This window comes from Anas acuta, chromosome 10 (assembly GCF_963932015.1).
Source record: "Anas acuta chromosome 10, bAnaAcu1.1, whole genome shotgun sequence".
Classification (NCBI taxonomy): domain Eukaryota; kingdom Metazoa; phylum Chordata; class Aves; order Anseriformes; family Anatidae; genus Anas; species Anas acuta.
This window is the reverse complement of record NC_088988.1, coordinates 9,308,313-9,378,283: the sequence shown is the minus strand read 5'-3', so window position 1 is coordinate 9,378,283 and position 69,971 is coordinate 9,308,313. Positions and strand designations below refer to the sequence as shown.

Sequence of the window (69,971 nt, the reverse complement as noted above, 5' to 3'; positions counted from 1 at the left end):
TGTTAACCTAAAACAAAAGAAGTACAACTGAGAAAAAGTCAGTATGACTGCAAACAAAATATGTATTCAAAATTGATTTTATCTTTCTGAAACTGTTGTGTGCTAACAAGAAATATTTAATGCACCTTGGTGAAGTACAAACCTTATAACTCATTGTCTTCTGTGTCTTACCAATGAAAACACAAACCAATATCTCCATATTTTATTACTATTCTGTTTATGAAGTCTTCCTGAATCTATAGGCTCTCTGAAAGACAGTAAAACATTTATAAATATGGAACAGTGCAAAGTTCCTCACTGGAACTGTGCACGTTTTTTATAATTGTCAGGGAAGAGATGGAGACTGGAGATCAAATGCTTGGGGACATAACCCTCTGGCTCATGGAGCCCTTGTGCAGCTCAGCCTGGGTTTCGCTGACATGTGCATGCAAGATGAGGGTGAAATAAGGCCCTGGAAGTAGTGCTCAGTGCTCAGTCTTACGCAGTGGTGAGGCTCGTGCCAGCGAGGAATTGCTGTGAGAAGCAGAAACGAGTGAGAGAGAAGAACTCACATGGGGGATGATTACAATGCAGCCAGAACTTGCATGAAATTGGTTTTAAAAAAATCTGTCAGCTACCTCCAGGTGAGCCTCCCCCCCGTATCCTGAGAGATTGGCACCACTTAGAGTGAGACATATTTTTTTTATAAACTATTCACAGTTAAAATAGGAATGTAACATACTCACTGGTTTAATAGGTCTCGCCTGTGGAAATAAATATGCAGTAGGATAAGCAAACTGGCAATTAATTTAAAACCTCAAGAGCAGAGAAGTTCACTTGCTGGCACAGAGAAGCCCAGTGATAAATGGGTGGGAGAGGTGGGAAGCCAGGGCAGCTAAGTGGCTTGTGCAATTTATTTGTAGGAAATGTAAGGCAGGCTTGGGGACAGAACAGAGCAAAGCTAAGAAAAAGAAATGGACCCTGAGGGTTGTACAGCACAAAAAGATTGTACCGGGGTTTAAGAGCAGATAAAACTTTGTTTCTGACAGCTTTGGTTTGGTGTTTAATGCAGTGGAAAAAACAAACAACAGTGTGACAGAAACTAGTAAAAAGATATCAAAAAGAACTCAGATGAAGCGGGTTGCTGCAGCACTTGAAAGGCTGGTGAGTGAGACCACATTTAAGAGATCAGCTGCATCAATTTTTAGTCAGCCTTTGTGTATCCTTTTGATAAAACAAGATATTCTCAAAATTGAGGATAAAATTATAAAGAAGCAGTGGTGAGTGACTGCTCTAGGGTATAGGCGAGCAAAAGCCACTATAGCTGGCTTCTATTTGAGGAAGGAAATTACGATTAAATTTCAGTGCAGAAACAGAAAGGAATTGAAGGGGAAGGAAGCCACCAGCTGCTTGAGTTAGTGACTTGTAATCACGAAGGACAGTGACTTGTAATCACAAGTCAGAGGGCAGCTCTGTGTTCCTTAGCACTTAAAAGGACAATTGACTTCTATCAAAAGTGCGATAGAAAAAATGAAGTGGTACAGACACACCTGAGTTGTGTCTCTGCCACGAGGGGACTGTCTGTCCCACAGGGGTACATTCTGAATAATTTACTCTGATCACTGAAAGTTCTGGTCAGCGTTAGGTGTTTCTGTTCAGTGCCACGACTTTGGTGCCAGTGCCTTACCTGGATCTCTTCTGAACAGGTGGAGAAATCCTGCCCCGTCTGTTTTCTCTGCCCCTGGCCTCCTCTGGCATTGTGTCCAGATGCTCTGCCAGGCGCAGGGCCCAGCAGGAGCTCACAGCAGAGCCGGTCCCTGGCTAGTGGTGTTGCAGCAGTACCTTCGCTGGCCCCCCTGAGCGCCCTCACAGCGTCCGGCTGTTGTCCTTCCTTCTGCTGCCTCTTCCCTCGCTCCCTGCCTGCCCTGCTCTGCAGGGAAGTGTGGGCGCTCTCCCCAGCCAGCGTCGTCGTCTTTTCCACTGCTGGTTATCTGGGCTGCAGAATGTGGGGACAAAACCCAAAACGATCATAGTATGAACTGCTAATTTCCAAGTTTAATCTAGAACTCGCCTGTGCAAAAACCACTCGAGACCCATTTTATTTCTGAGAGGAAGTCACTTTATCTCAACTCATCATTGAAAGGGACTCAGCTGGTGCTGCCTTCTGCTTCCAGGTACTGCAGGATACACAGTAAATGAGTCTGAAAGCCATTCTAAAAAAGTAACACAATTTTTCAGGCTTTGGAATTAGTCAAGAACATCAAGTCTTGCTTATTCAGGGGAACTTGGATGATTGATACCACCCAAGGAATTGCTTTCACAGTGATGCACCAAGAATTGCTGTGTTCTGCCAACGTAGGTCCCCAAAGTTAAGTGTTTTCATCTATGTATTGTCCGTAGATTGTTTTTCTGTAGACATGCTCACTATGGACAATGCAAAACTCTGGTTTAAACTCCTGTTTAAGGTTTGGCTTATAACATTTTTGTGTATGTATTCAGGGAAAATCTACAACAGTAATGTGTCAGCTAGTAGTGTTTTCTGTGCCATCTGCTGTATTCTAGCTGCAACTGCCACTGGGTGGTGAAAAGCTCAGAAGATACAGTTTAGTTGGTTTATGAGTGTATACCCTATTATGTTCAGCATAAGTTATTTATACAGTGCTAGACTTTGCAGTTTTCTAAATAATAAATTCATCTGTGTATCTGTCTTCTAGGTGAGGCCTGTGGGCAAAATGAAGATAACACGTTTTGGTTACCACAAAAGGTAAGATTCAAGACCAAAAATAAATAGCTGTTAAACCTTACCATTGAAAAAAAAATAATATATGTATATAATAATGATTCTATATACTTGTTCTACTGGATTTTGAGATAACCACTATAGAGAGTATTGTAGCACATAGTACAGCAAAATTGGTTATAAAGTCCCCAGGGTTAAGAAGGAAAGAGAACATGCAGAATTTGAACTTATATTTGCTGTCCTGGCAAGGAAAATGCATTTCTTGTCTTGTAAATATAGCAAAGATTAATAACAGAGAAAGAATAAAAACAGAGATTGTAATATCATTTTGTCTAGCAAGTTTCCTATGACCACACTTCAGAATAGAGGAACATATCTCCACCCTGCTATGAAATGTTTTATTAAATTGACAGTGATATCCCCATGATAACTGCCCAGAAAATAACTGGTATCACCAATTTAACTGCTGTCTTTTCTTGGTTCACTGTTATTTTGGCAGTATGAAAGCCAATGCCAGCTGACACACATGTGCCTCTGGCATGGAAAACACTGATAAAAAAATTTAGTAATGAAGCTTGACATTTAAGTTAAAATAAAAAAATGTCTGAGAGTGTTTATATAGGGAGTGTCTCTGACAAGGAAGGAATGAAGAGAGTTGGTGCATGCTATAAAAAGATAGGAAGCTCTTGTTTATGTTTTAAATATGGTAAGCTAACATTCCTCGCAGTGACAATGACAGCGGAGTGCCTGTAGTTGTTGCTCACTCGCTCCTGTGCATCCACCTGAGAAATAAGCGTGCTGTGGACCACAAAATGGTTCCTGCCAGAGTCCAACAGGGAAACCTTCCCAAGTGGTAGAGTTGTTGGGGCTGCATTGTTTGTAGAGCATTAAGGCCCTTGTTTTCCTGAATGCTTCTAATTTAGTAATTTAAGTCCCAGGTGAAGTAGGGAGGGTACAGCAGAAATACAGTGAAATTTTTACATATAAGTGATTGCCTCTCGTGGGTGCAGACACTTTCTGCTTCGCTGAAATCTTTGAAAAGTGTATGCATATTAGTTGTGAAACTACTAGAATTTATTATCAAAACAATAACTTTAATGTATGAAACGATCACATATTCAGTAAAAAGCACTAGGGAAATGCATTATTTAACACACTGCCTCATGATGGTGTTTAGTGTGAAGCTAAACACAGCTTCAGTTGTAATTATATATGTACTTTACCGGTGGGGCTCCCATAAATGGATTTCAGAGCCGTGCTGAGGACAGTGTTATTACACTGATTTTCTATTACTTTCAAAATCATTTTGTTTCTGACAATGTGAACTGACAACAAAATGAAAATGTGTCCCACCCACTTAGGGTATTTTGTACACGCTCGCTCTTTCTTTTCCCTTTAGCTGACCCTCGAATGCTGACGTGCCTCCTGTGAGGGACTTGATGGAGATGTTACACTCACTGGGAACCAATATCCAGCTGCATTTAAATCACTGCAGATGTAAGCCTGTGGGGCAGAAGCTCCATGATGAGGGCGAGTAAAGAAGAGCTCTCCTTTTATTGATAGAAAGGGATTAGTGCTGCTGTAAAGAGATTTATTTACAAAGTCTGTCTACCCTGAAGCAGCTCTTAGGCAGGCTGTACATGAACTTGGATTTGGTAACTGCATGGTGCTTCCCTTGTAATCTGTGTGGATGAAATGGGCACAAGAAATAGGGAAAACAGACATGTCACTGCTGTTACTTATGTGGGTTTGAATGCAAGTTTAGAAGTTTACACAAACTGCAGTAAAATTATATCTGTGTGTCTGACATTTAATGTTTCAAGTTTTATCATGTAAAGACAGCAAAGCCAGGTTAATTCCCTGAGAAATGTCCATCAAAGTAATCAGTTTATCAGAAAAGGATGTTTTTAATGCAAGACACAGGACAGTAGAAAGTTGTAATGTGAATAATGTATTTTTACTGTATTTTGCTAGGTTAAGTATAATTCAGGTGACCTGACCTTATTTATTCCTTTGAGAAATACAGGCTTACAGTCATCGTCTGAGCTTTAGAATGCCTTATAAAAATAAGCACTTAGATGAGCAAATAATTTACTGTCATTTGACAGATCATTAGGCAGCTACATGAAAAGCAGGATTACTCACAAGAAAAATCAGAATCCTAGGAAGGCTAGAATTGGGATTAAGCGAAATATCTTCATATTTAAACATGGTATTAGAGCCTGAGGATAAATGACAGACAATTGATAATAATGTTTGTACACAAATTGGCTTAGATCATGTCTTGCCATTGAAGATGAGTCAATCCAAGCTGATTGACACTGAATAGATCTGCTCTTTGCTGAATAGATTTGTGCTACGGTTCCCTGTTCTTTCACAGTAGGTACCTACTGTGACTGACATTTATAAATTTCATATAGACAGAGCAGGCTTGATTTCCCAGTAGGCTCGATTGCTTTACCTTCAGTTGGAGAAAGGGTCTTTTTCCTGAGTTAGGTGATGTGAAGTAGAATTGTAGAAAAGTGAGGCAGATGGGATTTATTGAATTTAAATAGGAACCTCGTGGTATTATTTGTAAAGAGGTGGGAAGTGTGTGAGAGAATTATTTGGATGAGTAAAGGCATGACAAGAAGATGGGTTAGGGATCTTGTGTGGAAAAGGGGTATACAAAGGAGGAGAGAAAGTGTGTGGGAGGGAGGATAGAGGGAACTGTTCTGGTTTGGGAAGGTGGGATGATGAGAAAACAAAACTGAAGCTGAGCAGGTCCAAACTCTGTTCTAAGAGGCAATACCTCTCGTTCTTTTCTGGCCTCCACTGCTGCATGTCAGGGCTTGGAAAACTGCTTGGCTAGGTGGCCCCAACTTCAGGATTCGTCAATCCCTCATCTACTTCTGTAGAAATATCTAGTGGGTATTTAGTTTTCCAGGCTTCTGGGTAGGGTAGGCACCACAGCTCTTCATTACCTAGCAGAAAAGATTTACCTGTGTGCAGTGTGATCTCATGCCCAGCATTCAATGAGAACCCTCAAATAAATGAAATATGTGAAAAAGCCTCATTTTGTGTTGAGTGAAGCTTCTCTAAGCTGAATCTGAAAATCATAACTACCTGCAAGTGGCAGAAAAAAGGCAATTGTGCTCTCTGGAGATAAGGCTATCTGATAGGCGGTGCAGCAGGGAAAAAACTGTTAAAATAAGTGCATTGGAAAGAATAAGATCAACTGCTATAATGTTTTCTGTGTAGCAAACTGCTATTGCAGCTTGAGCTGTTCCCATTACAGCAAAACATTATTGAAAGGGCTTAAATAGCTTGCTTAGCAGAGCAGCCTATAGCAGTGTCACTGTAATTAAGCTTCCACCAGCATTTCTATGCTAAACGTATCTTCAGGGTCCTATAACCCAGCTTTCAAATCTTTCCTTGGTGCTCACAACGCCCCATGCTGTGATTTAACTTTTGTCCAAAGATTACAATGTGAAGCTGGGCTCTCACAGAGGTGGAGCCTCAATCAGATCAGAGGTGCTTAGAGCGGTATAAATGGGCCAGAGCCCTTTGGACAGCGTTGACTCTGTGCACACAGTCCTGCCTGTGGGGAAATGGGCAGCTGAACATGTGTGCCTGGTGAAATCACAGCATATGTGTTCAGTAAGAGCCTTATCCCTGCATGATTAAGTAGTTGTGCAGCACTCAGAAGAGTACAGGAAAATTACAGGGAGCTGACAGTCAGAGTCAGATTCCGGTTTCATCTCCCCTGCTGGAGAACGGCAGTGATTGTGCCCGTCCCGTTCTCTCCCTGTGCAGTGTTGGAAAGTCTCCTAGGGTTAGGAGAATCCAAACCTGGGTCTCTCCCATCTCCTTTGGGATTGATATAGGTATTTCAGAGCCCCAACAATAAATAAATAAGGTACAATGTTAATTCATGGATTTTGCTAGCTGCGAGTCCAAAGACTTAAACTAAAGATGGTAACAATTCTGAACTAGCATTTGCTCATAACTTGGCTTTATATGAATGCTGGTGTGTGAAGGCCTCTCCTTTCCTAGCACAGTTATTGAAGGCCAGAAAATAAGGTGTTGAGTCATTATCCCTTTAATATTGCCTGCTGCAAGCAGTTTTGTTTGAGACAAGTACCCTGTAGGCAGTGCCTTGGTTGCTGTGCATTAGGGGCAATTCAGTGACTCTTCTGCCTAGCTTGTACAGCTACAGCTGTCACTTCAGGGATGACTAGAAGTGGGTCCTTTTAATAGTGATGCAATCTAGGCACCTTTGAGAAGCATCAAAACAAAGGCACTCCATAAACACATATAGTGTAAAACATTTGGTTGTGCAAGTTATTTTTTGTTCTCTACCTAAATGGAGTACAGTTTTGCCCCATCTGAAGTGTGTCAGCTCTTAAGTTTAAATTCTGTGTGCTAATGCTTCCAAGGCTCATCCCTTGGACGTTAGCCCAAACAGCTGCTGTCATGGAAATGAAAGCTTGTTCAACTGTTAGGCTGTTCTTTGTGGTTTTCAGAACTGTCCTGGGATGAGCTTTCTGTCATCAAAGGAATTTTAACTAGAGGTGAGTGTGTTTCATGGGTCCTTTCCTGTACTGTAAAGGATTTGAACCAGAGGTCCTCTGAACCTGGTCGCTGACAACATCAGAGATGGGCAGACATTTAAAAAACGAATCTCATAGCTATGCAAGAAAAAGCTGAGTTTTCAATATTGGTTGTGGGCTGAAATAGGATAATTTGGGCAGCTGCAATAAAAGTCTGGTGTAAGTAGAATGAATGGCTTAAATAAACGTGTTTCTTAGAGGCAGAATTAAAGGAATGAAAAGGCACTGAAACTTGAGTCCCCTGGCTAAGTGTAAGTCCTTTATGTAAGTCCCATAAAGTGTAAACCCCATACACAGCCATGTGAAGTATGTTGGTGACACATTTAGCATCTCATACAAATAAAGTCTGTGCTCTAATTCTCAACAGTGTTTTCTGCATGTAGTAAATACTGTGTGGCAATGGCACTTATTTTAAGTGCCTAACATTGTAATTTTAATTTCAAAGTCTGTACATGGCTGTCTTGTTCTAAGTCTCCTTCACATTCTCTGCGTTACCTATTGCTGTCGCTTGCAGTGCCCTATGAAATACAGGTTCTACTCATGCTGTAGGCTGCAAGTTCCTCTTAACTGCAGTCGGAGTAATACCATACATCATGCAGAACCAGGAATATGTGCAGGGGTGTGTGTTTTAATTATAGATCTTTTGCAAAAAATTCTTGTGCCTAGAAGTTGCTAGAAAATAAAATATTAAAGCTTCCATCCTTGAGATGTGTAAGCAATAGAGAATGTTACTTCTTCAGAACGCTTTCAGGCACACTAACGGGCCCTTGGGATGATATAGGGACGCGTCTGTATGTCTTCTTTGTGCTAGACAGATCTGAGTCTGTACAAGGTGTTAACGCAGTGAGGTGACAAGTGGTCACTGCCAAATAAGCATAATGAGACAATGATTTTGTGTCAGCATGAGACATAGCTCTGCTGCCCAGTATTTCTGACTGCCCTGCATCCAGCCCTCTGCCAGCTTTCTAGGGGTGTTCCTCGGTGCCAGCTCCTTTGCATAGTCAGCTTTCGACTGGATCCCTGCTAGCCTTACCTTCTGCTTCTGCCGTCCGTTGCTGTTAAATACAAGAGGGCAGTGTGACTGGGCATGGCCATATCATGTTTCTGACCCCTGTGGGCACTATACTGGACACAAAGGTGATCGTTTCTGCTGCTCTGGATCCTTACTTGGCTGCAGTTGCAGAACTCAAGTCATTCTCAAGCATGGTATACTGTGAGGAGTGCAATGCACTTCTTGTGTCTGCTTGCCTACCATGTTTGCGGTGGCAAAATCCTTCAGATTTGGAAAGTCATCAGCCACCCAAAGCTGGAGTAGTTAGCAGTGACATTCAGGAAGTTTCAGTATCTGTGTGGATGACTTGTGCCCACTGAGTGACGCAGAGAAGAGCATCATAGCCTCCCCAGCTGTGTTACATACTCGTGTCATCTCTGTCCATCCTCCCTCCAGTTCAAACAGGAATTCCTTGACCAGGAAGCCACTGACTGCTGTACACCAAGGCCTGGTAAACCACAGTGGCAGCTTCATTGACGTTGATGCTAACGATGCTGGGAAGGTGCACAAAGCTTCCTCATGTCTCCGCTTGAGTGGGCGCAGGTGGTGCGAGCAGCGCTGCCTGCAGGTGCTGCTGGGGTGGCCTGGGTGGGGACATGGTGTTGCTCTCTCTGCCCGGCCATCTGCCAGGACCACTGTGTTTTTAGGAAGAAGTCCCCAGCTACCAGCAGCTGGGCACATTGACGAAGTGTGCCCTGGTTCTCTAAAGGAGAAGGAGAAGGTCCGATCTGGCGGGGTGGGACCTGTGGTTTACACAGTCACTGGCTGTGGGCTGCATCATGCGTGATTTCTGGGGGAGCACAGAGGAGCAGCAGGTGGGTCACTGAAAGGCTCCTAGTGCTTTTTTTTTTTTTTTTTTTTCCTGGTTTCTTTGTGTGGCTACTTGGGGAAATTTTGCTGTCTTTTTTTTTTTTTAATATATATATATAATACATAGATGACAGCTGGTGGATAATGTGTGTGTTCATACACAAATGCACGTGTTCACAGCAAATCTCAACTTTAACAGGCGCTGACTATAAAAATGATTTGGAAATACTTGAGAAAATTCTGATCAGGTGCGGAAGGAAAGATATTCTGAAGAAGTAGGATTAGACAACATCTCTAGCATCAAAAGCAAGCACGGATTTCAATGTCGTATGACAAACCAGTATGATTTAGCATTTGACTCCTGGCCAAGGCAAACGTGCCCCAAGCAGTGTGGCTGTGGGGGAAGGATGTCGTTTAGCTGAAGGAGACACCTGGAGCGCGCATCCTTTCCCAGAGCTATTTCCCTTCCCCAGGCCCTGTGTGAGACCCGCGCTTTTCCGTCATGACCCCGGGCTCGGGGGCCCTGGGGGCTTCACGGCTCCGCGGGTTTGTGCCAGGGCCGCGCTGAGGCGGGGCCGCACCGCGCACAGCGCTGGGGCCGAGCGCCCCCCGGCGGCCGCGGGCGGGCACGGCACACGGCACCCCGCGGGGCTGCGCGCCTCGGGGACCCGCCCTGAGGAGAGCCCCGGCGCCTCCCCACCAGGTGGCCGTGGGGAGGAACGAGCCGCCCGCAGCATGTGCGGCAGAGAAAGGTGCCGCTTCGCCTTCCCCTCAGGTTCGCAGCACCGTCAGGTTCTGCGGGTTTGCAATTAAAAGGGGGAGCAGGGAGAACAGCAAGCTGTCCCGAAAGGACGCCTCCACCGCTCCCTCCTGCTCCCGCCCTGGCCGCCGGGTGCCGCCTCAGGGGGCGCGCAGCGCGCCTCGGCCCTTGCGGGCTGTGAGGGGCTGCCTGGAAGAACGAGGAATGAGAATTGCCGAGGGCATTTTGTGTGGCATCCATGAGTTAAGTGTTGTGGGAACGCAGGTGGGACAGCCCTTGTGGAAGGAAGCGCTCCGTCTCCGTTTTCTTTCAGGTCAGGCAGGAACAAAGTCAGGAAGCTGAGAGAGGTCAGGAAAAATCCGTGGCTTTTATTGCTCATGAAAGAGTTTCGCTGTTTTTGTTTTCTCTTCCTTTTTCTGATGCAGACCAAAAGGGTGTTTTCTGTCCTGCGTTTTGTATGGAATAGGTTTAGGATAAATCACGCGCTTTGATCTGATCATACTCTTACTCAGTTCCTGGTGGGACTTGATGACTTATGTTGCACTAAAACTGGGAGCTCCTTAAACGGGAGAGATACTGCCCTGGTGGTTTCTTTCGTTGCAGGAAGTATGTGAAGGTAAATCCACAAGAGTTTTCTTATTTAATCCCTCAAACTTGAAGTATAATAAGAAAGCTAAAAATGCAGAACAGGTCAGGAAAAATTACAGTTGCTCTTCTTCTCTGTCCTAGCCCCACCTGAAATATAATGGAAATAAATATATTGCTTCTAGCCAAAGACAGCTAAATCCTACCATACGATGGTTTTACCTGCATGTTTACTACCACTGAGAGCCATTCCTCTGCACACAACATATGCACAGCAGTGTCAGGAGTGAAAACATTTAAAATAAATGTATTTGGGTGGATCTATTAGCAGCAAAAAAACAGCATTGCTTTATGTGACTTGTTTACTCCGTTAGGCCTGGCCGGATGACAGTGCTTGTGCCAAGCCGGTCTGAGCAGCAGCTTGGTTGGAGCCCTTGTGGTGCTGTTCTAAGCCGGCATTGCTGAAGGAAGAAAAGGGAAGAACCCACTAATTGAAGAAAGAAAGCAAAGATTGAGAAACAATCCCTTCCCCTTTTTTTCTTTTATAACAAATCTTCATTTTCACTTTTTGCTGTTACATTTTTACTGACTACTTCAGCAATACTGGACTGCAATCAGATAATACCTGATATGGCTGTTTTTTCTCTGAAGCACAGAAATGGGTTTTGGTAAGGGGATCTTAGCTCCCTTGACTTGGTTGGGCAGGGTGGCAGCAATCAGACAGCTTTTCATTGCTGCTTTGGTACATATCAAGGATTCCAGTCACTAGGTGTTGTTTCATAAAATTTTCTGATGGGGTGGGAGTAAAAAGCCTTTATTAAATGGCATGAACTTCTCAGTATGAATGTAATAAAATAATAATTTATGATATATTTTTAGGGATAAGAGTTTAAAATGCATATTAATTAAATGAATAATGAAAACCTTTATGAGAGTCTCTGCTACAAGTTGCAAGTAGCTGTTTAATCAAATTCCTTCTTTGGAAAAGTGCATTTCATTATAACGTAATTAGCACATCTATTGTGTTTTTAATACAACTTGAGCTAAAGTGTGTTTGATCTGGAGTTTGCTCATGGCAATTAGCAGTGAAGGAATTGAACTTCTTTACTTTATTCCAAGCTTTGTAATTTGTAAGTGCCATATCTGGGGAAAATCGATGGGATTTTCTAAAGCACTTGAATAATCTTGGGAATATATTGGGGCAGTGATCATTAGCAGAGAAAGGAAAAGCTGCAAATGTAGGGCTAGCCATTTTTCATTTTTCTGTCGCATGTGAGGACTGTCGTGTTGTGTCAGCTGTCGGCAGCGCCCACAGTAGCCCACTGAGGCAGAGGGCCCAGGTGCAGCCCCCCTGCAGGCAGGGGCTCTGCCCCATGTCCCCCACCATCCAGGAGGAGTGCATTTCCAGTGGGAAGGAAGGTCAGGATCTCGGTAAACATGGTGCCTCACAATCACTGCGATGCCTGGCTCCTAAAATACCAAACATCTGCTTGGAAACAGAGAGCATCCTGTTCTGCTGGCAGGCATGGGTCTTCCAACGTCAGCGGGTTCAGGCTCTCCAGCTGCTGAAAGCAGATTGCACCTCTGGGGCTTTTCTCTTCCTTCCCCAGGAGCTTCACTGACAGCTCTCTGAAGAGTGGGAGAAAACATCTCTTACAGGAAGTCTTTTTGTGGGTTTTTGTCTAATCTGAGTGCTTACGCTGAAGATACCAGTGGTTTTATGGTTGGGGTCACTGTAGTACACAGCATGTCATTGTCTTCCATGTGAAACTCAATGCACAGAAAATCCACACTTGAGATTGGCTTTTATGTAGTCAAAAAATAAAATACAGTACAGCAATACAAAAAGAAAATATCCAGTGCAAATGTCTCTATACAATGGAAATCAATACAGTGTTCCTTAAAATAGCTTTATAAAACAGGCTTAAGAACAGCGATTACAGGTAATACTATCTGCATGTTGCTTACCAAAATATTTTATTTACTGCACTACATAATTTCATAACTAGCTTTACCTTTTGATTGCCAATACCTTAATTACTGATGAAAACCTTAAACTGTAAGTATTATTAGTTAGAATTCTTTCTAGTATACTAACACATGGAACCTCAGTAGCATACACTGTTGAGTGGATTAAGCAAAACAGAAGAGAATGATCACATTAAAAACAAAACCAAGGCTATCACCCCAAAATTGGCTTTATAGAGGATTTGATCCAAAGGTGATTTGATTGATAGGCAGGATTCTACTTAGTTTTCTGTTAGTTTGTATGTGAAAATTTAAGTGATTTGAAATATTTGATAGTGATGCATTAGTGTCTAAGTATTGTATTAGACCACTTGCTCTAATAGCGCGGACTAATGTGGGACTGTATTACAGTGCATTGCTCTTTCCTGCTGATAAATGAACTGGGGGAAGGGAGAGGACATGAATAATTGAAAAGGAAATTCGTGAGGTTCCATTACACCGGTTTAGGAAAAAAAAAAAAAAAAGGTTTAGTGTTACATGGTTAGCTACCAAATTTAAATAATCAAATCAGCTAAACTAATACATACAGCTCTAGCACAGACTCTACAAAACTGAGTATGTGTGTAGTAGGGCTCTGTTCCTGTTGAAGGCAACAGGAATCTGCATGGCCAGAAGCCAGAGACTGGCCATTGTCCTAAGAGACCCACTTCAAACAAAATGTATTTGGCTGGGAAACTTCAGGCATGAGAGTTTTCATTCTGTTCATTGTGTGGCTCTTCATCAGGCAAGAAACTGAACACATGCTTACCAGGGACTTAATTGCAGCTCCAAAACCTTACTTACATTTGTGGTTCTATGCAGACAAATGTGTGGGTGTGAAGCATTCTGGTTTGGAAGTCTACAATATTTTCCTAGGTGGAAAATACCCGTTTTACAGTACCTGCTTAGAAAAAAATCAAAACAGTTTCACAGTAATGAGGCCCTTCCTTTGTTTGTCCCTGAAATAATACAATTCCTTTAGTAATGTTGAATAAAAAAGCTATTCACCCTTTTTAGAGATCCAGAGAGACCCTATGTTGCTATCTAGAGAGATTTACAGTATTGGAGTCTTAACGTTCCCCTGATCTCTGCATTTCCTGCCCTGCAGGATATGTTCCATTGAGTAACACTGAGGTCCTATTTACAGAGAGAAAAAACAATTTTGCTGCTAGCTAGAAGAAATTCTAGCACTCCAGAAAGGTGCCTGAAATCATCATCAGGCTGTTAAAAATGACAGATGAAACCAGATTGCGCATCTAAAAATCCTGTCTCATTTTATCTGTAGTAACTCATATATGTAGTCAAAGACTATAAAGCAAGAATAATTAATAGATTGGAAAGAAGGAAAAACCATGCCTCTTCTCGAAAGTGATGGAATAATTTCTAATATTAAGTGATAAACCATATGTTCCTCCTTTCCTCTGCTGGGTAAGCATAAGTGGGGAATATCAATAAAGATGTTACAGTAGGGCCAGGCAAACCAGCAGGCTGGAGATACAGGAGGTTGTACAAAACATTTCTTCTCGGTGCCACCAAATCTCTCTGTTTCAGCGGATGGATGAAAAGCATGTTGATGTACAGGAGGAGAGGAATAAAGGAGACACTGGAGACAAAGCCACTTTTTAAGGAGAAGGATCTATCTGGGCAGGGAGAAAAGTCATGTCCTGGAAGACCCTAGGTCCCCGAGCAGCAATTTTAGGGACAGAACAAAATGTTAGCAAGGATAGCAGTGCTGGGGAGTGGATATGCATTATTTCTATTTCTTCTTATCCCTACCTCTGTCATTTTATTGTATTTTTTCTGGTCTGTTTGAAAACCTATACTGCTTGGGTGAAGAACTGTGAAATCTTCTTTGGCCATTGGCAGGCTGTTGTATCTATCTGCATTGGGTGGGAGAAAATTCATGACTAGTTTGAACTTAATACACAAAATCTTCATTTGGTTCTGATCCATACAGCTCAGCTAACATTTTAAACCTGGGTCCCCAATCATTTAGAAAGTCATAATCAATATCTGAGTCTGAGGAGCCTGATTCCAAAGAACTGAGAGATTCTGCAATGGACTCAGCACCTTCGTAGCCATAAATGTGAAGTGTGTCATATGGCAGCAAATCCCTGTCATTGTCAGCTTCATCCTTCTTAACCTCAATCATAATTTCCATTTTTTCAGCACCAGAGGTTGGATTTGCAGGAGGTTTTTGGACCTGTGCGTATGGAGAGGGCACTGTTTCCGGCTTGATACCATTCTTGCGCACAGAGTTGAGTACAGATACATCATAACTGGTGGTATCCATTTCACCGCCACCTTCTTCATCATAAGTGACAAGCTGCTCGTGAATCTCTGCCACATTCCTCCCGAGACCACTCAAATCCTTCTTGTGTCTCTTTCTTAGAAGAATTAGCAAGGCGATTACTGCAAGCAAAACTTGAACAATTGTAAACAGAGAAGTAACAAAGTAAAACAAATTGCATTTCAGATATCTGAAGTGTACTTTTCCCCATTTTTTTTATATATGTATTTTAAAAATAATAGTTTCAGATACTGCTGAATTGTAGGATTTGTATGTTCTCAAAGCAGTTACGTCTCAGCAGGAATCATACAACTGACTCTTGAGGTAGAATCACAGGTGCAAAAGTATAGTGTCACACAGTACTGCCTGGAAGTGCTAAATCTTTTAATGCCAGGCATCAAATGCTTCTTGCATGGTAGTTGCAAAGGAGGCCTCTTCTCAAGCAAGAAAGAATTTGCCCATTCTTTGACAGATTCGAAGTAGAGCAAATAAGTTCTGTTCTGCTAATTCATGGATTTACTTATGTATATAAGTTCACTGTGCTGCTGAAAGTATTTCCAGCCTTTGAAAACAGGAATCCTGTTGTTATTGCCCCAGCACAAATTTCCTTTTTATAGCTATATGTGAGCCTGGTAATACTAAATCAAGTATATTATGCATACGTGCAATGACCTTTCCAATGACTCACCTTTTCCAATAGAATGAACATATTTGTAGTTGAAACTAAACTAACAAGCCAAATAGAAAAGCAAGTGAGGTGAATCAAATAGTTACAGTTTTTCTGCCTTTGTGACCATTTTATAGCCACAAAGCTTCTTTGGACCTCAGTTAAGAGAAAACAAAAATGAAATCCCCACAAGTCAGAGAACATTACCAAAGTCGAATAACTTACCGATGATTGTGAAGATACAGACAAAAATTGCCACCAGTGCTTGTATACTAACTCCAACTTGTTTAGCTCTTTCCTCACAAAAAGTGAAGTCGCCTTTTTCATTACACTTGCAGACACTGATAACAAGTGTATTTGTGCTGCTGAGCTCGGGATCACCGTTGTCTGAGATGATGACAGGCAGGTAGTGGATTTTGGCAAGTTCACGATTAAACTGTCCATACTTGACAGTGATATTAGCTGTGTTATCTGGAGGAAGTAACGACATCTAATTAAGTGATAATCTCTACCTGATTTTCCTTATAGATTATCAGTCATTTGGTACATCGTCCCCTTTGACAGAGCAAGCCTTTAGGGAACCCAGTAAAACTTGGGTGGCAACAAATGACATTTTCTTTCCAGTAGGTTAAGCCTTTAAAAATATTTTCTTAGCTCAGCTGGGCCAATCATAGGTCATTGCTGCAGCTTTTCTCCCCTGTGCCCTAGTGTCTCTCTTTGGCTATGTGAGAAAATGCATTGCAGGGATACATTACCGTGGTTCTCAACCAACGAGAAGTTGCTATCTTCTGTGGCCAGGGAGTATTTGAAGAAACCTCTAGGTGATATTTCATCCTTGTCAGTAGCTGAAATCCTGATGATTACCTATAAAGGTAAGATGGAAGAGGTCATAAATTTCAGTATACGTTGCCTCCAGTGATAAAAAGGCTTACAGTATATAAGTTAGTGCTGGGCTTTGTATCCTGTATAACCCCTCAATAAAGGGCAGGACAAAGATATCTTACGATGTTCCTCTTCAGTTCTTTCAAGGCAAGTAATTTCCTTGTAGCTCTTCAAAAAGAGCTCTTTCCCTTTCATTCACAGATGGGAAACAAAAGATGAAATCTTGTGTCAATAAAGCATAAAAAAGTCTTATGCTCAGAGACACATGGATTGAATTTTCATTTATATATCCGCAATGGATATTATCTAAAGTGTTTAACTTATTTAGAAGCATGAGGCTCATTAACTGAATGCCATTGGGACTGCTACTCCTGAATGACATGCTTTTTTTTTTTTTTTCAAAACCTCTACCTGGGATACATTAGCTGTATAAAATATAAAAAATATATATGATTATGTCCCAAAGGTAATTTAAAAATTAATTTAAAGGTGAAATAATACCTTATGTGTTCTAACAGATTCCATTAATAATACCTTGTGCATCCAGTCTGTGGCAGTGTCTCTTTTAATCTAACATTGTATGTGTAGGCTGCACAAGTTCCTGTGTCTGAGGTCAAACACCTAAATCCACAAACGCTATCACTCTTCGTGCATGCAGGTGCTTGCACTCTGATAAATGCTATAGTAATGTTATATATACTAGTATTTCTCTCAATTATTTGAAATAGTTTTGTTTTCACTGTCAAGTGTAAACATTCATGTGATAAAAGAACTGAACTGCTAATTTTTGCTTTGCAAGGGCTGCCTTACTTCAGGGTTCAGTGCTAAAGCATGTACATACTTAAAGGGCTGGAGGGAGAGGAACTGCGCAGCCCATGTGTGCAAGGAGGTGAAAGTCAATATTCCAACAGGATGAAGTGCTGAAGAGAGATTTCTAACCACTGACACTTCAGAAATCACTGAAATGATCAGGTGTTTGAACGTGAAAACTGGGACTATCTTTTATTAAAAGACATTTTTGGCTTAAGCTTGCACGTAGATAATCCAGGGTTAAGGGAGAAACCCTCCTCCTGTCTCACCTTTCCTGGAGCAGCATTTTCGCACACTCTGGGTTCCTCAGGATAAACAAGTTCTGGAGCATTGTCGTTTTCATCAATGACTGTAACGTGAACTTGGGCGTGTGATTCTCTGTCAGAAAGACGGCCTGAAAGGAGAGCAACAACAGTGCACGTCTCTGAGACAGCCAGAATCGTGGGGCTGTAAAGCTCCCCTATTCCACTGCTCATGTCCGCCTCTGTGACTCCTGCATGCTAAATATGGAGAGTTTATAGATCTGTCATTTATTTAAACTTTTCCTTTGACAGATTCAGATTTATTTTTTGAAAACTCTTGTATCGGCCTAATTCATCAAGGATACACGAGGAAGAAAATGACAATTGCTTGTGGCTCTGTGATTCTCAGACTGCGTGGCTATGATGTCCAAGATCATTCTCGGGCCCTAAGGACACTCGCACAGTATGTTCATACTATTAAGTACTTTTTGCCCTGCAGAAAAACCCGTCCTCCCCAAAACTGACTCTGGGGAGGGCCCCAGCCTGCTCTGCTTCCTCAGTTTGAGTGGAGCTGTGCTGAGCAGCAAGCTTGGTGGGCATTACCTCCGTGTAGGGGGGTGATGCTGGCTGGGATGTTTGCTCCAAACACAGGCTTATGCCTGTTTCCCAAGCTCCTTCCTTTCCTCATGCCCCTTTCATTCCTATTAACAAACTGAAAGGATTTTTGTAATAGCTAAGGTCCAAATCTTAAAACTCTATTTGACCTATTTGTAGACACTCACTTGATTTGGAAGATTGCTGTGCAAACCCTGCAAGCATCCGTTTCATTCGTAGCTTAGTGGAAACAAGCTGTCAGGTTGTGGCTTTCCTTCTTGATAAGGTACAGTCCTGCTGTAAAGTCACCCACTGCTTTCTTTCAAGTAAGGAAATGGATAGCACTTACCATCTTCCAGGATTTCCTGGGCGGCTACAGTGATGTTGTATGAGGAGCTGAATTCTCTATCCAGGGGCTTGGGAAGTTGAATAATTCCAGTGTCAGATACTCTAATGTAGTCTCCATTAGGACTAGCTTTTCGTCGAACAAATCTGTTTTTTGTTTAAAAAGAGACGTGTTGGTACAAGGGTTATAATATTGTGTTTCACTTCAGTTCTTCATAGGACAAGGCCAGACGGCTGTATAACAAATTGCATTCATATCAGGACTAGGCAGTCTCTGAAGATTTCCCTAAAATTAGGCAAGCTGTGAGAGCATAACATACCCATCCTAAAACTTCCCAGATTATTCTCTTTTGCTGTTTAAGAAATCTGTTTTCTTTTCCTTTCAAATCACATGCTGGAGAAAGTTATGATAAAAATTGTAACAGTAAATTACAACCGCAACTATGTAACGTTATCCAAGATTATGCATTTTCCCATAAATACTCAAGTGGTTTATCAGTGACTTTATGCAGTAATTAAATAGGTGCAAGTAACTTATGCTTGTATTTGTTGGTTGCGATATATATTTATGGCTGCAGCGACTGAAAAAATCAGATTGTATTTTGTTCATGCTTGTAAGTGTCTGAGAAATAGAGCCAATGTCTCGCTTCCCCAGTTCTTGGACTCATTAACAGATTCTTCACTTTAAAATAGAATTACTAAAGCTGGTGTTGTGTTACCTGATTTTCCGTTTAGCTGCGTCAGGGTCGTATGCCCAAACTGAACCAAGTGTTTTTTTTTCTGGATCATTTTCCCTTACTTTAAATTCATATGGTAGCTTGGTGAAGACAGGGGGCTCATCCACATCAGTGACTTCAATGGTAACTGTTGAAATGCTCCTAGAGCCGCCGGATTTAAAATAGCGAAGATCAACTGTGGGATCTGTTGCTTCAATGTCAAACCTGTATTCTGCTACTTTTTCGAAGTCCAGGGGCTAGAAGAAAGACAAACAGAGAGTCTTTCTTTTGTCATGTCTAAGTAAACTTTGCATTAGCTACCTATGCAAATTAAAGCTCTGTGCTCTAGTTTTGTTGGGAAATAACATCAAACCGCACTCTGGCTAGACTCTGGGGGAAGCATATCTGAACTGAACTTCTCGTTCATTAATGGAATGGCTTGAGCAACTTCTGGTTTTGAACAGATTCGGTCAGTATTCCAAGTGCAGCAATTTATTTCTTGGTTTAAATATTTTTCTTTTTATAATTCTGTAGCCACCAAAAATTATTTAGCTCCTTTTCCTCCAGGGTTGAGGGCCAGATTTTCCTCTTCCCTCTTTTCCTTCCAGGCAGACTTCATAGCTGCACTGAGTGATAGCTGGGGAATTCAGTGATAAGTGACATCCGCTTCCTTGTTTTTCCTATAACTGAGATTATGAAAAGAATCCTACAATGGAAGGAAGACCAGGAGCTAGGGCACTAAGAAATGCCCCAGCTGTCTCTTGTCTCCCAGACTGGGTCCCTATGCACTGTACCCCGAGATCATATGCTGTGAAATAAGCCACAATTAACACGGGTGACTGTGTTTTTGTTTGAGTAGACAGTGCAAATGGAAATGGCAGTGCTTATCTATCATTTGAAATAGTATCTCACCTGCCTGTATACTTAAAATGATGACATACACCTGTGGCTGAAAGCAGATTGCGTAACACTGGGGAGAACTTTGCCCACTGCCTGGTCAAGGATGAGCTGCTTCTGGATCAGCCCGTGTGTGTGTGAGGGGCTCTTCCTCAGGGCAGAAGTTGGCAAACAACACGTTCCTCCAGGCCCTGGGCAGATCAGGGGAAGGGCTGCGTTTGGTGAAGGACTGCTGCTAACATCTAGTGTGAGCATGGCCAAAGACTTTACTGCAAGTTTTGGAACATTGGTAGCTTTTTTTTGTTAAAGTTTTATTCTTAATGACATTTCTGGTATTAATAGTTAGAGATGCTTGGAAGTAAAAAACACATTCATGTCAATCTGAGGATTACAGGAGGTAATTTGTAGTCCGCCCTCCCCCTTTTTCACTGTAAATCAATAAAATCAATGAATGCTTGGCTTGGCAGTGCTCTGCATAATGCAAGAATGTCCCTTGGTACAAATTAAGTATGTTTGAGAAATAAAAAAAACAAAGAACAAACCATAATAAAGGCTTTGGAAAGTCTGGGCCCTCTTAAAGAGTCAGCAGGAAGTAATGGGGAAACTTTGAAAACATTGAGGAAAGTAAGGGAGCTGTGGCTCAGATGGGAGCAAGTGCCAAGCTTGTAAAGAGCACTTGTAGAAGAGTGGTCAGGTGTACGTGTGCACATTTTCTACTTTGGTTTCTCTTTGGCTGTAGAAGAGAAAGATTATTTGACTTGGTTAGTTGGTTCATCTCTTAAATTCACTCACTCTTTGAAGCATCCAAATGTCTGAAGTTTGAGAAGAGCCCGAAGCATGTAATCTGTAAATCTGACATAGTCCCCATTGCACTCTGCAGTATCCCAGATTTTCCCAGTACTGGCAATTGAAACGGGCTGGTAAATCACCAGCTCTTCTTGCAGAACTTACAGAATGGGGTTTTCAGGATGAATACCTTTTGCACTGTGACTTCCATGCTGCTAGTCCCAAACCGAATCAAACATTTTTTACACATTGAAAAAGAAAATCATCATCTTTCATTGTTACAGGGAAAAGTACCTTCTTTGGTCTAATAATTCCTTCATTTGTGTATGGATTTGCTACAATTTCAAAGGTGTCCCTGTAATCTCCTCTGACGAAACTGTATTTTGTATTTCTGTGCTGTGGTTCATCAATGTCTTCCACTTTGACTCTGCCAACTTCTCCTCCTACTGAAACGTTTTCAGGAACTTTAAAGTGAAATGATTCTGTTAAAAAAAAATCAACAAACAAGTCATAAAGATTGTGCACATGGAAGTTAGAGCTTAGTTAAAGATTGTTCTTGATTTATAGACATACAGAAAATCATTGAGAATTTAGCATTATTGATTCTTACAGACAACACTGAAGTGTTTTTTTGAAGTATAATTTCTTCTCAAAATATTTAAGTTTTTTATAAAATTACCAAAAACTAATACTGATTTTTATTTTCTACTCTAGGTGTGCTTCACCCAGGAAATGCAGCTAGTGCTGAAATACAGAAGCCTTCTGAATATGTAAGATAATTTCGTTCACTTTTAAGAAAGTTGAATTACAATGAATTCTCATGTAAATTTGTTTTATTCATATCAGCCTTTGGTTTCCAAATAATACATCACTTGTGTTATACTTACGGTGTTTGAATACGGGGAAGTTGTCATTGATGTCTGTTAAAGTGATAATGACTGTAGCTGTGCTTGAATCCCCAGAAAACCCTGGGGCATCTTTTGCTTTAACAATAATTTCATACGTTGATTGATTCTCTCTGTCTAAATCAGCTCTGGTTGTAAAAATCACACCTTAAAAATATAATGTTGAATATGATTAGATTTTGTAGCATGTCCAACATCTTTTAATTTTGAGAGCATGTTTTTGTCTTATGCCACGCATTCAACTGAAACTAGTGTGTTTACAGTGATATTTTTCTAAGACTAAAAATGTTAGAAGTCATTCTATATGATGGAATATTTGGGAGATTTTTGATACATTCCTTTAAATTGATCTTTGCTGCTTAGAAACAGCCAAAAAACATCTAAACTCAGCCACTCCAGCATCTAGAGAGTTTATTTGGCCACCTCATTATCTGATTTAGTTGCTCCAAAGAACCAGTATGCTTTATGCTTACCAGAGATGTTGAGATTATTTTTAAAACTGGACAAACTTGAAACAAAAGAAGTTTAGGAAGGCAATGGGATGAGTTACTGAGTAGAAACAGGAATCCAAACTTCAAAGTCAAAATCATCCCAATAAAATGCAGTTCATTTTGTATGTAATGACCTACTCCAGGTCTCAGCTAATTTGTGAAGTGCGTAACCTATCGTTCGTGTGCCAGATTTGCAAAGTGGGGAATACTCTTGGGTTGTAATCACTATTTATCCTTCGACTATTTTTTAAAATATATTTTTTCTCAGTTAATCTTTAGGAATGCTGCTTCTTTATGTATTCCTCTTTTACTGGTTGGTCAAAGAAATGGTATCCATGCTAAACTGGAAACATAAATGTGTATTGTGTCCTAGTCAGCCTCTTCCTCAGTGGGAAGAAAATGACCTTTCATCTTCTCAGTTAGTTCAAGGTACCTAATATCCTGGCTTTATTAGTTCATTTTCAGATGCAGACAGTGGCATTGTGTCATTGTGAATGAAAAATCTTTCCAAATTATAGTTGAAATTAAATTTTTGACTTATTATCTCCCTTGTCCAGAAAGAAAGCGGCTTAAAATTGTGTTTTTATAAAAGCTTAAGGTAGAAGTTTGACACTTGCATATCTGACCTACCGGAGTCATCAACTGTGAAATATTCATCTCCTTTAATGACTTGGTAGGTAACTGTGGCATGACCTGTAACTGTTGGGTCATCAGCATCTACAGCTGTCACTTTGGTAACTGAGGTTCCTAGAAAAGGATTATCAAACAACACATTTAGCATAAATTTTGCTTTTTAGCCAACGACATGAAGGAAAATGAGTGATGGAAGAACGTACCTACTGGTGACATTTCTGGGACAGATCCATTGAATACCTTTTGTACAAACACAGGGGCATTGTCATTAATATCATAAACCTTGATAATAAATTTAGATGGTGGTTCCAGTGACCGGTTGTTTCTTCTGTCAATAATGAGAGCTGTCAGCTCATATTCTGCTTTCTTTTCTCTGTCCAACCTCTCAAAGGCATATACATCACCACTGGTCTCTTCCACTTTAAAGATGGTATTGGCATATTCACCTTCAATAATGTACTTAGCGTTGTTGTTCCTTACACTCGATGTGATCTAGAAGGTATAATTCAAAGAGATAAAGGCGGGCTTTGGAGTCTGGTTTCAAAACAGTTTCTACCAGAAGGTGCACACAAATATGACTGACCTCTCCTTCTGACTCAGTTTGAAACCAGAACAGCCCTCAGGAATTGTGTTGCCAGATGGGGTATTACTGAACAAAGCAGTAGCTACAGCCATCCGGGTTATAGGATGAAAAATGCATCCAGACTGAAACGTGCTTGCTTATATATTAAGAAGCATTTTTTTTTATCATTATATCTCACATTTCATAAAGATATAAATTGTTCATGCAGTTACATATAAAAATCGTTAACCTCATTGTATCTGAAATACATGCACCACCACATTCAGTTTGAGCTTCTCTTGTTAGCAAATACCTTTCAGAATTTAGTGGAGACTTTTTTTAGATTTCACAGAATTACGGAATCAAATCTGTGTTCATAGCTATTTACATTATTTAGCATTATTCTCTGTTTTTTGTCATTTAGCAGAATTCCTGCCATAGCTGACAGTTTTCTTGGGTGTAGTCACATGCAGTTACTTCATAGTCAGTCTGTAGAGTCAAGGCTATGACAGCAAGATTAGATTTTCACTCCACAGAGTTTAAAATCTAAGATCATATGCTATGAAAAAAAGGATGGGATAAAAGGAATAAACATTAATCAGTTTCCATATATTATTTAATCAAATTCTAAGTGTTTTTGCACATTATTTTATTTAATTGGGAGATGATCTGACGATTCTTCCCTTTCCATACCTTTACCCCTCTAAGTATACTGCTAGCAGGGTTTAAACCACAATTTTCTGTGCACTATATCAGCATTATTATTTCAGCAAGCTATTTATCAGTAATTGCTGGGTTTGACCAGGAATTTCTAGTCTTTTGTTACTGATGTTATCATAAATTGCAGCTGTTTGGTATTCAGGATTTTATTTGTCCTATAGTTGTCATTTACTGTTGAACATTCTTTTATTTATGTTTTCTATTTTGAAACGTGTTATTAAAATTTTCTTTCCTCGTTCCACATACTTAATCATGCTTCTGACTGCTGGCGCTGCTGTAGAACAGCTTGCAACTCCGGAGATGTAAGAGGAGAAATATCCCCACCCTTGTCTCAAAGATATTATAGTCTGCGCCTTCTTTCTCAGATTTTATTTACTTATTTGGTGGAAAAAAGTATACAATTCCAAGATTGCCTTTGCTAAAATGGAGAGTGAATGTACAAAGGGAAGCCTCCAAGGTCAAGAAAGATAAAATCCAAACATATCAGCATATTCCTGCAGCTGTCACTCAGTTCTGCTGTGCTGCTGCTGTGGCCTTTTTTAAGGGGTTTATCAAGTGTTCAATCCTGCAAATGCAATGCACTGAACACAGATATTGCAAAAGTAATCAGAAGCATTCCACTGTTGAAAGACCACAAAGCACAGTACAAAGTGAATTACTCTTATTTAGGACAGCTCCTGGAATAAAAGTGTTCTCCTCAATCTGCTACTGAATTGGTCTGAAATGAAACAGAGATACCCAGTGTTCGCTGAGAGTACCCTATGGCCTCTTTTCTCTCTCTCTCTTGTGCTTTCTGCCAGTGAGCAGCACTGATCCAGAAAGGTCTGTTTCACTTTACCGAAACAGCCTTGACAGATGCTGATTGTTGTACATGGGAGGAAAACGTACAACTGCATTTATCTGAAAAGTGTCAAAGTAGTTCAATTTGAAAGACTAGATTGGGAGAACTTTGTCTGGGTGATATGTAGTTCATCATAGGATTTTATAAGCACTGCCCTGAAGAAAACAAGTTTTCAGGCATGTCAGTGTTTGTTATTATTTTTTAAAAATATTTTCCTTCACTTTGTGAAACAAATTTTTTGTTTGTGTAACAGTACTCCTAAATAGCACTTAAACTTTTTTTTTTTTTTTTTTTTTTTTTTTTTTTTTTCCCAAGCTGGGGACGTAAACTATATGTTTTTTAACACATATGTTTTTATCAGCTGATCTCCCAGGTTTTTGAACGAGAGAATCTTAAGCTACCAGAAAAATACCAACGTATATCAGCTGCCAGACTTCCTTCCTAACTGTGCACCTGCATGCAATGCAATTGTTTCTTCAATGTGGGTGCTCCATACTTGTCATTCTCTAAAATTTTTTTGTATTCTTCAAAAGAATTAGAATCCCTTTGACATTATTCTTGATTTACTCTGGGCCCATTTTAAGATTGTAACAGGTTATTACATGAGCATTAAGTTTGACTTCTATTTCCTTTTTCTCCTGTGAATTCTGCCTAAACTGCAAACAAGTAATTCTTCTCAAGATATTCATCTGCTGCCTGCATTTCTAATTATTCATTGCTGACAGCCTATTTACCTTGCCAACATGGTGTGGTAATGGCGTATCAATCTCTTCTTTGATATGCATTTGGTTCCATATCCAGTCTCTCTTAAGTCGTTTATGACTGGTATTGTTTGAAGGAAAGTTCTGTTTTGTTTTCTGACTCTCTTTGTAGGCAATTGCTGGAGCCAAGAACAATGATAAAAGCAGAATAAGCTTCTTCATCTTCTTCTGAGCCTAGGAAGTAATATAAAGTATGAAAAGTGTGTAAATAACAACATAATCAGATTAATCAGAGAGAGCACACAAAGAAGTGCAAATATGATTTTCTCCTAGAGGAAAGTTTGATTACTCTCTTTATTTCTTCACATTTGCCTTAGAATCAAAACTTGAAATACCAGGCACAAAAGAGTTTCAACTAGATGAGATGGCAACTGTAGGAACCACTTAAAGTATTTGAATTAAGTAAAAAATGTTCAAGTTTTTAAAGCTAGCTTAAAGGTGTCAGCATCCACTTGAGTTAATCTGAAGAGAAGGATCAGCAGCAAAGATCACCCTTTGTGCAGCATGGAAGGTGTAGTTCAGCTGCAGATCATAGCTCCTGGGAGAGAGCAGCCATGGGATGCAACACCGAGGCTGAACCAGATCAAAGTTTATGTTAACTCAACTTGAAATGAAATGGTAGAGCTTGACAAACCAAAATGCAATGTTTTGACTTGGCCTGACACAAAATATACTGTAGTCAATATCTTCATATGGAAAATATTGATTTAAAATAAAACTTTTTTCTTTTTACAGAAAAAAATGATTCATATGGAATTTTCAATCAATTCCAAGTACAGTGTAGCAAATTATCTTGCTCAGACAGCTTGTTTATTGATTCAATTCCTTGTCTTTTGAAATGTGTGAAGGCATATATAAAGTTCCTTTATCCCTTATTCTCAGATTTTAACATATACAGAAGGAATTCATTAACTTATCTTCAGGCAAAACCTTTTTTTTTTTTTTTTTTTTTTTTAACTTCATTTGTTAATATTAGCAAACTTTAGGCCTGACTTTCACACCAGATTGAGAAGTTCATTTGATGACTAAATTTTCCCTTTGCAATATAAAGCACTGTCAGGGAAATTTAACGCTCAAATAATCAGACTTCAGATTACACATAAATAACTTTCCATTAGCTTTTAGGAGCTGTGTCAGTGTGTACATCAAAAATAAAACAGTTTATTGTGATGGAGAAGTTGACATCGCACAGGTTGATAGATGCAAGGTTAATATTTTGGGCAGAATTTGCTGAAACATTTTCCTAATTACTCTTTGGTAACTAGGTAATCAATGTTATTTTGCAGTGCATTATCAGTGCGTTATCATTATCAGTAAAAAGATTTTATTTACCATGACATTTTGCTTTCCTCTACTTTGCGCTCTTCTACACTGTTGTACATGATCTGCAGATCATTCTTTCTTTTGTGAATGTGTAGGAAATCGCTGAATGGGCTGGCTTTGAAGCTGCTTTTTAATAGCCAAGCTGTGCTTTGTACTTTTTTGGGGGGGATTTACATAACACTTTTTTGATTCAGCTGTCTCTGCATTCTGCACACTTATTTTGGCTAGGATTTTTTTTTTCTTTTTTAAGGAAAATGAGTAAGATTGAGTTGTTTTGCTTTGTTTGATTTGTTCACACAAATATTCTACAACTAGAGCTGTACGGCATTGAGCGTGATTCTGCTGTGATTCTGCTGTGATCTGTCTTTCATTCATAAAATTACAAAACGCGGTAACCAAAGGAAAAGCAGTTGGTTAATGTCAACTGCTACAGACCACAGTTTTGGAAAAACAGACCTCAGTGTTTGAACTGTCATTTCCTCTTGGTGCTGTGGTCCAGTGGGGATCTCCTGAATTGCTCTAGGGAAGAGGTTAGTTGGGGAAATTGAGGACAGCGCTGCCCACTTAAGCTGCCATGCATTTCACTGTGATTGATGCATCTACAAATATCCTCGCAGAAAGCATTTTTAGCTTAAATAGTCAAATCTCCATTAAAGCATACTGGTCTCTGTATGGATCTGCTTTGTAAGGAGAAGGTTTGTGTCTTCCCTATAATCTTTTCTTAGTGATGCCTCTCTTTTCATCGGTTCAGAGCCTGCCACGCCCTCAGGTAGGCCTTCTCCAGCTGGTGCTGAGAAGGATTACCAGCAACAGCAACTCCAGGACCCCTTCTACCCTCACATAGGGGCGCTGCTTATCAGAAATTGAAGGCTCAAATTCATAATGAGCGTGCAGTTACCTGTCTAGGAGCTCTGGGACTGTGGTAATATCCTGACTACGCCTGAGGATCCAACTCTTCTTTGAAGTAGGTAGTCAGTATGTGTTTTGCAGTTCAAGCCTTGTGTGAAAGCTTGGCTATCGATAGAGAAAGCATGTGTGAGAAGGCTAAGATGTCCCTTGGGCTTGTGTTTGATACTGCTGTATATTGTGGTAATACCCGCAACCCGCTGTTTTAATTGGAGGCCTTTTATAACCTCTCTGCACTAGGTTGGATCTTTTAAATAGATGCACATTTCAGCTGAAGCATAAGCTAACCCTTTCACCGGCTGACCTATCTTCATGTTCTCACATTTTAAGGAGGTTTCACTTCCCTTTAATGGGCTGCCTGTTAATACTTGTCCAGCATCCTTTGAAAGGCAAAGGTCCCTTTATAAGCAACTTGATGGAGTTCAGGTCTGCCCTCCTGTATGCACTGCATGTCACGCAGACTGAGATAAAGAGCCTCTTGCAGAAAGTGACTCCTGCTTCTTCTTTGGCATCTTTCAGCATGTCGTATTTTGGTAGAAGCAACACTGCACTCCTGAGCACTGTGCATGCTGTCCTTCCTAGGGGCGTTTGATGTGTATGACTCCATAGGACAGTCTGACTCCGAGAGGAGTTCCTCTGTGATACCGTGCCAGTTTTCCATTCTGCAGCTGGAAGCCTCTGTTGCTGTCGAATCCATAATTGAATTTATCACAGTATTTAAGAATACCCTTCTTTGGCAGCGCGTACAAACACTTCAGAAGCAGGACCCTGCCGAGCAGTAACTGGATAAGGGCACTGTCCTGGTGTGAAGGCCACGTTCCATGGCTGTTAGCTCTTGACAGGCTTTACTAAATGCTCTGTCTTTTTCTGGCCATGATAGTTTTCTTTTCCAGCAGCAGATCTCATTTGAAATGGCAGAGGTAGCAGCAGAAGAGAGAGATTCCCATGCCTGAGCAGGGTAATGCAGTCCCATGTAGTCAGAAGCAACAAAGTTTAGGATGGATGACAGGTGGGTGACATGCAAGGATCGGCTTTTCATTTCTTTTCACATTCACTGTGGCTGCCAGGACTGAGAAGAGCAAATAAGCAGCACCCTTTGAAGTGACGACCCTTGTGGCCACACTTCTGGAGGAGAGGACAGCACAGTTTGCGCTGTGACTGACCTGTCCCATGTGTGCCTTTCCTGGCCTTGCTGACATGAGGTCCCATTGCAGGTCTGCCTTAACACAACAGTCTCCAGTTACCCTTCTGTCTCTAACTGATTAGACCAATAATTCAAACTTTTTTTTTTTTTCACTTCAAGTAGGGGCATAAATGTTCCTTAAAGTTAGGAGGGGAATGGATTATTCAAATAGCTAAGCTTCTTGCTATGCTCTTAAATTTTCTTTCAGCAAATGATGTTTTTTTTCCACCAACATTATTCATTTTATGTGCTGAATTATTTCAGCAAATAACTCTTGGTCTGCAGGGTACTATAGACAGTTAACTGAGAAATTTTGGTATTCAAACTGATTTGTGGGACACATGGCTCATGTGGTGTAGTTTTTATTTGCAGATTGGGAGTAATTATTAAAAAAGAAATCAGGTGGAGATGCAGACAATACTGCACTAATTAAAAGTTTGCATTTTATGAGTTGTTTTCGTAAGTAATCAAGTGTAAGTTTGATGAGCAGCAAATACAAATAAAGTGTCCATGTAATGAAAACACATTTGATGAAATATTCGTGTGAACATTTGTTTTTCTTTGTGGTATTTGCCTCTTAGTTGGTGTAATTTTCTCTTTAAAATATGTATTGCTGCTTGTGTGAGGTTAGTTTGGTTAGTAAAGAAACTTGTTCTGTGCTTGCATGTTAAGTTGAAGTTACGCCAGGTCTCTGCATGGAGACTTTGATAAATAAGCGGACAGTTGTAGCTGAAATGCTGTGCTGATCAGATTAAAATCTTGTACTAGTCGTAGAGAATTTCTGTTTTACAGCATTTGAAGCTGATTCCAGGCAAGATAGAAATAGTGATAAGGATTTTCCTGAGGGAGAAATTTGTTTAGAAATGGCTATTATATATCAGAAAAGAAACAAGTACTTCCTGATCTCCTGTAATACATCTTAAAAGGATTTTGTTGATATTGTTCAGGTAATTTGCATACCTGATTGTCAGGAAAGCTGGAAACTAAAGGATTATTGATTATTGAGCTGGAAACTTAATGATTGCTTTTGCTAACAGGATCTTGGTTGGAGTCTGAACAATGCAAATGCAAATGAAAACTCCTTTGCAAAAATGAGAGTTTCATCACAGCGGAAAAAATTAACAAAATTACTGATAAATGAATAATACAGGATAGGATATATTCCGTTCTGTAGTACTGGAAATTTTGCTGTTTCTGGTTGTTAGTCAAACCTCAGCTGTCACGCCTGCAGCAATGTAGATGCAGGGAATACTAAATATCAGAAATACGGTGTTCAGTCAGCTGTGAGAAACGGCAAGCCCAAAGGAAGGCGTTTGGCCCAGCTGGGGCTGCCGGGCCTGTGGGATGGTGGGGCAGGGCCCTCCCGGCCTGGCTGAGTGTTCTGGGGCTTTTTGGCTGGCCCTGTCCCTGCAGCCCGCTGGCTGTGTCTGTGGGCTGTGTCAGTGGGCTCTGCCATCTCGTCCTGCATGGGCCACGCTTTCTCAGGAGGCTGTGGCTGTGGGGGCCGGCGTGCAGCAAGGACCTGTGCTGCCCTCAGAGGCTCCATGTGGGTGCGGGCTCTGGGTGCTCAACAGGGTGGCTGGCGAGGAAGAACTGGCTTGCAAGAACAGCAGAGGCATTACAGACCCCACCAGAGCACCCTGTGTTGATCTACCTCGGTGTAAAAAGTGAAAAAGTCTCACTGGAAAATGACAGCTTATTGGATCTGAAATAGTTTTCCTCACCACATGGCAGGCTTTCTGTCCAAGGGATCTGTGCCGAATGTCTTCTGGTAACTCGATACTTGTAGGCCCAAGAAAATTTTCTTGGCAAAATTTTTACTAGAGAATTTAACTTTGGATAGCTTTAGTTTTAGTATTTTCATCAATATTTTCATTTGTCTTTCCCCTTCCTCTCTGCCGCTCCCCATTCATGTTCATAAGTAGCTCTGTGAAAACAATCTGTTAAATTTGCACTGGATTAATCCCAGCAATGCAGAGTATGCAACACTTAAAACTGAGATTTTTTCAGATGCAAAAATTTTACTTTGTTACGTCGTCTAGACACTTCTAAAATTCCTGTGCTTAATGAAACCACGCTGGACTTAATGAGAGCAGAATCTGACCCAGTGTGAAGTACCAAAACAACACTGCCTTACAGGATCCACCTTCACCATTAATTTCTAATGCTTAAGACCAAAGGTAAATGTGTGAATGCATTAAGCAATGAGAAACAGAAAGGTAATCTATTAAACCTTAGAGGGATAAATTATGTATTTTTTGCAATGCCTATAGCTTAATGCGTACTTAGCTTGCTTTGCAGAAGGAGCATATTTGGTAAGCAGACAAAACATTATGAAAAGAAAGTAGCTCTAGCAGTACCTAACACTACATTTCAGGTACCTTAACTGGTTGTGCAAATGTGAATCGATAAAGCCTCCTCAGTTCTCTGTGCAAAGTACTGCAGCTAGATGAAAAGCTATATCCCTTTCAAAAGGTACATTGGAAGCACAGAGGAATTAAATGTTTTGCCATCTCCTGATGGTGGACCAGTGTCAGGAGTAGCTACAGTCTCGGATTTTTTTCTCCCAATTTTTTCATCTCATAATTAGACAACATTGCTCTAACCAGTGTCTAACAAACCCAGAGAGACAAGGCAGCAAAGCAATCACATAGGTATAATTGTTACCTGCGCTGCAGTTTCTGACTGGCATCTAACTTGCAAAAATGCGGTCTTCCTTTGCTCCCTTGAGCTTACAATGTGAGAATAGTACATGGGGAGTTCAGTGAGAATGGGAACTATGGTAGACCTTCAAACTTTAGTAACATCACTGAAAAAAATGGAGTAAATTGTGCAACATTTGACTTGGAGCAATCATTTTGTGTTGCTCTTTCAAATATAATTTTTTTCTGGATGGTTACTCAGCGTTTCTCGTATTTCTGATTAAAGCTGTCATGTCTCATGTTCTCAACAATATACAATGATTCATTTCAAAACAGGTCTTTCCTGAGATCACTGTGCTGCTTTTTGGTTTCTAGATTATTGAACTGATTTAAATGTGCCCAGTGCCCGACTACCTAGTATTATATTTTTGATTGTCCTTCTGTCATCTTTATGCATCTGAGAAGTGCCTTCCACTGATGACTAAACAGTCTGGAGTGCAAATGCCTACCCGAAAACTGATGATAAAATGACTCTTTATATGCATGATAGTACCTTTGAGTAAATAGCTACTCTGATGACTAAACAATCTGGAGTGCAAATGCCTGCCTGAAAACTGATGATAAAATGACATTTTATACTTGTGATAGTACCTTTGAGTGAAAAGCTGCTCCAGCAATATCTTAACTAAATGTGCTACTTTAAGAAAAACCAGATGTCACTCAGTATTGTGAGGGCACTGCTGTGTGGTTTTGGTGTAGGTCAGTTGTTGGTGTTGATGATGCAGCACTGTATCTCAATATAGCTGAAGAGAGAACTCAGCACTTCTGATTTTGGCTCCTGTTTTACCTCCTCATGTTCCAGGGGAAAAAAAAGAATAATTCTAATCTGAAAGTTCTTCATGATTTTAGCTCTAAGTTTCTGGTGGGTCTGGGGAAAATATATCAATGATTTTTTCCCTTACTGTTTAACTTACCAAAAATGTTTCTCCTGGATGATAAAACCAAAACTTCCTCTGATGGTTGGATGGAGTCCTCAGCCAGGACAGGTAATTCTTTCAGAAATGAAGAAATTTGTTTATAAAGGAACTGTAAATTACTACGTGCATGCTGAAGATTTATTGCTTTTGATTAGACGGAGAGCCCAACGCTCTGCTCCTGAATGGACAGCAGAGTCAACAAGAAAGGTTTCCCTGCCCTGACAAGCAAAGGACACCACACAGAGTGGTGGAAAGCAGGCAGCCAGACAGGAGTCCCAGTCTCCCTGTGGTTTCTGCTATGGAGCTGGATAAAAATGGGGAGGCAAGCACTTGTTTGACAACAGAGCTACCCTCCAAGCTAGTGAGAGAATGCCCATGCACTGAAGAGGGTGAAAAGAGGTAATGAAACCTACAGTAATGTCTTCCCAGAGCTTCCTGACTCCCATGCTTGCATTTCAGCAAGTGACTTGCTGACTCTAGGATTAAAGAGCTGCAGGAAATACTGAGAGTGGCTATGTGAGAAGGCTGAGTGAGTCACACAGCAAATGCGAACTGAAAATTACAAATGTGTGGTCTAAGAGAAGATTTGCTGTAAAGAGAATGATTTTAGAGAAATGACTGAGGAAGAAAGTTATAAGGGGTCACAAAGATCTCCTTTGTTCCTTGCCAGGAAGCTTTTTTGGAAAAGGGTTATTTTGGAATAGGTTTGCATTTTGTTTGCTAAATGTCACCTCATCACAGACCTGAAGGAGAAGCAAGATGAGTCAGGTAGGATCTGATCCTGAATCTGTAAATTCGGACTGTACTGGAGTTTGTTTTACATCAGTGATGTGCCTGATAATATTTTAGCTGGCTAGATTAACAAAAACAAAAATGTCAGCGTGAGTGGGAAAAGAACAGCCTACAGGAGGCTTTGCTTATTTTGATCTGTGAACAGTGCAGTACTACAGAAGCAGTCAGCTGTTACAGCAGGCAGGAGACACTGTGTTTTGTGCTCATCCATGTTGGCTGGACTTCTTCTCTAGGTGCATAAGAGTCTTTTGGAGAGCTGGTGTCTGTTTCTCTGCCAGCTGGTCCCTGGACAGCAGCTGCAGTGACAGAGTAATGACGTGCTCCCAGCTGGGATAGGAGCTCATTTGTTTTTGAATGTAGCTCTTGACTGTAGTGAGGTGAGGAACATGCCACTGTGGACACAATTGACAGCACATACTAAGGTTTGGTGGTTCAGTGATTTCTCTCTTCAGTAAGAACAAAGAATAGCAAACCTCAGGGGAATTTTTACAATCAGGTATCCCCTAGAGATACTTGGGCCATATTTCATACTGTTTCTAAAATCTAGAGAAGCTTTTTTTTTTTTTTTTTTAATTTCAATTTGTTTGGCTTAGATCTTGACTTACCTGTCTGCATGCCACACATACACTTCGAATGAGCTCTGAATTGTGTTTCTGTTAGAATTCTAGGCAACCTCAAACAATCCCCTTTTCTGGGTCGATTTAGAAGAGATGGGCTGATAATTTGTGCCCAGTTGTTCTGTGATCTTTAGGGAATGGCTGCCTTCTGTGGATAGCGTCATTCAGATACCTCCGTTTGTGGAAATGAATCCCATGTCTAAGAAAACATCTGACTGTATTTTATATACCTGTGTAGTATATATGAAATCTGGCAATTTCCACATAGGCCAGGGGTAGGCTATTTTTTTCCCTTCGTACGTGGCATGCCAAAAATCTTACATAATAAAGTTATCAAACCAAGAGGGACTACTTCTGTGATTCACGTGCACGTGCTTTGATTCCAGTTCCAATCTTGAACTAAATCATTTTTCTGTCAATCTGCAATAATATGTTTTTAATCTGAGTTTCTTACTTGTAAATCTGATAACTGAAAAGCCAATTAAGTGCAAGTTTTAATTAGTGGGCTGGTCTCCCCATGAACTTTGAGAAAGCATTATTTTTGGAGTAAATGAATAATTCTTGAATCACTTCAGCTGTTGACAGTGGTGCATTATTTAAGCGAAGGTTGCTTGGTGAGGATGGCATTTGTGATGGAGACAAAACAATACTTCGAAAGCATTAAAATGAGGAGTTGTAACAGCACTGACTGGTTTTTGCTCTTCCACCCAGATCAGTTATGCTGTATAATTGTCATTTTAATGGATTACTGTTTTCCTTTTCTGTAAGCATCCAGGTATGTTTAGAAAGTAATCCACCAGCCTTAGTGAAACTGGTGGCCTTCTCCCTCTCCCAGGAGACAAATACTCGTGAAGGTCTGTTATAGCCACACTGAATCATTAGGTGAGTTTTAAGAATCTTCCTCATTTCACACTCTCAGCATGCAGATCATGCATCATGCCAGGTGCAGAATCAATGTCTTACTCATTTTTCACAGCAATATTATTTGTCATCACAGAGGCTATAGAGATACTTGAGAGAGAACCAATTTGAAACTGAACAGATAGACGAAACACTGAAATATTGCTGGACTGGTGCTGCTTAAGAGTTCTTAAGATGGACGTGCTGCTGTAGTCACATAATGCTTTACTACAGATGCCTTCCCTGAAGTGACAGCAAATTGGATTACTGTGCTTTAAAGAAGGTATTGTCCTGTCTTTCTATGCATGAAGTCTTTCAGTTCACATACAAACATGGTAGTACAAAATGCAACAAGGGATAAGGTGGGCTTAAGCAGAGGACCTACCTTAAGTGTCCAGATTAACCAGAGTTAAAGTCTTTTGATGCTTATTTGTGATCAAACAAGATTATTAAGCCATTTTGTGACACTTCATTACTAATGAATATAGTATCGTAAACAGAAGATTTTGTCTTTCTCTTAAGAGTTGATAGCATGGGCAGCATTGAGTGTAAGGTCATAAGCCTCCTGCATCTCTGTACAGCTCCTGAGCCTCGGGTGCATGTATATGAGGGCTGAATGAGGAGCAGAAGTATTCTGGTGTTTAGTGGTTGTGTCCAAGCCCAGAGTTGGAGTTTGGATTTCGGTATGGGATATTACCACCTCGTCAGCATCATGTCACAGATCTCTGTGCTTTAGTCATTTAGAAGGTTCCATTTCTTGAAATGGGCAAGCTCGTAGGACTTATGAGCAATATGATTTCTTTCCAGATGTTGCAGGGATGAAACTAACAATTAAATAACAGAAGATTTGTTCTTGGCCACATGTCTTTTGATGACAGTTGCCAAATGCTGTTGAGATCTGAGCTATTTTGAGGGGTTTACTTTGCATTAAATACAGCCCTTCTGTTCTGAAATGAGCTAATAAGATGAGTGGAATAAACACTGCCTGCAGAATTTGGAGGAGTAAATATTTTTTCCCTGTGAATTCTTTGTCTGAAATAGAAAGCTAAGAGGAAAATCTTTCCCATCTAGATTAATTACTGCTAAGGACACATGCTGGAAATGGTGATGAAGGGCCAGTGTTATGCACAGGCAAGGAACCTGTTCTCTTCTGTGTGTGCAAAAAGTATGTTTGATGATGCTCTTGCAGTCAGGTGTACTCGTTCCTGAGAAGGGTCTGACTGACAAGGAAGAATGACCGAGTCTCTGTCAGTCTCCTTGCCACTACCTGCAGTGGCAGTAGAGCCGGCGCCTTCCCTGCTTTCTTTCAGCCAGTCAATGTTTGTGTAGCCCAGGCTGCGGCAGCTCTGGCAGGAGAGGTGGAGAGGCAGGTGTCTCAGCACCCAGCCTTCCCCATCCCAGCAGCTCCCACAACTGCATCGTACGACTTTGGGGAGCGGGGCTCTGAGTGAGAGGGGGACAAAGGAATTCTCCAGTAATTATTTGGTTATCCCCATGCAGAGATGGAACAGTTCTGGTATGTTGGAGGTGCTTGGAATTGCTAAAAAGGTTTCTCAGGCATCTCTAACCAGAAGCTTTGTTTGCTGCAATAAATGGTACGTGCAGTTCAGAATTGATCTGTTTTGATGCTGCCCCCTGGTTAGCTCTGCTGTACACAGAGTTCAGCTGGAGCTGTCACTGAATGTTTAAGAGTTTGTCCAAGCTAAGAAAAAAAAAGGTGTTCTCTGAGAATAATATATTATAAAGCTTTTTCCACTTCCCCTTTGTTTCCAGATAAAGCTTTAGTATCACAGAGGCTTCCAAGCACAGAGCTCCAACTGAGGAGCTTTGATTAAGGAAAAGTCCCCATCCTTTGAGGAACGGTATGCAATAAATATAATTTTTTTAAAGTACAATGTAGCTGTGTTTGCTGCAGATAAGATTTTTTTTTTTTTTTTTGACATTTCCTTCAACAAAAGCTTGGGAGCAAAAGGATCTGTCTCTAGCACAAGCATCATGCGCAGGTCTCAGTAAGGGATATTTATTGTGCTAACTGTACTCTGAAGCAGAGAAGGCATGTTCAGCTGTATGTGTGTTCTGATTCCCTTGTCCAGATTATGCTACTGAGTAACTTAATGCATTGGCATTGCCTCTGAAAGTTATTTTTTTGGCAGATAAAGAAAACATATACATATACATAAATCTAATTTTCTGGCTGGGCAAGAGGCTAGAAAAACAGGGTGTGTCTGGATCTGTTTTGTTTGGTTATTAGTATTCAGTATTTTTCTCCCTTTTAAAATGTCCAATTCAAATGTCAGTTCATTCTTCTCTATTTCCTGCCCTTATTCAACCAGACTTCCAGACCAGGCTTAATTAACTTCAAGACCTTTTCTGCCAACCCCTATAGTTACAGCCTTTTTCTGGAACATTTCCATTGTTATGCTCTCTGTGTGTTGTGAGATGATACAGATGATATTATTGCTACTTTTATGAATTTACAATGAGCCTTTCAATATTTTTACTTACAGCTACTTACAGATTAGCTTTTGGAGTTCAGAAAACCTCAGTGTTGAATCAAAATAAAACTAGGGAAGCAAATTTCCAGCTTACAATGCTGAAGAAGCGAAGCTGGAAAGCCTGGAAATTCAGTCCTCAGACACAGGGAAGCTTCAAAAGATGAGGAAAGCTGTTGTAAGTTTTATGGCAGACTTCAGAACTAGATTGTTTTCCCTAAGGTTTCGTTTCCAGGTGGAAATTGCTGTGATTTAACAGTGTTGTGTTTTGCTCCGTTATCTGTGCGCTGGTGTAAGTAGGTCATTAATCTAATGAATTTCACAACCCCAGCCCAGAGGCAATGAGGAAAACCCCCACCTAAGCCAAGCTTCCTTCTTCCTGGAACAAATCCCAGCTGCGGTAGGTGCTGGGTCAGCATGTAAGATGTGAGGGCAGGAGTGGTCTTGTTTCAGGGCAGGTGGTGCTATTTACACCTGATCTTTGTGAAAGTGATAAAAGGGAGAGCTGGGGGCTTTCACCTGGCTGACCCAGGGAGTTTGCAGCTCCCACATCTTTGCTGGTGGGAGCCGTGGTGGTGATGGAGCCCTGCAGCTGCTGCTACCCCGCTGGAGCTTGGTATGGTGAGCACCCCTGGGAGCAAACAGCTTGAAAGCAGGCTGACTTTGAGGGTTTGCTGTCTGAAGCTGAAGCACAGCTGGAGATACTGCTTAAGCTGAGGTGGGGAACTCTGACTCTCAGTTAGTGGTACCTAAGTGGAACGTTTATTTTCCCCACTGCTCCTGTTTGAATTGTGACTACCGAAAACACTTTTCTTATATGAATGAAACCTTCCTCTTCATTTGAGGAAGGTGAAGACCAAACCATAGAAGGCAGATAATAAAGCTCACCGTTTCCCAGCAGGAAAAGGACACAATATTTTCCAAAGAGAAATGGGCCTCTTTCTTCCTGTTAAAAGCTTAAGTCATCTCCAAGTGCATTTACTGGACAGTGCAACAATACTAATCCTGAACTTCTACCAAGGCTGCTGCTGGCAAATTGAGTGTACAAAGCAAGTGTGTTTGTCCCTGTTATCATCTTTGAATAATGAACCCATCCATGCTTTTTATACTCTCTTTCTGCCTTGCTTCTCATTTTCCATGTAGATATGTGTTTTAGCTGGAGTGCATTTGGATGATATTAAAATATTCACAGTGTAGCAATATTTGTTATGTTTTAATGACAGCATAAATCCCCCTATCGCTAACAGAACTGAACAAATAGGCAGTATGTACTATTTAATCATAGGTTTGGAGTCATAGATTAGGTGGTGAAAAAAAATCTGTTATGTTATTAGTAGTAATGATTGGTCGGCCTAACCCTAACACGAGTAAACTGGTTCTCTGGCAGACAAATCCTATTTATCTGAAAGACGGTGACAGTAAAATCCAGTCAGATACTGCAAATCTCTGAATACAGCTGTAGGACTGGAGGAGAGGGAAGGGAGTACCCCACAAAATCAAGGGGGAAGCTGAGCTAAAACTCTGTGCCAGTCGAGACTGTGAAGCCAAACCTAACACAGGAACAGTTCCCATCAATGGCAGGATTTCCTATCGTTCGCAGGACAGCAGCACTAGACCCTTAGTCTTCTCAAGCAGCATGTTTTAAGGTACACTTGGCGCTCCTAGAGAGGATTTCCAGACCACAAATTCATAACAGATAGTATCATAAAAGGAAGGGGAAAAGGAAGACTGATCCTACCAAGGCATTGCTCAGAAATGTGGACAAAGACAGCATAAAGAATGTGACTGTCTGTATCCTCCAGACATACCGTGGAAGTGGAATTTCCTTTTATACTGTCCTACATAACCAGGACAAGGGCCCGTGTGTGCTGCAGGTAATGCACCTTGTGCCCAGCGAACATCCCTAGGTGGCAGGAGGACTGCTCCTCATGGTGCAGGGCCTGGAGGGCTGCTGCTGACTGGTGAAGGCTGACAGTGGGCTTTTTAAAAGAATGTGTAATAGAGAGGGCCTTTTCTCCTCAAGTTTTGGCAAAAGATGGTTGCAAAATCCCATAGGAACAGGAGGGTTATGGTGACAGCTAGGCTGAGACAAGAATGCTGTTCTGGGATTTTGAACCACGAAGAAAAACCCTGCTGAATTTACAAGGTGTCTGCTTTTGGTCTACCTCTGACTATGGTGGTGCTCTATTCAGGTGTCATTCCTGACGTTTCAGAAAGCAATGTTAAGGCAGAAGAATACTCCTGCCACTCCACTCGTCCTTTGGAAAGGTGTCCTGCAGTTTCTGTACTGTGTACCAGGTGACCATGCTTGTCTTTCATCTGAAAAATCAGTTATTTTTCACTATCAACTCTGGACCCTTCTGTGGAGGTTGCCTGATAACACTTTCACATGTAGCTCCTAATCTTTTGTAAGACAGTTTTGCTCCCTCTCACTCTGTCTCACAAAAACACTCGTCCGGCGATAAGTCTGCCAGAGTGTCCATCCACCTGCTTGCCTCTTTGTGGTTTACTGATTGTAAAGCTAGGTTACGTGCAGAGTGCCAAGACCGAAGCAGGCAGTGTAAACACCTGCAGTGGATGGATGTTTCTCTCTTTTCCCTGCCCTGAAAAACACAGAGTTTTTGAGCTTCTCCAGTGCTTGTGGGCTTTAATTAAACACGTAAGGGGGCACGGCCCTAGGTCTTCTCGCTGCCTGCCCAACAGCTGTGTATGGCAGTGTGTGTACAAAACAGACTCGAGGCACAGATAGCATCCATCTCAGTAGAGTGCTACAGAGAGAGTGTACATAAAATACTCAGCAAAATCTTACAAGCAGCATATAGCTTGTTTTGTGCTTATCAACAGATCTGAAATTCGTATTAAGAGGAGCGATGCTCAGGCTCTTACTGAACGAGAAGGCTGACTTACATCCCCATGTGGAAGAATCATAAGTAGGATCTTGGAAAATTTTTATTGAACTTTTTGTATTTTGAGACCAGACTCATTGCAAAATTTGGGAGGCAGGTGGAAGGGGTGTGGTGAGTGATGTGCATTGATTTTGCACATCGTCAGTCCCGGTGTTAGCCCTCCTGGTGGGTTTCCTGGGCCTGCAGTGGTCCTGGATCCCTTATGGCATGGCTGAGGACAAGCCCTGAGCAGGACATCTGCCAGGTTCTTGGTATCCAGCTGGGGATGCACTAAGGTCTGCTCTCCTAATCCAAATTCTGATCAGCTTTAAAAAGGGGTGTGTGGGGAATTTTTACACAACTTTTACCATAGCGATTGTGAGCTGGTCATCTCTCTCTTTGTCCTAGCAAAGCTCCAGTTTACACAAATAATCACTCTTTGATGTGTTCTAAAGTAGAAGGGAAACCAGTGTATCAGTGGGAAGCTGGAGGGGGTTTTTGATTTGTAGACATCCAAGGATAACAAAAGGAAAGGCAGTGATTTAAAAAAAAAAAAATCACCAAAACATTTTTGTTTTCAACACATTTCTCACAAATAGAGAACCTCTTATTTTTTCTTTGGTACTAACACTTAAGCCTCTGAATTAAACTTCTAGAACCTGAGTAAAAACAGAATTATGGACAAGTGACAAAAATAACCACTAAGATCACTTAAAAAAAGCTCAGTTGCTAGAAATAATTCTCTATTCTGTGAACCTCTGCCTTTTTAGAAAATACAAAATATTATCTGGACAGATACAAGCTTGTAGTTCTGTAAACATGTAACCAGACCAAAATAAAATGAAGTTTTTCCATTTTTCATTTGAAATATTAATTAAAACACTGATTTGTGGATATGCAGTGCAATCCTTTGTTCCATACAGCTGTAAATCAGGGGAGCCTCTAAACCATAACCAGGGATTTTCACCTATATCCTGTTTTCAGCTGTTTCATTCAACAGAGGCAGGATATGAAACAAACGCGTCTTTTCTTTTGGCAGCAAACCCATTAACTGTTTAGGTGGAACCTCCTTTGTCTGAGCTCTCTCTTCAGCAGTGAGCCCAGTGGATAGCTCTGTGCAAGCTACAGGTTACTGAATGGCACAGAGCTGCCTCATGGCTTACTTCCAGAGTCAGCATTTGCTTTAAAATGTTTAAGAAACAGTTTTATGACCTTAACGTTAAAGAGCAAGGCACTGGGAAGTATTTCTTAGTGCAGCGCAGCTCTAGCACTCTGAAAAATAAACCCGGTTCATGGACAAAGCAGGAATGATTTGTCGAGATTATCTTTTCCTTTTGTTTCATTTGTTGTCTTGTTTGTAAGTTCACATACAGTTCTCTAGTTACTGTACTAGTCTAAGGCTTTCATATGCTAAATTAAAGCTTTGTCCCTTTCTCCTGATGGTCACTTTTTTTTTTTTTTTTTTTTTTTTTTTTTTTTTATGGCTGAGAAGTAACTCCTGGAGATACCTCAGATGAATTGCAAGTCAGCATTTCTGTGACATGTTTCTGGTATATTGGCTGTTGTTGCAAGGCACAAATTAACCTGAGATGAGAACCTTTTGTAAATCATTGGAGTATCCTTGCTTTTGTCTAATATTTTTCTCCTACAAACATTTATAACACCTTCTGCTTTCACAAATGCTGATATGATGATTTATAATCAATGGAAGCAGGAACGCATTGATTAACTACACCTTCATTAACTGCAGTACCAACCAACTTTCAGTGCTTTCAATAGCAGAAAATGAACAGATTTTCTCACAGAAATTCATCTTCTTCCATATCTTTTTTCCTTGCATTTCTTTCCTTCCTTTATCTTTATTACAGCGTGACAACCGGTGCTGTAAGGTGCTGTGTGCACTGACAGCCCTGCTACTGCGGACTAGAATTCTTACACAAAAAGCAGTATCAGTTCATCTCTTATGCATAAATGCTTGGTCTCTGCAAGCTGTACAGCAAACTTGTTAGCTCAGGGGCTTGCTACGCTGTCTGTAGGAAAAGATAAAAACCTTTTCAACCAAATTTTTGCGTCAAGCCACCATTTGTGAAATACCTTGTCAGAAAAAAATGGTTTGTTTTGGACCTATGAGCTCAAGAAACTTTTAAAGGAAGCAAACAGGGGCTGTAAAACCTGGTAGTCTAAGGTTGAGACTTGAAGAGAGCAAGGCACTGAGGTGTTTATATAAACTCTCCCTATAAGCCCTAAGCACCTCTCTTAGCAAGCGCGCTGTGCCAAAGTTGGCTGGTCTGTGTGGTGGCTTTCACCTCTTCTTGGCATTTTAATGATCAAGTCAAAGCACCATTTAAACACCAAGGGCAACCCTCGTTTGATGGAACATGTTGTGTCAAATCTGAGCCCAGCGTACACCTGCGTGCTACAAACTGTACCAAGCCTGTAACTCTCCACACAGCAGGTGAAATCATCTCATAAACGGTTTACAGGTGCAATTTGCAATGTAATTTCTGTCTTTTTTCCATATTGAATGAACACAGGCAACATAATCTAAATATTACAGAACAGAACTACAAAGAAGCGATCTGGGACCATTGTGCTATAGCCCAGGAAGTTTAGAAATTTTCCTCTTCCAGTGTAAACTGGGAACAGCTCTGCTGTTGCCTACACTTAATTTGGTTTATATGATAGCAGTATTAGGCCCAAAGGCTGGTGTGGATAGGTATTAAATTCATAGCCAGTACACTGTTACTACTTAAATTCTTTAAAACGTTAGAAGGCATTTTTGGTGGAGATAAGAAATCTTTACAGTTAACTTCACAGCTGAAGGACAGCAAATACCGTTTATTCCTTACCTGAGTCAGAGTTGGTGGAGCTTCAGTTTGTTCCCAAATGAGGCAAACTAAAATCAACAGTATCCCGAAATGTTAAGCAGGACAAAGAAAGTGAAGAACAAACAGAAAAATCCACTTCTCTTTTCGTTGAGCAATACTGGGAGTGTTCGCAATCCAATCTTCAAGGTTTTCCATCTGGGAGTCAGCCTTTTCCCATCCTGCATCCCGGCATCCTGTTATTGTTCCAAGTCTTAGTAATTCAGAGAGAAAAGGGAGTGGAGGAAACAAGATAAAGTTAGCCTTATTATTTCTATACCGACTTATTTGTTGCTGCCTCTGATGAGGTAGCTGAATTAAAGGAAGTTGGCTTTAAGAGAGACACAAAAGTCAGTAAGTTATTTAGTGTCATTTTGTAAGGAATGTTATAAATTATAAAAAATGATACCTTAAATAGTGCCTGATATTTGACCAGCATGGGCTATGCCTGTTTTGCACAAATGTGATATTTTAAAGCCATTTGGAGATGTCCTTTCTGGAAGGATTTGTGTATCCACAAGCAGAAGAGCTGAAGCCCACATGTGAATGACACCAGGGTTCTTGTAAGATCCATCTTACAAGAACTTGTAAGATCCATCTTACATTCTTGTAAGATCCATCTTACAAGAATGTGAAAATGAAATTTAACACTATTTTTCCCAGGTAAAATTGTGACGCCAGATGCAGGACAGTGTGGGTGGGCCTTGCAGAAAGAGAAAGTGTTTGAATCATCCTGATCACGGTTGGTTTATGCCTCTAGACTACTCAGGCCAGTCAGGAGGGACAGATGCAGTGTTTGCGTTCTGTTACTGAAGCTGACTGGCTGTGCATTTCACAGATGCAGGGAAGCTCTCCAGAACCTCAGTATTAGAGACCTCATAGTCTGTAATATTGTCACTTGCATGAGGCTTTGGTTAGGATATTGCTCAGTGAGGCCAGTCTGGTGATCCCGTGGGCTGCCTTACAGCCTAGCCTGAGCACCCAAAGCCTGTGGGGCTGGGGTGCCTCCTTCTGCTCCACCTGCTGTTGCCTGACCCCTGCCTGCATGTTAAAACCAAGCACAAAGATGTGCCACTGGCATGGTACAGGACAAGTGAAAGAGGATTATTTTTTTTTTAGTATATAACACAGAAAGAAATCTAAGAAATGTGGGACTTAGCTCAAAACCCACTTGTATTTTTTAAACAGTTACAATAAAAGTAGACAAATGTTCAACGTATCTTAAGTAGGACTTTAAATAATAATGATCCATGGTTAAATATTCTCTTGCTCCTATTTGTCATCACATCCCAGCACAGGTGATAGGATTGATTTCCTAGCTTTCTAGAAGGCTGAGGTTGGTTTTATTATTTCACATTTTTATGATGTACAGCAGCAGAGATGAATGGCGTTTTAAAAATTTTGATACATTACTTATTCAGAAAAGTTAAGCAACTAATGAGAAGACATTTTTCAACGTCCTATTTAAGGAGACCAACTAGAATTAAGATCCCTTACAAGAAAATAAGCCGTTCCTATTTCGCTGCTGAGAGAAGAGCAGGGAGGATGCTGATAGGGGTTTTCCAGGGAACTGCAGCTATCTGGTCAGGATGTAGCTCAGTGATAAAGTGGTACCCACAGCAGACAGCTGTCCCAGATATGATTTACTTTTGCAAATGACTTCAACTGTATTTACAACCGTTGCATAGCCTTTGATGTTTGTATCTGGGACTTGGGAGTAAGCATGCTATTTAGCTAATCCAAACAAAGGATGAGGATAAGAGAGCCCTTCATGTCCATTACCCAAAGAAAGAAAGGGGAAAAGCACTGTTTTCTGTGCATGCCCTGAGGCAGCAGGCCTAGATTATCAAGGTTTGTTTTGATGCCTACTAAATAAGCTTTGTTTTAGGTGACTTGTTTTATCACTAGTGAAAAGTTCAAGGAAAAGAATGAGAATGCTTCTGAAGGCATTTTCAGCATGCTCTGTTTCAGAGCTCAGTAGAGTAACTGAAAACCATGAGCTCTAAGGAAGATAATTTCATTTAAATTTTAGAAACCTTATGAAAATCTCAAAGTCTTCCATATTCTGTTTAACAAATTTCATCTGTACTGAACTGTTTCTTTGAAGTTTTTTTCTGGCTATAAGGAAATGTGCACTGAAATTTTATGGAATGAGCAACCTATCTTTGCAGCCCTCTCAACAGAAGGCAGAGCTCCTAATGGTTCAAACCGCCTCATTTCCTCTATTTAATCCCATGTATTTTAGGTACCGTGCTTTCTAGGTAGTGAATTTCATCAAGTTTTCAAAGCTGCTGACACAAAATACTAGCAAGGAAGTTTCCCTGTAGACTTTCAGACTTTTTATCATTACTATCAAATCGTAAGGCTTTGGAAAAAAAACAAACTTGCTTTTGCAAGCAAGGAGGTAATGTTTTAAACAAAATACTGGGAACTTACATGAGTATTGAGAACAGAAAATGTCCTGTGTATGATTAGACATCAGCAGGTGTATTTATCCTCTAGATTCCTCATTTTATATTTGAAATCTTATTTAATGGTAAAACTTCTGGAAGGGAAAGGAATGAGTAAAAAAAGAAGAGCATCCTTAGCATATAGGAACTTCCCACTACTCAGTGATTTGTGCTAGGGATGGAGCTGGTGGGATGAGCAAAAGGAGGGAGAATTATTTAATCTCATTTCACAGCCATAGTCTGCTGTTGTCAAGTTCCTGTTCCAAACGCCACCAAGTCTTTTGCATTGTCTGTTCAGCACTGCTGTGCAACTTCTTGACCTCGTTATATCCATCCATTCCCACTGGCTCACTTGCTCTTTTTTTCCCAGAGTTGTTCGCACAGATGTTTGTTAGCTGCTTGTTTCTGAGTTTGTGGCACCTGGATTAGATGTGCCTGGTTCAGATCAGCATCTCTTCCGAAGGTTTCTGTGTTAGCCTGTGTTACTTCGTGGCTGGTGTCTGAGCAATCTTGCAGACTGCTTATGCTAGGAGAGTTTAAAATAGTCTTTCCTTTATTGGATGGGGTGAACGTTAGCTTCGCTTTGGAGGTGCTTGTGCACAGTCTGAGTTTGACATTTCTGTGAATCTAAAGTAGTAACTGTCATCTTGTAACTGCTGGAAGGAATAATGTGTTATATCGGGCAGAAACAGAGCCCTCATTGACTATGCTAAATCTATTACATTTGACTGTTCTTACTATACATGGATACCTGGGATTGGGTTAGGATAAATTAATGGAAGCGATAACAGCACGCAATAAATGTGAGATTGAATCTTGCATCTTTTTTCAGAATTACATTTTTTTCTGCTGCTGAGATCAGTCAGGTGATCTGAAACTCAAATTTCATCCTGTTCTGTGTAGCCAGCAAAGCAAGATGACCCTTAGGATAATAGCTTTTAGTTACATCTTGTTCCAGTTTTCCCCTGAAGTGCTTGTTTGTTGCCCCATCTGATTAATGGTCTGTGAAGTTTGCCTCAAAGAAGTAATGGATACTGAAGTTGTAGAAACAAGTTCATTGTGTTCCTAGCCAGCAGAAATTCCAGCAAAGTTGGTAGAAAAGCCCATGCTTTCACTAAATAAGCGTGGATTTTTTGTCATTGCAACTAACTGTAGTTACAGTGAAATTGCATCTGATAAATAAGCCCTTAATAAGTTGTTGTCAAAACTAAAGATAGCTATTGACACAGCTGCAGCTGATGTTTTGATTTGACTCTCACTGGAGAGGGGCTGTACAAGTGGCGACATGGCTGAAGAATACTTCTGCAGCGATTTATAAGGTTCGACCTTGTAGTCTGCCTTCCAGTTCGACCTTGTAGTCTGCTTTCTGTAACACCGGTGTGTTACAGGCACCGTGCAAGCGAAGGTCTGCCAAGATTGGAAACTCAGCCACAACAATACTACTTGTGTCCGTATTTTTATGACCAGCTAAGACCTGTGCTAGAAGGGAGCGCAGGCTTGCCGTCAGTTATAAAAATAAACCTGAAATGCGAATTCTGAACAGCTTAGATAATCATTGTAAGATCCTCTCCCATTTTAAACGTGCAGTTGTGTCTGACAGTCATCTGAAGCTTCTCTGGAAGTAACACTGCTTAAAGTTTAAAACATAACAATTACTGCTCCATGTGGAAAGCTTAATCTCTGCAGAAAGTTGCCTTGTTATTTTGGGGACTTTTAATCAGGGCAGTGCTCTTAGTCACTTCCACAGGGTAAATGCTTTGCTTTTGTCACAGGCTGAGGTGCATATCCTGCAGGGAGTCTGACTCAGCTTCCTTTCATCAGATTTGTTAAACAAAAGAATGTAGCTCCGATTATTTAATTTATTATTTATTTACTTAATATAAGGTGTATTAAAAAAAAAAACAAAACTGCTGAGGAATTTTAGTTGAGGCTGGGAGAATTTGATGTTTTTTGGGGCCATGTGATAGCATTTCTTTTTAATGTTTTCCAGCATAGTGCTCGGGCTGTGCCATATGCATTTCATTAAGCTCGAGCTCTCCTGGAAGGTCAAATCCCATGCTCCTTAATCAGGCAAATCGCTCATCATATGAGAGACCTGTGGCTGTATGAAGACTGATGACTGCAGGACTTGAGTCTAATATGTTCAGTGGGGAATGGTTCCAAACTATCTTGTTTCCTTGTTTGGAAAAGACAGGAAAATAAAGATGGTAGAAAATACAGCCAAATTGTACTAAAAGTCTTCATAGCACTCCGAGCAGGAGCTGTAAAATGAAACTGCCTTACCATTGAACTGAAAGAAAGGAACAATAAATCCCTCTGATTAGTTCAATGAAAATGCAGTCCATAGGGATTTTAACAAACAGGCCTGCAGGCTAGCTGGGGCCCACTAACCTTGATTTGTGGTTTGGGTTTGAAGAACAGATCTAATGCAGAAGCGTGAAGCTGATCTGAAACTTTTCAGAAATTAATAGTTTTATAAACCTGGTTTCAGTGAAACTTTTTAACCCAAAGAACGTGTCTGCTTTCATTAGACATGTTCTTTAAAAATTACACAAACTTCTTCCATTTAAACAAAACTGATGGAAATAGTTACCTGCCATTTGTTATCGTAGCTGGTTGTTTCTAGAACCAGCCCAGCTTTCATCTCTGAGTGGTGATGCAAGTAGGAAGCCCATGTTTGATGTAGAAGTTTAGCTCTGTTATCCCAGGTCTGACCTGAAACAGGTAACATCCATCTTCATTTCTGGTAAAGTTTGCAGTGCAAACTACGCCCATTGCATTTGTTTTAAAAAAAATCAACGGAACCAAGCAGAGTCTCCAGCAGAGGATGGAGTGGTAGGGCTGAGGTGCTGCTGCGACAGGAGAGGCTGAGTGGGCAGGGGCTTTGTTGAAGCCCTGCCTTGTGTTTCTCCACTCACTGTGCTTGTGTTCTGACAGTGCGCTGCAATTCCTCTCTCTGGAAGGGATGCAGTGTATCAGGAATAGGGAGCTGGAGAAAAATGGAGATATGGCCTCCTCTCTTTCCTTCCTACACTACTTATGTAACTGATCTACGCATCCTGATGCTGCTTTTTCTGTGACGTTCTCCCCATTAATGGGAAGCTGAAGTGTTTCACTGCAAGCTCCTGACTTCAGTGTGAGGTGATCAAGAGGAGTGGATCTCATCTCTGTGCTCAGCAGTGCTGGCTCGGTTGACTTGCTCTGAAGTTAAATGTCTGCTATGAATCTCTGAAACAAAAGAAGATTTTGGATAAACTTAAAAAAAAAAAAAAAAGAAAAAGAAAAAAGGTTGAAATAATGCTGATTTTCCTTTCAAAAAGACTTAAATCAAACTTTTCTGCCTCTTAGTGTTCTGCGAGAGCCTCAGAGGAGATAAAAAGTCAGATTACTGCTCAATCTGCAAGCTGCGTGCCAAATAAAAATTCCAGACATTGGAGAGATGTCATCCCAAAAGCTGCATCGCACAAATAGCTCTGTGAAGCTGGGATTTATGAGGCTAATCAAGTGCAGAAGGAGTTTTATCTTGAGAGTAAGATTTCATAGCATTAGGGGTGAAAACAGGAGAGAACAAAGAAGAGTAGGTCACAGGCTTGAGGTTACTTTCAGGGTGACTTTGGGGTTCCATTTCACCTCTGTGTCTTTCCCAACCTTGATTCACCATACCCACTTGTAAACTTGCCAGAGCAGGAACGTGTCTCGCTATGCTTTGTTCAGTTCCAGATGAGTCCTTGCGAATAAACAAGTTCCTGGAAGGGAAACCACGCTGTGTGTTTACAGGACACGAGCTGACCCATATCTTAAATGCTTTCCTCGATGCCCCTTGAAGTCTCTAGATTTCACTTTTATTGTGTTATATCGAACTTCTGGTGCTGCAATGATTTATTCTCTGTCCATGAAGTCATGCCATTGATGTTAGCATCTCCCACATCGGGTCACGGCCATGCCCTCATCCGCCCAGATTTGTCACGCAGGTGGCAGGAGCATCTTCAGCAGCGCTCTGCTGTGGCCTGGTAAGGAGCACAAACACAGACAGACAGACAGACACACACACACACGCTGCCTCGCTGCTGTGGAGCCATGGCCCTGCTTGGTGCCCAGCGTGCCAGCCCCAGCTGGCTGGCAGATCGCTCTTGGGGCCGGCCAGATCTCTCTGCCATACTCTCTCATGAAGAGGGAGGGAGGCTGCGGCGCCCTGCTTGCAGCATACGAGGTGCCAGCGATGAGGTGGAGCAGTGCGAGGTGTGGGGTCTGGGCTCTGCTGCATCGCACAGACTGTGTGAGGGTTCCCGGCCTCGTACGGCACAGATCAGATGGACCCACAGCTCACTCTGCTGCCACCACGTCCCCAGGGGCACAGGATTTCAGACTGAGGTTTTGTTTTGTTAAACTAGCGCATGGGAGAAGGGAAGTAGATACATGTGCTTTATATAAAAGCTGCTCATGAATCTGCCCACTGGGCTGAGCGCGTCTGAGCGCTTGCCAAAAGGAGGGTGGAGAAAGCTGCTCTGAAAGAATTCTTGCTAAGGGGTTTAAGTCTGGGAGCCAATGCACTAATGCCTTGTAAATTGGTTCAGTGACTTTTACTCATTTATATGCACTCCCTTTATTATAGCCCCAGACCCAGGCTGCCTTATTTTTGGCTTTGCTGCCAAACACTGTGCAAATGCAGATGGTTTAAGTGTATCACTGGCGATCCCCTATGTATTGTTCCTGTTCTGCAGTCTGCATTGTGCCTCTTTTAGCCACTGAGTGTATGTGTAAGAACTCCTAATAGCTTGGAAATCAGTCAGTATGGATTTTTTCCCCTATCCTGTTGAAACTGATCCATCCGTGTGGTGGCATCAGCAGCCAGTATTTTCCTTTATTTAAACACTAGAGGCCATTCTCAGCTGTGATGCTGGTCTCTGCAGTGAGGCTGCTGTGATGTGCACTACTTTGAATTTAGCCTTTGCAATGGAATGTAAAATACTATGTCTCAGTCTTCTGCTAGAACCGATAAAATAATATCTAATTCTTAATAGAAGAAATATATTTATAATTGCATACAAAATCCTAGCTTCTGACAGCATAGGGGGAGCACAGATCTGTTGGAAGTTCAAGAATTTAGGTTTGTGTGTTTTTGGCAGAAAGAGGTACCCTGCAAACAGCTCAGGGAAACTAGTCACAGAGATTGAAGGGTCTGGTCTATTAAATGCCAAATTTCCGTGACTGTCATCTTTGCAATGCAGTGCAAAATTCATTTTTAATCTTCTGACTACCTTTGAATTACTCAGTATATTAGTGCTGAGGTACGGGACGGGTGTCCCCAGTCACGTGCTAACATTGCTGGTTTGTAAGTATCTCATTGCAACTTCACTAACTGCGGGAGTGATGCAGGATGAAAAATGTGTAATGAATAATGAAAAGGCTCAAGCTTTAGGGATTAATGATTCATGCTGAAATATATCTGCCCTAGACAATTTTCTTTTGCTGATATTTCATCTTGAATGTACAAATGGTTGTGCCGTGCCCATCCCTGTGCACTTTAGCAGAGATTAAAAAGAGTAAGAGTTGCCCGGTAATATCCAAACAGAATCTCAAATGGAAGAACACAGGTATTTAAAGCACAACGGAAAATTTAAGGCGTTTAAATCCATGCTTGGACTTCCCAGGATTTACATAAATGTTGGAAATTCAGAGAATCAGAAAATGAATGATTTTGTGGTATGTGAAGTCTGTGCATGAGCACTTACATTAGGGTCTGTCTGCCTGAGTGCACTCCTGAAAAAACATGCCTCTAAATCATTGTGTTAAGATCTATTTACAGTAAACAACGGGAAAGATAAATGGTCATGAATTGCTGGAAGTAGATTTGCAGGTATTTTGACTTGTCACCAGTTTAATGCATAATTTACAAATTATGCTGAATTAACCTTACAAATCTGGTTTTGAAAAGAATAAAACACTTGATTAAAAAAAAACAAAAAAACACAACACGCACACACCACCTTTTATGTATTATTTGCACTCTCAGTGCAGTGTTTTTAAATGTGCTTCAAGTGCCTTGGAGCTGAAACGTCTAGTAATTAGTAATATTTGCATAACAGAGTAGCTTGCAGCCCCACCTGAAGCTGCTCGAGGTTACGGGAGAGCAGTGGCTCCAGCCTCACCCCGCAGCCTGGCTCCAAGCCTGACCTGCAGCCCTCTGGAGCCCGTGTGCTGGGGCTGTTCTGTGCTCCTGGTCTGAAGCACAGAACCCTCCGTGAAAGCGAGGATCTGGCACCTTAAAGTACTTGACTCAAGCAGCCAGATGTTACTAGCATGTTGATTTCTCACAGCTTTATTTGGCTTCGGCAAGACTGGGCTAAGATCTCATTAGAAAAACTTTCTCGTGACGCTTCCAGCGCTTCCTGCCCATGTTCAGGAGACAAAGGATCTGGCTTTCTTGAAGAATTTTGTTGTTTCCGCTCCTGCCCTTGGCCAGAGTCTGCAGGTGCACAGCGGCACAATGAAAAACGCCTTCTACGTGTTTCCTTCAAAGCCTCAGAAAGGTTGCTGTGGTGGGGGCTTGGATAGCAGACGAGCCATTTCCAGCTGTCCCTGAGGAGCGTTGTCACAGCCTGGCCTGCCACACAGGAAGAGTGCAGAGGTGTTCTGAAACGTAAGCACTAAACGGGAGCCAATTTTTGAAATCTGCCTCATCAGAAACAAAAAGGCACGCATGCAGATAGCAGGGAAGTGCAGTGCGTCAACACTCTGGAATGCGCTGCGGCTGCTGGTGACTCCTCGGTGGTGGCTTCCAGCTGGGGGGGCAGAGGTGTTGGGTGGCTCTGCTGGGAGCAGTCCTGTGGGATGAAGCTGCCCTTTTCGGCCCAGCACTGAAACAGAGAAGCTCATCTGTGGAATCGCGGAGTATTTGCTTTGCACAAACACTCTGACTGTCACAGCAAAGATTTTCTGTCCTGTCTTATCCGGGGGGGGGAAGGTGTTACTCTTGTCATTACAAAAAGTAGATTTCCTTTAAGACATGGGTCAAAGTCAGACTAAAGTGATGTGAACTTCAGAGAATGCTTTGACAGTGGAAGTGTATCAACCAGCAGGCTGAGATATTTAATATACTAGGTGAAAGCCTGTAAAAAGAGATTTCTCTGTGATGAATCAGTTTACTCTATTGGAGCAGATGATCTCTGACAATTATACAGGTGAAGATATAAGGGGCTTCTCCTGTGGCTGCTTTTTAAACTCCTGTTTTTCACAGTTCTTGAATAAGAGTTGAAATAGTGGAATTACTTCTTTAGCAGTGATTGACCAGTTCAGGTGTCTTGGGCTATGTTTGAAAAGATGCTGTGCTTTATTTTGACGTGACTCTCTGGAGGTAGAGAAAAGTGTGAAGAGCAACAGTGATCGTGGCGTTTAACTCTTCAGCGAGGGTTTAATGCATCACAAATCAGGCAAATGAGAAATTCCAGGTTCTGATTTGGCTTTGCAGAGCAAGAGAGCAACTAGCACGTGAAAAAAGAGACTGCTGTACCACATGGCTTCGTTAATAAATATGAACAAATGTAGTTTGCAGCATAAATCTGTAAGGTTTGTGTGACCAAAAGAATTCAGTGACAGAGAAATCTTTGCTTCATTCTGCTTATTGCTGGAGGGTCAGAGACTTCCCTGCTTCTGCAAGAGGAGTTGTGCCTCTTAGGCAGAGCAGCTTATTAGCTTGCCACCTTTATTGATCAGGTGCGGCCAGGAGCCTGGGGTGCTGGAGAGATTCCTCAGCTGGCCGCGGCGTGGCATGCTGCCTTGAAAGGAATTGCTGGGGCTGAGCAGCTGGAGGTGGTGCTTGGGTGGTTGCAGATACTCCTGTCACAAAGCTGAGAATTCGTTTTTCTTTTGCTGTGTAGGGATCCTTCCCACCCCCTCCCGTGCCAGCTGCCATGCTGCATTTCCTCCTTTTTCCCTGCTGGTCCATATGTGCCCAGCATCCATGTCCCTTCCCTGTGCCACGCCACCCAGCCATTACGCGCCCGTCTCCTGCTCCCTGCTGCAGCCTCCTCCAGTTCTCTGTCCTCCCCTGTGCCTGCTGCGGGGTGTTGGGTGCTGCTCTGCCCCTCGAGTCTGGGAGCAGCTGAAGGGAGCAGCCCCCCGCCTGCAATGCTGGGGAACGTAGGGAACCTGCTTTCCTGCTTTTGTGTTTGGTTTTTCCCAGCAACGATTTCCTAGGCAATGCCAAAAGTATTTTCTGGGGTGACTGGATATACATGCCGTAAGCCACCCTCCCACAGCGTGATGTAGGAGCTCGCACTGGTGCAGTGTGTTTCAGGGCTAAACCACCTCATTTTAGCTGCATCGATACCTCATCTACAAAAACGTGTGTGGCATCATAAAGCTAGGGTTGGACGTGCAGGACAGTTTGCTGGTCAAGTTCATCCTGGTGTCTGGAGCAGGGCCCCGCTGGGCAGAGCAATGGGCAGGTGGCATTTTGGTTTGAAATCTTCAGCCAGCTGTGGCCACAAAGCGCTCCTTATTCCACTTCTGCAAGGAGGTGAAGGCACTAGGGTAACTCCTTTATTGACTTACCCAGCTGTAGCTTAATTAAGTTTTAAAATTGGCTTTACTTTAAATTCTTATGGCTGTATATAGATGAAGTCCCTAGAAACACATTTATTTGTGAATGACTCAAATAGCTTACCAGTTTCCTAGATTTTGTGGAGATTGTGCCCTCTCTTTAAGGATGGCTTAGATTTTTTGTTCTAGATTCTGGTCTGTGACCCACCGTTTTGTTACAGTACAAGTAATTACATCACGTTGGGAAGAATTGTCCCATTTCCCTTAATGGTGCTACTGGCATGGGTAAGGTGGTCTGAATTTTGGCTGTACTACTGCAGGGTGACACAGCTTGCAAGTGTCTGTTTAAAGTACTAAGAAATACAGTAGCAATTTTGAAGACTTTTAGTACCATTTAAAATCAGATGTTGTGTTCGTTTTCTTGAAAGCGGGAGTTGACTTTGGGTTTTAATTGGATTGGTGACATTCCTCTGTGTCTGTTACATGTATTACCGAACTGTAGTGCCAGCTACTTCCAGCTATATACATGAAGCAAGCACAAAGTACTTCAGCAGCAGAAAGCCTTCACTGCTGCTGCTGCAAAGAGGCGTACAGGGGAAGGGCACGTACCGTGCTCTGCCTGTATTGTCAGGGGAGGCCTGCTTGCTGTCAAGGGTTTCTTCTTTCTTTGGTTTAACAATTGATGTAGGGATGTGTAGGGCCAGAGGATCCCTGAAGCTTGTGAAGTACTTGTGTTTTTACGAGAGCGGAATGGGGAATGTAGCAGAGAACCCAGTGGGCTCTCCAGCTCTTCCTCCCTGTCACAGAGAGAAACAGGGCTGCTGTTGCCAGGAGGTGCTGTGGAGTTCAAGCACCCCAGGCCAGTGTTCCCTGTGACATTCATTGCTTACTTATTGGACCACTTAGGATATTTCTCTCCTCCTTGGCTGCAAGAGGAGACTTTTATTGAAGAGAACGAATAAGTGATTCTTCAGCTCTCTGAAGGCATTCAGGGAAAGGTCCGTATCGTGGTGCGAGGGGGAGATACGGTCTGGATGCCCAGCTGATGTCTGAAAGGGTGCTGCAACACCAGTCTCCTTCAGTGTCTGAAGGACACTGCCTTGCATGTTTCCCCTAAAAAGAGAGGAAATCTGTTGGTGAAAGGAGAGGAGGCAAGAGAAGGGCTGTTCAGGAGGGGGGTTACCAAAGACAAGTAGTTGTTTGACGTGCATAGCAGGATGAACAGAACTGTAGTACTGAAGAACACTTTGATGAAGCAGCATACCCCAAACACCCCTGAACACATCTTTAGCTGTAAGAGATTATCCCAGAGATAAATCTGAGGGTTACTTCAAGGATGTGGGCTTAGAGTGGAAAGGATGAGTAGGTGAGAGGGAAGGTGAGGCTGCTTGTAGAGCTGGGGATCATCTAGCGTGGCTGTCTGTTACCTCTCCCAGATCTATTTCCTAGTAAGCAAGTCTTCCCTGCTTAAGTTTGTGTGTTTATGTGCCAGACAGTGACTGCAGCATGTCAGTAAATGCTATCAAATGCACTTTGAGTACAATTACACATGGAAATGGGAACTTTTGTTTTGTTTTTGGATACAGTAATTCTGGTTTGTTTTGACCCATCTATGCAACGGATTTCCGCTGTGTAACAAAGCTTGGGGCAGGAAGCACATTGTATTTGGACTTCTGCTGAAATAAGCTACAGGCTGCTGTAAAATATTAATCTTTACCTTTAAAGCAGGCCTTTCCCCATTTGAATAGTTTTTTTTTCCTCTTCTTTTCTCTCCACACTTCCGAAAAAAGTGGCTATTGGACAAAACAAACAAAGCAAAATATAACGTAAAGGAGAAGAATGTTTTTCTCTGTTGGAATAGTATTTTAATGCTAATAACTTGTAGAAATGAGAGACCTTGGAGGAAGGAAAAAGAAGAATCTCATTTAAGTAGTAAAACATACTCTCTGTTGTTAGCAGCTCACCACCCTCGATAGGGGTTATCTCAGTTTGCATACATCTGAAATTTTATCCTGAAGAGCTGCTGTGACCCAAGATACAGTAATCACCTTGCATGCAAGTACAACTGCAGCAGGTATTCATCAGCCTTCCTGGTCTCTCTTCTGTGGCTATAACATTTATTTTTTTCCCTTTTTTCTGTATTAAAAAAAATATCATTAGCATTGGCCTGTAAAATCACTGATAGCACTGGTAGATTAACTAACAGATCTCAAGAAAATCAGCAGCAGTAGAGAGACTTCACCTTTAAGGTTTAATTTTTCTCTAGGCCACTAGTGCAGTGGTGCTTTGAGCTCTGCATTCAAAATATGTGCAAAAAAAGTGGTATTTTGCATATGTAAACAGTGTGTGTTTTAAACCAATCAGTTTGGGTATGTCTGCACAATGCAGTAGCAGCTAGCACTGCAGATGGAAACTCCATTCCTTCTGCTTACCGACCTGCCCGAGAGTAACAGCTGTGCTTACAGTAGTCAAATCTTCATGGCTGAGGACTTTTTAGTAAGTGTGAATATCGGTACTGTACAAAGGCAAACCTCCACTACTACTAATGCCCTCTGATTTTAAAAGGAATTTTTTTGCAGTAATGTTATGAGTGGTTTTATTATTGGATGTGTGTTAATTCCATCCTAATTCCATTTGTAATGTGAAAAGTAAAAGACGAGATATACAATGAAATGTAAGACTTCAGCTGTAGTGAAAGCTGATCTGTATTTTCTAAAAAATCTTCTTTGGCAGTTACATGGGTGAGCTAAGAGGATGAGCAGAGAGGAAGATATACATGGAGAAGATAAAAGTCTCTGTCTTTTAAAATGTTCTGTGGAAAATACTTGGAATAATTTCTGTCCTTTCAGTCAGGTTCATTATGTAGACAATATTCATCTAGCCTTAATATTGAGTAGTTTTCTTTCTTTGTGCCTTCCCTGAATAGGCCTCAAAGATGAGAGAAATTTTTCATTTGTATATATCCCAGGTCAACGTTAAGATGCGTTGATGTTTCCTAATAACCAGAATGTTAGTTGAGACTTGAAGACTTTGGGGAGGGCGATGCAGTGAGCTGCTTGGTGGAAGGTCTCATGCCTGGTAGAGCTTTGAGCACTTCTCATGACTTGCCACAAGCCCAGGTCTGTTTTCACCAGAGCTTTATCTTCCTTTTGTGCTGCTTTGTACTGGCCAGCTCTCATTCCAGTGCTGAAAGAATGTACCCCACCTATTGTGGGGAATTAATCAGCTCTTAAGAACAAGAGGAAAAACACATTGCATCAATCACGGAGCAGAATCTCCTGGGAAGCTGGAATTCAGGAAGGATACAAGAATGTGAAGTGAAAGCCAGCATAATCTTAAACACATTTTTTTAACCTTGAGAGCATCTTATGGAAGGTTACTTAGCGGATGGTTATCTGTGGCCAGAGGCTACTGAATTTCTCAGCAGACCACAGTGGCTGTACAACTTACTGCTGGGGGAGGTCAGTACTAAAGATAGAAACATGGGTTTCTGCTTCTGTTCAGAAAGCTTTGCACAGGGCTCACCAAGCACAAATTTATACAGCACACAGCCTAAAGCAGCTAATTGTAAACCAGCATGTTTTCATGTATAATCTGCAGAGGCTTTCTAATCTCAGCGATCAAATAGCTCAGGATGATTGTAATGGACCGTGGAGCTTTCCCCTGGTTCTAGCATGTGGCTGAGGAACAATGTTCAGTGCCCAAGGAAAAAATGGTTTCGAGTATGTGGGCCATGTAGCATCTGCTCAGCCTGTGTTGGCAGTCATTGCAGTGAGTGGTGGAACTCAAGCTATTGTCTCTCCTTAAAGAGGAGGCTGGTTGGACACTCACAGTTTTCCTTGGTGAGTGAAGAGTTCAACCAAAGTTCAAGCATTAGGCTGCAGGAGATGAATTTGCACCTTTGTCCAACATTAAGCTCGCTTAATATGAAAATAAGGAACTAGTGCTGCAGTATGAAGTGCTGTGTAGTCAGGATGACATGCAAAAAAACCTGAAAATAGTCTCCTGATAGATGGGGAGGACCTGAAATACATCACTAGAAGGCTAATAATTTCAGCATTTTCTCTCACTTGTACTACCAGAGACATTTCTGGGAAAGGGCAAAATGTTTACAGAATCAAAGCAGTTGAACCAGCATCATTTCCTCTTCTGGAATTTTTGAAGAATTGATAAAAATTTGCTGTTCATCATCCTTGCTTAGCAGTCCATCATTCCTTTATGGGAGTTGTATCTCACTGGTGTAACAGTGAAAGTGCACTGCGTGTTCAGGCAGGCACTCTAATATCATTTACTGCAGTGCATACCGAGAGTGGTCCTTTTCAACACAGGATGTGTTTTGACCCAGATGGTCAAGTATTTTGCTGTCCTGATTTTTTTTTTTATCAATTATTGGATTTTTTTTTTGAATATTCAGTGACTTAAAGCATGTACTAAATGATACTGCCATAAAATACAGTGCGAGACAATTTAAGATCTGTTACGAGGTACTAAATGACAAGCTGTACAGATGAAGTAGGCCAGGCACTAAATGCAGAAGGATAAACAAACTTGTTTTTGCATTTCCAGCAATAAGCAACTTAAAACTAAATAATTTTTAATAAATGGATTTAAAATTATAAATTAATCTATATTGTAATTCATATGTAATTATTACTTGAATTGAACCTAGACTATAACCTGTATAAAGTAAAATATATTACACAGCGAATACAAGATCCAGACAGGCTATTCCTGAACTGCCGCCTCTGCTCTGGCACGTTGACGAGATGCCACGAGGTCGGTTCAGGGGCCTGGTCTGGCTGGAAATGATTCCCTTCAATTAGTGCAGGTGAGTCTGAGGAATTCCTGTCTGATGCTGCAGAGGAGCTGTCTGTCTTTGGGCACTGTAGGAGTAACAACCAGCGGGTCATTCAGGTGTTGCATGAAACCCCATCTAAGACATGCCTGGGAAACGGGTAATGATCTGTGCTTGCTAGAGCCGTGTTCTGGTACGCTGACTGGCCCCGGGTAGCCTCATAACTGGTCCCAGTTAGTTGGGACTATTCAGGAATTTCAAGAGACTAATTTTCTCTATCAGAAAAGGCATGAATCGCTCCCACAATGCTGTTGGTTGCTATTACTCACAAAGTTCTAGTGGTCTGGATTGGAAATTGCTAAATTATTACAGCTCCATCATCTTTACTGATAGATTTACCATTAATGTGACAGTTAAGTGGAACATTAAATATTATAGCCATTATTTCATCTTCTTTTTTAAAACACAGTCTAGCTGATTAAGTGTAATTTGACTTCAGCTATACTTGTGTAACACATTATGCCAATATAAATGCCTCTAGTGCAGGTGAAACTGAGCTCTTAGTGAGGTCAAGATGTATAAAGTTTAGCTAGCTGTCAATTTTTATGAATCTGCTCTGAAATACTTTTGTCCGCAGACAGGCAGCTCTTCAACAGAACAGATTTCACAGATGAAAAAAAAAAAAAAAAAGTAACCAGATTATGGCAATCCTCTCCTTAGTACTGGAAAGTTAAGAATTTGAAACGTAAAGTGTGGTAAGTTTGCCAAAATATGAACCAAAATTGTATTGCTGTTAAGAAACAAAACAAGTGTCAGAGAACCCTTATCCTTAGAAATAATAACAGCAATAAAGGAACATTTGTGTTGTGCCTTGTGTTCAGGAACAGCGTGATGTATCTAATGGGATATCAGCATCATCTGGTTGCCTTGCAGCTTCTGTGGAGGACACAGGATATTGCGGTGACAAATGCTACTTCATTTCCAGGTAGAAGATAGTGGGTTTGACGTTATCCGATCCAGTCCTGTGTGGTTAGGCATTACAACTATCTGACATGTGTTCGTGGCCTCTTCCAGTGATGTCGGCACAGTACTGCTGAGTGCACCACATGCTTATGCCTCACGGCACAGCTAGGAGGTGGTTACATTGCAGTATTCCTAAAATCTCCATCTGGCTTGGGAGCAGCTCGGTATTGATCTCAGAATGGCCTGGGAATGACCATAGTGAAAGAATTAGAGGATGGGCTAATGTAAAGCTTCTGAAACAGGTTGAATTTGTATGTTTGATTGTGATTAAATAAATATTTTTTAAAAAGAAACAAAAAACATACCTCGTCTCCTAAAATGAAACATGAAAATAGAGTGAAATTAGTAAAGAAAGAGATTTTGATGGAAGTGATTTCCCAAAATTAATGTCATAACTAAAAAATAGCAAATGTTACATAGAGTTACTTATTTCTCTAAGAAACCAAATATACTTTTTGTGCAGTAGCATTTTGCTTGAATCAGTTATTCCATTTTGAGGTCAGGCTGCTTTTATATTATCATCACCTTTAGAACATGATGTGATATACAGACAGCCATAAATTGCCTCGTGTAACACAAGAAATAAAAACGTAATGGATTCCCATTGAATTATAAATGGCAGTGGTAAGAAGACCTTCATAATTTTGTGGCTTTGCCACACATGAATTATAGGCGTGATCTCTCACTCGCAGGATGCATATAAATATCTATAATCATTGCGCATTCATTTATGCATTCTCCATTATGCTTGTAATGTGTCTGAAGGTGAAAATACGGCCATGTAAATGACAGCAGAGTTCAGCAGCAAGATGTTTCTGATGTCTGTGCCACAGTGACTCGTGTCGGAAGGAGAAGCCCTTCCACTGTATCTCCTGGGGGCTGCCCGGAGTGGAGGGGTGCAGTGGGCACACAGAGGAGCCCTGCATGCGCCTCCCACTCAGGGACAGCGAGAGGATTAATGGGCAGGCACTGGGCTTTGAGTTCATGGCCCCACCACATCCAGCTCTCATCTTATGGATTTTTCAAGAAAGTTCTGAAAGCTCCCATCCCCTTGGCTTTTCCACATGCATAAACAAGTGAAATGGCTGCAAGCAGTAAGCAGAGACAAGTAAGCAGAAGTGATCTCGTGCAGGACACTGCTTGTTGTTTAGTTTGAAAAGTGATATACTGTCCAAATGATCAACTCTAGGAGGTTGAACAAAGCTGATGGCTGGTGCTGGCAGCCAGGCTTCTTGTTGCACCCTGGTGGGTGCTGACACCCAGCGAGCCCCCAGCACAAGCTTGGTCGGCCTCATGCTGCCTTGCGTTGCGGTGAAAATGGAGACAAGGTGAGGCAGTGCTTATAATGAGCTTGCCACTGCTTTGAAAAATGTAACCCGGTGTAATTCAAGTAAAGCAGTGTCCCTGTAGCTGTCAGCACGAACAAAGACCACCGAAATGTACTAAGTGGGAGTTTCTGTACAGAATAATTTTGACACATCTCATTGCTTCCTTTATAACCTCATCCAGGGAAAATCGGCTCGCTACTCCTGCAGTCCTCCGGTTGGTATGACCGCACAGATTCCTGCCACATATGTTAGATCTGCTGATTAAAATACAGGATACTACTTTCCTTTTTTTTTTTTTTTTTTTTTCTTTTCTGTTAATTTATCTCATTATCATCAGCTTTGTAGATCTTATTTTTTAACCTTGGAAGAAGACATCACTGAAGTAATAGCTATTAAAAATAATTTCTTCCAAGTGCCCTACCTAACAAAGACACCACAACCCAAGCCAGGGCAGGAAGTGCTATTCTCTCAAAGACATCAGTGTTCATGAGGTTTGCCAGGTTTCCTCACTGGGTTGTACACCCAGTTTCACCTTGCTGCCTTGTGATCGGTGGCAGGTCTTTCCACCCCAACCACCATCACCTCTTCTGTGTGCTGAGAGGAGGCGTTGCTGGGTCCAGCACAACAGCTGCCCCCAGGAACCTCGTGGTTTCAGTTTAATTCCTGTTCTTGTTTCACGAGTTTCCCTTTATAGTTTTGTAATAGCTCTGGTGTTTTTGGTACCATTGAGAGATTTGGGTGAGAGTACAGTGAAGGCTGGGTTATATTTGCACTCCATTAAAGGTTTGTTCCGGTAGGAGAACCTGGATTTAGCCACGTTTTAAGTACAAGGAAAATGAATTTTATTGTTGTGCTTACAAGAGCCATAGAATGAAATGGTGTGCAGTGGACACTGCTGGTTTAAAAACTCAACAAACCTGGAAGAAGAAAGCGCTATCCTTCCTCAAAACGGTGCTGCTCTTTTGTTCGTGTTTTGTTAGATCTCTGCTGCCTGAGGATTTATTTTAATGCAGTTACCTGTGGAGTTATTTAAAAGCACTCTTGCAAATCCTCTCAAAAGGATTCTGCAAGTGCTACACTTAATTATTTCAAGGAATGAAAATGACCTTTAATATGTTCTCCTGCATTAACCTTCTCCTCTGTAGTAAATAAGATGGTGCAAAGTATAATTTTCATGTACTGGACATTGCATTAGGCAAATACATAAATGAGCATTTCTACAACTTCTACTATATAGATATATTACAGCAGGTTGCCACTTTACTAGCCTGGATAATATTTTTTCCTTACTTCTGAGCTTATTACCGGCAATTGTTTGGATCATATAAGCTGTATATCCTTTGCAGCTGAGATAGGCAAACATTTAATGCTGCTATTTACAGGGAAATTATTGTCTAGATTTGATGAAAGGGATAACATTGTGCCATCATTGGGTCTTCACTCCGTGAATTTTGTTTTAAAGGTGGGTCTTCACTCCGTGAATTTTGTTTTAAAGGAATACACTGCTGACAGTGAGATTCTCCAAGGACATATCTTTTTTTTTTTCTTTTCTTTTTATATCAGAGCTGAAATATAATCTTGGTTTTAGAGAGACATATAAAGGTGTTTTTTCAACCAACTGACCAACCACCCCAAAACCCTAATCCTGCAATAATTCCCCAAGCCTCTCCAAAAGCAGCTCCCTCTCAACAACTTCTCCTTTTGAATTCTCAGCTCATACAAATTCTCCTGTTTCCATAGGGCTGCCTGCACGGCCTCTGATAGTTCTCTGCTTCTCTGCGGTTGGGCGGGATGTTTGAATACATGCTAACAAGAGCAGGCTTCTGTTTCTTTATGACGGTGAGCACGGGCTCATTAAGTAGCACAGTTGTGTGAGCCCTAAGGCCAAATGTCCAGGGACTGCAGAGCGGTGTGTTCCTTGAAGTGGCAGGCTCTACTGCGAGCCCTAACTCTTCACAGTCTTACTTCATAGAATGGCTTGGGTTGGAAGCGACCTTAAAGATCATCCAGTTCCATTTCATTACTGAGACCTTCTTAAGGAGCGTAGGAATGCTTTCATGCTTCAGCTTTTTTCCTGGAATGATTGTTGTAATTACACCTAAGTCTAGGAGGCAGGCATTGGAAAGCTGTCCCCTGTAACTGGGGATTTGTGTGCACAAAAGATGCAGCGTGTAGGCAGCTTTTGCACCTGCTGTGTGCACACTGGCAGGGCACTGAGCTCTGCGGCCTCACAGTGCCCTGTTACTGAGCTGCGCCTGCCTGCGTGCTGGGCGGGGGTATGTGCGGCCGAGGGGTGAGCGGTTGAGTGCAGAGATTAAGCAATTGCATGCCCAGTTTTGAGATAAAAGCTAGAAGCTGTGGGTAAAACTGGCTGGAAATATGATCATTAGTAACTCATACAGTTAATAAACTCTGTAGACAAGCAGTCATCCAGCCATCTGTCTAACTGCATGTACAAAGTCCTCCCCAAAGTATGTGCTACAATACCCTCTCAAAATGTGTATCATTAAGGATAGTGCAGTATTTGTAAAGCCATTCCATTCCATATTCAATGCCTTCCCAAACTGGACCAACCAACTCTGTGGCTACTATAATGAGAAATCATTTAGTGGTAGTGAAATTGAGCCAAGCCTACTGGTTTGTACAAACGGATCAGAACCGTGTTCCCATGCAGTCCATCGCTGGTGCAGAGCACTGTGGCTGCTTGCCATCTAAAATACTGCTTCAAAGATGAGGAACCAATTCCTCTAGAAGTTACTTTGGGTAAGATCTTAAAGCAGGCTGAGCAGGGCAGGGCTTGGAAGCCTCGTTCCTCCTCCTAGGGATCATTTATGTAAATGTGTTCATCAGCCCGGGAAAACACTGGTAGCTCTTAATAAAGGTCACTTAAATCCTAATGAGTGAACGTAGGCAAGTGTGTGTGCGTGTTAATTTTGTATGAGCACAGTTGCTGGTATTTTAAGTCATGAATTTAAATGCATGCAAATCCTTCTAATGCACTAAATCGGTAGTTGTTGGAGTCTGAATTTCAGAAGTAGCTGTGTCATGGAAGGTGCTGGGGTTTTTTGTTTGTTTGTTTTTGCTTTAAACTATCATTGTCACCCTGCTGTTAGCTTTAAAAAATAATAATAATCCAGTACCTTACAAATAATTTAAATATGCATATAAAGCAATTATTTCCCAAAACTATATTGAAATCTTCTAAAGTTGAAAAATAAAACTGACAGCACAGCAAGACTGATTTCACCATGATGTAGTCTTTGCTGATTTAATCACTGAGGGTTACTACTTTGCATTTTTAGTTGAAAGATTCACTTCCTTTTCCGTTCAATTTTCTTCAAAGTTCATTTTTTCTATTCCCAACTTTAAAACTTTACCATTCCCCTTTTTTGCATCTCAAAAAAAAAAAAAAAAAAAGAACAAAAAAAGGCATAACTTTCAGCTGATCAGAATACTGAGAGAGAATTCGACATAATTTTTATAATAAATTGGACTTCTTGGAGAGCTTTTGGACAAATCTCCTGCCATAATTTCACAGGCAGCTGGTACAAATATCTGAAAAAGAAGGTAAAGTTTCCATTTAATCTACTACATAACTAATTCAAGCAACCATTTCATCACCTTTCATGGTAGCCTTGCAACAGTGTCTCAGGTTGCATATGCTGCAAATAAATTATCAAAAATCAAGCAAAAATGTATTTGTGTAGAAACAGTCTCATTGGAATTGGGAAAAGGAAGCCTACTGTAGTTCAGTGATTTGTATTTTATTTCTTCTTGCAAGTATATGCAACTACAGCTTGTCTTGTTTCTCTGAGCTTTTTTTCTTAAACGAATGTTGTTGCTCTAAAAGTTAATTTCTGGTGTATATCCCAGAACTGAGGATGTTGTTGGGGCATGTCTAACACAGTGGAAGCAAATGGCACTCACAGCTCCATTCCAGTCCCTTAAAGAAGTCCTGGTAGATGGCTTCTTACAGTTGGATGGAGGTGCTGATGCTCAGGTTGAAATGCAATGACACATCTTTACATACTTGGCTGCTGTAGAGGCAGGTACAGAAATAATGGTGTGCAGAAGCAATGCATTGGACTCATTGCAATTATGCCATTTCAGTGTAGCATAGAGTCAAACACACATACTCCTTGTTGAAATTTGTTTCAGTTGCATCACGATTTCAAGAACCACAATGTAAATATGAATATCTGGACGTTGCAGTTTGTCACGGTCTCTTCAAGTGCTCTAAGAACGTCAGAACGAATTGCTGTCTACAGACAAAATACTTGGAGTTAATCGTGTTTGCTCCCTATGAGGCATATCTTCAGGTAGTTCAACATAGTGACCTTGGAACAAAAATACAGCAATTTAGTATAATTCCTAGTGTTCTCATTAGGAACTCATATTCTTTATTTTTCAGGCAGTTTTGAAAACTTACCACCAACATACTCTGTGTGCTTTTTTAAAATAACAACTCCTTCATTTTGAGAGAAGGAAGCATGAACCAATTTTCTCAAATTTGCCTCAAGCCTGTTTCCAATTAGAAAAGTGAAGTGGGGTAAGGACTTAATCTGTGCTGAATGGAAAGGCATTTGTACCTAGGAGTTGTGCAATGGGAGAAACAAAGCATCCATCAGTAACTCAGAATAATGGAGCCACTGAAAATCATCAGAGCAGGACAAGCAGGAAGAATGGCCTTATTTTTCCTAAGTTACTCACTGGGAAAGACTTAAGCTGTGATTGATGAGATGCCTTAGAAATGCTAACAGTGTCAGTCAACTGGCATTTTGTTACTGCTGCAAGCAGTTACTAAGGCGGCTTAGGTCTGTACCCTCTGGATGCTAGCACTTGGTAGAAGCACTCTTTCTTCCTGCATAATTCATCCATGGTTTTGGTGGTTTCATTTTAGTACCTTGAAAATACATGCTTTCTGCTTCATCCAGGCACTGCTCACGTTAGTAGGAATGGTATAAGACAGCAAGAGTGAAAAGAGAGACCAGACATATGGCATTTCTTGGAGAAGGGAAACATAAAGCTACCCTCCTAATTTCACTTAGCAGTGAGTTCTTTGAAAAGCAGTCCAGAATGTGACAGAATGAAGTACAGTAACAGCCTAGACCCGATCAGCTCATCTGCAGAGGGAATTTAATTACACTTTTGTTTATGTAATTTCCTTCTTCCTCCCCTCTTGTCAGGTCCTGTTCTCATCAAGGGATATCTGACAAGGAAAAGATGTGAATAGGATGCAGCTGAAAGCTTTTGAGCTCTTGGGATTTAGGTAGGGAATGCAGAATCTGAGCCAAAGCCTCCTCATCTCCTTGCTGCCTGATCTCTTTCCACCTCTTGAGGAGAAGAAAGGGAGGAAAGCCACGCAGGCAGCTGGGGGCTCTGAGCCAGGACAGGGGCAGCTGAGTGGGCTTCACCTTTCCCTGGGAGCTCAAAGAGAAAAGCAATTGGCCTAGCACAGCACGGCTGGGAAGGAGGTAAGCTTGGCCTATCTTTATAATTTCTCTGGATAAGAAAACAGAAATCCTGCTAACTCGGCCACTGCTGTGGCTAAGGAAAAAAGCGGCCACAGCTTACTGCAGTAGAGACATCCATCCAGGCCTCAGCTACTGAGATCCAGCTCACACCCTGAGGAAAAAAAATAAAAAAGATGATCTAAAGGTGGCCTAATCTTGGATTGCAGTGTTACCAGTGGATTGCACAAGCTAAATTAACAACGTAATGTAAAAACTGGTTTAATTAGCTTTCTAATTATGCTTAAACAGTTTTCCCCCATTCCTAAACTAATGAAGATGTCTATATCCCTACAGTGTACTGCTGAAGGTTAGGCAGAGGATGTGTTCTTTGGACACATGCTCTACCACTTACTTACCCAGAAACTCCTTGGATTTTCCTTCCGTTTCAAACAAGCCCCTTCTCTAGGTGGGTTGTTTCCTGATATAAACTTCGTTCCTCACTTACCCAGATCCCATTTGCTACTTGGTTAGTCCTGATTTCCCTACTGTAGGTACTCACCTCACTGCGAAACCTCATATGGAGTTTCCAGCTCTGTTCAGTAACTATCTTGACTCCTCACATCATGCACAGTTTTCCTGGCTCTTCATCCAACCTTTTCCTGTCTTTCTGGCGTTCCAGTGACACTGCTCTTTGTCAGGTGAGCGCTTGTTTCCCCAGTGTATTGCTTCCTCATCAGTTCTGCATTTCCTTTTGTACTGCATGTAGCTAAAACTTGTTTGGCTTTTCATCCCCTTTTCTGTCTCTCTTCTTCCCCTAGTCAGTCCCAACTATTTCTGCCTGTTGCTCTTTCCTCCTGTCCCTGATGATTTGGCATTTATCTTTACCAATTCTAAGTTTTGTTACCCCTCATGCATCCTAGGACCAGCTGGAGTAGGGAGACCAAAAGAACTCTGAACTCATTCCTTGAAATGTCTTGGCTCCAACATATTCTAAGGAAACTTCCTTAGAAGGATGGGAACTTCCCTTATGAAGTTACATCAAAATCAGGCAGGTTATAATGAAAAGTAATGCTGTTTATTGTGTTTTGTCTCCTTGCTCCACAGCACAGGAACACTCCTGCTCTTAAAGAAAAAAAAAGCTTGTAAAAATCTGTAGTTAACCTAGAGAGTAGCCAGTTGTTCTAACGGGGCCCTCTCAGAAATGACCAAAGTGTTGCGGCTGAAATGCTCGCAGACAATTCTGCCCTTTGGCAAATGCCCCAGGTAGCTGAGATTTGACAAATTACCAACTGAAGATGGGTTTCTGCAGCCGCAGCAATAGCCTCTGCTTCTGGCTTTGACTGAAGGAGTTTCCACAGGGTTAGGATTTGCTTGCACTTCCATCCATTCTGGGGTTTAGCCGAGCTGCTTTGCTTTGTTTGTGCTTCAGGTCTGCCAGCTAGGTATGTTTTTGTATACCATCCAGGCACTAGTACTCTTCTGCAGTGTGTTTTAACTCAGTAGCACCAAGAATTGTAAAGGAAATCTGTTGATAGATTTGTTAGCTGTTGGTACATAACGGTATCCTCCGCAGAACAGCACCTGGCCAGGCTGTTGTGCTGCCAGTTGGCACTACGGAGATACCTTAAAGTCAGGACAAAACCTGTAATGCCTGCTGTATCACACACATTTTCACTGTGCAGCGTACATAACGACAATATTCAGCAGGAAGAGGCTCTCTGCAGCATTTGAAGGGCAAACAAAGGGGAAGGAGCCTTGATTAGTGAGCCTTGTTTGTATTACACAGGGATCAAAGGAGATAAAACACAGTCTATTGCACTGTTTGTAAAATAAAGATTCCAATTACAGAAGGTGGTGCTGCATCTGTGCCTCCCTGACAGCTGTGAGGAGAATGAAAACAGCAGCTCTCATTGCATTAAGTTATTAATAATTAATTCTTCCTTGGAAATCGGCAAGCTGAGGCATTACAGATACTTGTACAGAGCACTGGTTTGGGGTAAGGCTGAAATTTCTGACAGGGTTCCTTTCTGCTTTATTTTGGTTTTCAGAAGAATTTGGGTACTTGGGAACCCAAGTTCTGTCTGCAGAGATGGGTGCAGAGAGCTGAAACAAGCCTTGGAGTCGGCTCTAACCGTAAGCACCGCTGGGGAGCAGGGATGGAGCCCTCCTTATCCAGTGTGGTGGGATTGTTGCTCTCGCACTGGGACACGCAGGGAACAGGTGAAGCTTTACTGCAGCTGCCGTGGCAGCGGTCACTGCGGTCACCCCTAACCCCCAGCCTCTCAGTATTTGCTCATGGGGCCGTTCCATCATGCGATTCCCCCGTGCATTTCCTGAGCAAAGCAAAGCGGGGACAGAGTTGGTGTGTTGAAGAAGCACACCCAAGTCACGGCGTTTGTTAGGAGTGTTCTGGGAAACCTACAAGGAGGATCTTCAGCGCAGATGGAGGCCAGCTGCAGGTCTCTCAGAGGCGCTTGCTGCTGTCTGTGGGTGCAGCAGCTCAGTGCCTGGCCTCGCAGCCTGCTTGCCCCGGGGCAGCAAGCTGCAGTGAGCCCCCTCTGAGCACAGTGGGGCAGCAGGTCCGTCCCATCCCATCCCATCCTGTGCCCTGCTGGGTGCAAGCAGGGACCCAGAGCGCAGCCGGCTGCTGAGCTGTCCTTGCGAGCGTGAGGCTGCCTTCTGATGAATGCCCTCACGCTGGTAATTTAAGCAAAAGGCAGCGTGCTCTAACAATGTATTACATGCACGGCTGAAAGTGTAACAAAGATTTGGATGGATGCTGTGTGCTGTATGGAGAACAGCTTTTTAATTTTACTACATGGTGCTAGGCCAGCCCAGCAGAACTTGCTTGTCTTTGAGAAATGCTTTTATTAGTTGGCTGTGATATGTTGGCAAATTAGGCCGTGCCAAATGTGCTTTCAGCCTCCTGCTGTGAGGATGCTTCACAGATTCTTATGCATACCTTAGAGGTGTTTGCACATTATACGGTATTTGTGGTCTATTTGTCCTGGCTTTGATCATGTCCTTGCTGACTGCATGCTAGCTGCATGCCCTTCCCTCTCTCAGCACCCATCCTTTTTATAGTATTTTGTAACAACTTGGATATAAATTGTCTTACAGTTCTCTAATTAATA

At 41.6% G+C, this 69,971-nt stretch overlaps 1 protein-coding gene across 3 annotated transcripts; it reads right to left on the bottom strand.

The window, feature by feature from the left end:
* Positions 1-12,305: 12,305 nt before the first annotated feature.
* CDH5 (cadherin 5) lies at positions 12,306-43,454 on the bottom strand. Of its 3 annotated transcripts, none has more exons than XM_068693718.1 (12): positions 43,233-43,454; positions 25,640-25,840; positions 22,986-23,274; positions 22,780-22,896; positions 21,641-21,805; positions 21,048-21,235; positions 19,074-19,327; positions 18,359-18,501; positions 17,443-17,567; positions 16,237-16,345; positions 15,707-15,952; positions 12,306-14,948 (listed from the first exon to the last, which is right to left on the bottom strand). In XM_068693718.1, exons 2-12 carry the CDS (start codon positions 25,826-25,828, stop codon positions 14,443-14,445), a joined length of 2,331 nt encoding a protein of 776 aa, XP_068549819.1. In that variant the 5' UTR covers positions 25,829-25,840; positions 43,233-43,454; the 3' UTR covers positions 12,306-14,442. The 3 variants fall into 3 exon arrangements, with proteins under 3 accessions (XP_068549819.1, XP_068549817.1, XP_068549818.1); XM_068693716.1 differs by lacking the exon at positions 43,233-43,454 and adding an exon at positions 31,746-31,847; XM_068693717.1 differs by lacking the exon at positions 43,233-43,454 and adding an exon at positions 31,746-31,847 and having other exon boundaries at positions 12,306-14,936.
* Positions 43,455-69,971: the final 26,517 nt, after the last annotated feature.

What these genes read in the sequence shown, in the direction of transcription:
- CDH5 (XM_068693716.1), bottom strand. Translation starts at nt 31,832, where the DNA reads ATGTACTATTCTCACATTGTAAGCTCAAGGGAGCAAAGGAAGACCGCA. An exon ending in TACCACACCATGTTGGCAAG is followed by an intron (nt 23,275 to 25,639) that starts GTAAATAGGCTG and finishes TATACCTTCTAG; the next exon opens with ATCACATCGAGTGTAAGGAA. An exon ending in CCCAGAAATGTCACCAGTAG is followed by an intron (nt 22,897 to 22,985) that starts GTACGTTCTTCC and finishes ATCCTTTTCTAG; the next exon opens with GAACCTCAGTTACCAAAGTG.